This window comes from Papaver somniferum, chromosome 3 (assembly GCF_003573695.1).
Source record: "Papaver somniferum cultivar HN1 chromosome 3, ASM357369v1, whole genome shotgun sequence".
Classification (NCBI taxonomy): domain Eukaryota; kingdom Viridiplantae; phylum Streptophyta; class Magnoliopsida; order Ranunculales; family Papaveraceae; genus Papaver; species Papaver somniferum.
Genome location: NC_039360.1, coordinates 214924952 through 214987801, shown reverse-complemented (window position 1 = coordinate 214987801; position 62850 = coordinate 214924952). Strand labels below are relative to the sequence as shown.

The 62850-nt window shown below is 35.8% G+C and overlaps 2 protein-coding genes and 2 long non-coding RNA genes across 4 annotated transcripts; all 4 read right to left on the bottom strand.

Moving 5' to 3' along the window:
- Positions 1-28286: 28286 nt before the first annotated feature.
- LOC113362103 (oligosaccharyltransferase complex subunit OSTC-like) lies at positions 28287-28967 on the bottom strand. Its single transcript, XM_026605089.1, has one exon. It carries the CDS (start codon positions 28853-28855, stop codon positions 28451-28453), a length of 405 nt encoding a protein of 134 aa, XP_026460874.1. The 5' UTR covers positions 28856-28967; the 3' UTR covers positions 28287-28450.
- A 2051-nt stretch (positions 28968-31018) lies between these two features.
- On the bottom strand, positions 31019-33216 carry LOC113360630. The gene is made up of 4 exons (XM_026604121.1): positions 33057-33216; positions 32799-32919; positions 31945-32609; positions 31019-31713 (listed from the first exon to the last, which is right to left on the bottom strand). Exons 1-4 carry the CDS (start codon positions 33214-33216, stop codon positions 31019-31021), a joined length of 1641 nt encoding a protein of 546 aa, XP_026459906.1.
- A 24110-nt stretch (positions 33217-57326) lies between these two features.
- On the bottom strand, positions 57327-59337 carry LOC113362102. The gene is made up of 5 exons (XR_003365549.1): positions 59215-59337; positions 58866-58963; positions 58652-58743; positions 57879-57942; positions 57327-57444 (listed from the first exon to the last, which is right to left on the bottom strand). It is a non-coding gene; the product is annotated as an uncharacterized LOC113362102 (long non-coding RNA).
- A 117-nt stretch (positions 59338-59454) lies between these two features.
- Positions 59455-60545, bottom strand: LOC113362101. The gene is made up of 3 exons (XR_003365548.1): positions 60473-60545; positions 60111-60260; positions 59455-59771 (listed from the first exon to the last, which is right to left on the bottom strand). It is a non-coding gene; the product is annotated as an uncharacterized LOC113362101 (long non-coding RNA).
- Positions 60546-62850: the final 2305 nt, after the last annotated feature.

Sequence of the window (62850 nt, the reverse complement as noted above, 5' to 3'; positions counted from 1 at the left end):
TAACAATGTTGTTAAGCCTACTCACTCAAATTACTCCCGTGATCAGAAAGTATGTCTCTTTTGTGATTCAAAAGGACGTGTTCAACGGAAGGGCAAATTGAGGTTGTATGTCAACTATTTTGGTTGACTTCAACACACCTTAGATTTAATCCTCAAAGGTGTAACTGACATTCAGATGTCTAAACCAATTGGTTTCAGTACTCAGCCTGAGAATCCTTCCAGGAAAGTCAGCTCAATATGCTCGTCTAACGTTCGAACTCGTAATAATAAAATAATACAAATCGGTCAAGAAGATTTCAGAAATGTCCTCCTCATATTAAGGTAGGGGATGGTATTCAAAATGTGAGAAAGGTACCGAAAGCTGAAAACAACAATGGAGATATAAAGGACAACCTAAATCTTATTATTGAAGGATACAAGGATCTTATCAACATGCTGTCAAAATCCTCCAAACAAGCTTCTTCTGGTAAGGATTCAAACTTATTATCATACTTTGATGATAGTAAGTTTTATGATACTTTTTCACGCCAAAAAGGGTTTCCTCCAAAGATTAGAAGGAAAAAGAGGGTTAACCATGAACAATTTTCATTTGATGAGCATAAAGCTCATACTTGTGTTAATTAATCACGAGGTTTGAAACCTTACTCATGAAAAATCCTGTTGAGTAAGATATGATAATAATCAGGTATACTTATTGGTAAAGTGTTCTCTGATTAGTCGAGCTATTTTCTTATCGTCTGTAGATAGACTACCGTATACAGACATCTTTGCATAAGTATTTCTTTAGTGTCGAGAATCTCTTCTAGTGTCTACCTTTTAGATTTTTGAAAAATTAAGTATTGCTTAGTTTGCTTCTCTTACGCTCTAAATTTTCCTCTTAAGAGAATATAAAATTTGTTGAGCTAAGAATTGTGAAATAAAATTTTTACATAGCAAAATTTTACAGTGTTGTTTTTACCTTGTGAAAAGAACTTTACAGTCCATGTTTATAAGTTTCCTCTTATGGGTTAAGTTTTTGTTCGTACGGGTACCTTTGAAATGTGTCACGAACCGACTCCAAAATCCCTAAAAATATACTCCATGAGAAACCGTTTATATACCTAACCTATTGAAAGTTGAGTAATCTCACTTTAGGTTATTTTTCTCATATCAAGAATGTCATCACCTTCTCACACTTGTGATTTTACAAAAGAGTTTATTGATAAAGGTATGGGTTGCGGTTCCAAAGGGAAGAACAAAAGAACCCTAGTAGATGCGAACGATTTCAAAGCTCAGAATCCTGATGATTATTCTGATGTCTCATGTTATTATGCATATACTCATCAAGATGTAGAGCATGATGAAATGGTTTCTGCTGAAGTGGTTCATGATTTTCTTAAATACTTTGAGGAATCAAAACTGCAGCTTGTTGATACTATGAAGAATCTCGATGTATTACGAACTGAGTTGAAAAAGGTTAACTCTGACATTGTTCTCATGAAGACACATGTTAAAGATATTCTTAATGAGGATATCTTCTCCGAAGAAGCAGTAGATGCTGTCAATCACTAGATCAAAGGTCTTAAGACTCGTGAGGGTTACAGAAATGTTCTTTGACTTTAGTTTGAGTTTTTTTTTTTGGTTTGTAGTGATTTTATTTTGTCTAGGAAACTTCTTATGAGAATTTATTCTTTTGTTTTAAGAAGGATAACTAGGGTTTGTAATAAAAAAATATTGTGATTACACATAGCTATTTCCAACGATTGTCATCTTGCAATGTTTTAGATTTATTCATTTAAATTCTAAGTTATTTGGAAAATGATTTTGCAGTATTAATCTTTATCGGTTTTATATATTGCAAAAAATATTTTATGGGATGTTGGTGTCTACGTCCGTGAACTATGATTATCTCATATATGTCAAAAGTTAAGTCTATTATGTCTTTATGCAAATATTGATAAAAGATAGAATGAACTTTTGAATATTTCTCAGTATTGATCTTTCCCTGATCCACTTCTATGTGAAATTACTGTATGGATCCGTAAGTTTTCTTATGTTGAGAATTTCCGACTAAATTAATCTATAAGCTCCTCTTGTGATTAATTTATTCGAGTTTTCAGGATACAGATTCATGTTTCATGTAATTTGTTAATGTCCAGAGAAATTCTTCTTTTCTTGTTAAAAGTAAGGTCGCTCTTGTTGTTCTTTCGGGAATGACATTTTATGGAGGAGAGTTCTTAATTAAATATGTGATTAATTGCCAAATATTTGTGGGGAGTGCGGATGTGGAATATTGTAGGAGTTATCTTGTATCTTTATAAACTCCTTGATGAATACACTAAGTTTCGACTATGTGAAATCATCAAAACAAAGTTGATATGTTCTCTTTTAGTCATGAATTATCTCTTTGAGAATTTCATTACGATCCCGCAATTTTCGTACCTTTGCCAATTTATATTGACAAAAAGGGGGAGAATTATTTGGTAGTTAACACTACATACATATGGTTTACGGATCATTATATAAGAGGGAGTGGTTTTCATTGTGAGATGGAAGTATTGACTAAGGGGGAGGGATACATATCACCGAATTATTATTGTCAAATTTGTGATATAATTGGACTTTGATGTTGTATAATAATACTATGACACTGTATAACATTGATTGAGAACATATGTTTTCTTCTTGTTATGGCTACGGATCTTCAACACCAATGATGATGAGTTGAATACATTCAGAATCACTGGAGTACTTGGAGTGGCGAAGAATTTAAGGAATGTTGAAGAACCAAGGAAATCCAACATGATGGATGAGAATCTACAAAGTTTATTTATTTTTTAATCCATATGTATTGATAGTTTTGTCACTAGAATTGACAAACAGGGAGATTGTTAGAGCATTGCTCGGTCGAACTCGATGGCGTTTCTATCTCAAGCTTGTTTGTCAAGTTTAGTTGATCAAAACTATAAGTCTTGATTTTTAGTCTACTAATATCTATGTCTCGGATTAGGATAGAGTGTGTAGCTGAGATTTAGACTTCCCGTCATAATTATCCATCAAATCCAGATTTTGTTAGAGTCCCTGACTCAAACACAGAGGCTTTATTTGAGTCTTCAGGAACTTTTTCTTGCTACTGAAACTACCTCTAATAAGCATCCTTTTCATTATTCAATGGTGCATCAATACCCTGACACTTGTTTAATGTTTGTGGATGCTTCCTTGGGGAAATGCTCTTCTTCTGCAAGTTGTGGGATCATCTTCTATAGAGCCAATGGTTGATTTGCAGCAGCCAGATGCTGGCAAACACGTGCGGAATCAATTCTAAAAGCTGAATCTCAAGCACTGTTGACGGATGTTGAATGGTATCAAGATATGCATGCTCAGAACATCATTTTCATCTCTGATAATCTTGCGCTTGTTAATTCCATCAATGGTGATCTTTCTAATATCCCTTGGACACTCTTCTCTTATGTTCAAGACTGTAAAAAAAGATTTACTTTGTTAGGTAGTTCACTATGTAAATATGTTCCGCTTAAAATGAATGAAGCAGCAGATATTTTGGCTAAGTTAGCTAGGAAATCCCATGTAACTAGTATTTGGGATAACACACCCCCTGTATGCATTTCGGATAAGCTGCTTCCTATCTTGTAATCTCTGTACTCCTTTTTTCGGTTTTTTTTAATACAATGTTACTTTCAAAAAAAAAAAAAAAAAAAGCTTTAGGCTTCACGACGTTCATCGATTGAAGACGAAGATCCACTGAGAAGAGCTTGGAGGAACTTCATCAACAAAAGGTATGTGGAGTCTAAAATTTATCTATCACTCAGAAGTCTATTTTATTCATAAATATACTTAATTCATAAATGTATTTGTTCATGAGTATGAAAACATACTTGAACGATTTTAGAAATTTAACCACTAAGTTTGCAAACGGATCCGCAAACTATAACTTTCGGACTTTGGTATTGCCCAGCAGTTTGCAAACCGGTATGCATACTGTTGTCCCGGACCTTAATTCAGGTAAAACCGTTCGCATACTGGTATGCGAACTTGGTCTCGGACTTTAACAGTTAAAACTGTTCGCATACTAGTATGCAAACAAGGTTTCAGGACCTGAATCATACCACAACAGTTTGCATACTGGTATGCATATCGTGTTGTATCCAGATAAAGGTTAATTTGTCCTAAACTCCTATTTCAATCATTGGAACATCCTTAGAAGACGATAATAGCTGTCTCACACAAACTATTCGCTTATAAGTAATTTTCAAGTTATTGAATTATCAATACGAAACTTTCTGAATCGATATCAAATGATTCTCTCACACAAATCATGTAAGATATTGCAAGGTGATTTTCACATGATCATCTTTTGACTTATTATTTAGTTTCATACAAATAAATTGTTTCCAACTAAACTCGTCAAGAATATGATGAACGTAGCTAAAGCAAAAAGCTTCTAACACATATTTAGAGAAATAGATAACCGAGTTAAACTCAGGTCGAAATATCAAATGTGTATAATATAAAAGACTATAGAGTTATACGACTTAGTCTCATTAGGAGACAGACAATATTTGCAAACCGTGGCTTAATGTTCATGAATTGGTTATCATGAATCAATCCGATTTTGATTCAATTGGTTCATATATATTTCTATGAAATAGTGAGTAATTGAACAACTCTATTTGAAACACAATTAGATTCATTTGATTATCTTTCAGGTTTGATTGATCATCATAGTTGATCCAGAAGTGTTAGATGAATGTGGTTAAGACAAAAATATTCATATGGCTAACTTCGGCTAACTATTATTGATCCAACTCAATATACACGTTTAGGTACGGTTACCCATATCTAAATGAAAGTATGTTTCATTTATGTGTAACAAGCCAAGACCATCTAACGGTGGAGAGATATTGCTTTGGTTTTAAGCAGACTTAGCTTGAATCTTAAATCAGGTTTTCATCTAACGGTGGATATTGAATGCTTTGTTACTAACCTATCTTAGCTTAGATTGAAAGCAAACCATGATTTGAAAGACTATATAAGGGAGAACTCTACCAACTGGAAAACCTAATCCCGACTTTGTCCTGTGTCCTAGTTGCGACTAGAGTCAATTCTCCTTTAACCTAGGTTTTTCCAAAACCATTATAGGTTAACGACTTGAGGTCTTCATTTGGGATTCGTGAAGCCCGACCCAACTATTTTCTCTGTAGTTGCGTGATCTGATCTTACTTGTTCTATCTTATTGAGTATTACGTCTCTAAGATTAACTCGAGATTTGTTGTTTATCATATCTCCATTTCTCAATACTTTTATATCTTATTTTCTCTGTAGTTGCGTGTTCTGATCTTACTTGTCCATATAGATTTCAAAACGAATTATTGGGTGTGATTGTTATACCCCTGCTTTTTCAGTATTAATTGCCGATGATTAAATAGTTCTTCAGAGTTTCATCTTGGATAAACCAAGACTATTTGTGATTTGATTCGATTGATCTTAATTCAAACATTATGGAATAAAATGATTTACGTTTAGTCAATCTTATAAAGGATGTTTAATGCTTTGATTGATCCACCGGCATACATATTAAGGAAATGAAACAAATTCAAATCACAAATAATCAAGATATACATGAATCACAAATTGTGTGGATTTATCCGAGATAGGAGATATCTAGGCCGAGTTAAGCCGAATAATACCGAATCAAGATGGTTTCTCCAGGAAAATCCCGTGTACGAGATTATGCATTTCGTCTCGCCCCAACAATGAGATCGGAAATATCATTGAGATCTCGACGTGATGGACGAGATCGACTACATTGCCAGTGATTGCAATGGAGTACCAGTTTCAAATTTTATTATACTATCATTTCTTTTAAGAAAAATAACATTGATTTGGTGATTTCGTCCTTCTCATTGTTTTATAACTTATGCTCAGATGTCTTTAAAGGTCGTGATTTGGGGTATTGCAATTAATTAGGATTATTTAGGTATTCGTTGATTCCTTTAGTTCATAACATATTTGGCCCAATTTGTTTCTGTATCCAAGGTAAACTTATGAAATGAATGGGGTTTTTTAATGAAATCTTAAGGTTCCTTTATTGAAAATTTGAGGGATTTCATCATAATTATTTCTTTTGTTAATCCATGAAATAGGTATCTTTGATTTTTTTTCCTTTGTCAATATAAAAATATTACCCCGAAACTCTCATCTTAAAAAAACATACAACGAATCAAAGGGAGAAAAATGTAAAAGCACATACAACCTCTCATCTTATAGTGACACAACAAATTGAACCGCCTTTTTCATCTTATGGTGCTTAAAAAAATTGATAGCATTTCATAAGATGAAACCCTGAGCCAATTATACACTGCCACAGGGACAAACAACATGCGCAAAATCAAACATGATGAAACCCCAAGTCAGTTATCCATTACAGTAAGACAAGACGTAACCACATCAACAAACTCACAACTCCCAACATGACAAAACCCCAGACCAAAGAACAATAACGCTGCAGTTTACTAACACAAGCTCATAACACTACAAGAAGGATAATGATTCTCACACCATTCTCACGTATGTCAAAATAACACGTAATCATTGAGCTTCACACCGAACATCAGTCATAAGTTTCAAACGTAATGGTTTTCGTTATATCTCTCATGAATATAGGTTCTAACATAATACTTCGGCTAGCAGTAATTCCCGCGGTACAACAAATCTTCTTTACTCATTTAAGAAAGTTCAAAGAAGCACAATTAAACATGTTTGGGTCGCAAAATCATTAACCTAATTCTAACTGAAAATCCACAAGTCTCATGCGTGAAGCTATAATAACTCTTGTATATCCACTTTAATCCATGAGTTCATAAACAACTTGAAGTTGTTCTAAAAACTAGCAGTCAAATTTGAAGTTATAATTGATATCCCACGATTAGCAAAGTTTATAAACAACTTGAAGTTGTTCTAAGAGCAGTCCAATTTGAAGTTTTAATTGATATCCCATGGTTAGCAAAATCATGGAAATTTAGTTCTTTAGGAAATGTACGTACAAATGAACATTTTATTAGTTGTCAACCATCAACCATATGATCTCCAAAACTATGAACACCAATTTTATGAATATTGTTTCATCAAGTTCTTAAATCTAAGCAGTAATGGACTCACGATATTTTTCTAGAGTGACAAAACTTAGAATCGTAAAAATGTAAGTCATTTTCATAATGTTATACGCCGCAGTTTAAATTCGTTGAAAGCCCGAGTCTTCACTATGACTTTTATATCTATCCCAATTAATTTTGCACTTACTTTAGTAACAGGGCTGAATTGGGGCCCCTGAAATAGTAATTGGGGACCCCTAGCTACATGACAAAAAAGGTCATGAAATAGTAATTGGGAGTTATCCCTTATCCCATTTTTTTAGAAATGGCTAAACTATCCCTGGATTATTAGTGTTATTTGAGTGTTGATTAGTTGTTAATTAATTTGGGTAGATTAAAATCAGATTTAGGGATAAAAATTTGATAAAAGAAAAATTGTGTTTTTGTGTTGTGCAGAAGAAGAAGTTGAGTTTTGGGGGAAAACTTAGGGTTATTTGAAATGAGTGATTCTAGTGGAGGAAATGATGTTGGTGAAGCTTCAAACAACAAAAATGATTACGTTGATGGTAAGATTGTCTCAACTAATCATATGGATTGGATGTTTGATGAGGAGATGTTGATAGAGGAAGCTATGAACAATGGTGCAAATGAAGATCACATTGCTCAAAATGAAGGAACCAACACTCAAAATGAGGAACCCCAAGCTCTAAACAATCAGGTAAACTTCCTATACTCTTCAAATTGCATGAATGGTGCTCCAAGTGGTCGATTCATGGTCACTATGCAACAACTCAGTGTGAGGGTCGTTAGGTCGTGAGTATAATTAACTAACGACCCTTTAGAGTCGTCAATGAATTGACACCAAAATAAACGACTCCATTGTTCAGTTATGAAAAATCGTCAATGAGGTTCCTAAAAGATGACGACTCCATCTTTTAGGTCATATAGAGTCGTTAACTCTATATATTTAGAACCGAACGAATAAAAAACCTTTTACTCTCTGTAGCTATCACTCTAAGGGTCGTCAGTTAAGCATTACTATATACGGACGACCCTCTCATATTAAATCAGAGTCTTTTTTTTATACATCTCTAATATTGACGACTCAAACTGTTGTTTTTTTTTTAAATAATTTCTGATTTCATAGAACCATTTCATTGAATTGTAAAAGTCATACATCTTTCATAAGGTTAAATACGCGAAGAGTCGGTTGAAAAAAAAATCTCATTCGAGTCGTTAATGGAGAAGATGGAGGTGCGGAGAGAGGGGAGGGGAGAAGAATAAGAAGAGTTTTGTTTTGAAAAGAAAATGGGGTCCTCACTCGATTAGTATTAGGATTTTAGTTTTAGTTATTAGAGAAGGATAAAATAGGTATTTCACCCTCATTTTTGGAAGCTCCATATATTTTTGGGTGTGGGTATAAAATGTGTCATGGCCCCCAATTAGTTTCCATGGCCCCCAGTTCAGCCTTGTTTAGTAAGGATTGTGTATTGCTCATTCATAAATTCTTTGAGCAAAGCACCGTATTAGGCCGAATGGAAGTACAAACATAAATTTATTGATCTATCAAATAAAAGTTGGCGAAATATTAGTCCTGAAAAAATAGATAATGGTGGTTAACTCTTCTAAAAAAGACAAGATTGCATGAAGGGCAATAGCGTTGGGGAAAGTGGGATCAATTGAGCCCATTTGCCTCAATATAGGTCTATTACTGAATCTAAGTATGAATTAAACAATATAATAACTTCTAGAGTCGGGCTTATATGATCATTCTTAACCTTACTACCTAAGAAAAAAATTTAGAAATTAACGTGAATCATAACACTCCTTCATCAGTTCAGGAAACTTACTGCCAATTTCCAGAGCCCTTAAACACTAAAAAATTGGAATTCATGGTGCAATATCAATTATAACTTCAAAACATAGGATATTATGATGGTGTTTTCATATATATGTATCATTTTTGTTCATGGTGCCAGAGAATATTGAATTTAAGATACCTGTTGGGCAACCTGATCGAATTTCATCAAATCACACTTAAACTTTATTTTCTCTAATATTATTAACTACACAAAATGACAGAGTTTCATCCTACTATATACTCTATACCACTACCAAACGAAAGTTAACTTACCTTAGACTTATCGAAATGGCATGCAATTCTTAGTAGTAATATATGGAACAAAATCAAATACCAGAGCAGTCGGATGCAAGTCTTCTGTCCCAAACGGTCTTCCGGGTTGCCACTGAGGCAGTGGGATACTAGAAGACATGACAACACTCACCACGCCGCACTTTTGAGGGTTATCAATTTACCATTCTGAACGGTCTTCCGGGTTGCCACCGAGGTAGTTCGCCACTTAGGCCTAGCAAACTCACAGTGCTTAAACAATCTTTACTCGATTTGCAAAGTAACTGGCATAGCAGTTACAAATACCTTTCCGTGCAAAAGTTGTCTTATTCTCCAACTTTATCTTTTCCTTCCAGGGAAACTACTCGCTAACGAGTCCATCACGCACAATCCCTAGTGTTTTCTCGGTACTTGCTTTGATATCAATTATGACAAACGGAAAATTACTCCTAGAACGCCAAGGTGTGCAGGCTGTAACTCCCAGACGTGCCATTCTGATGCTAGTAATCAGGACCTAAAGCTTTTATTCTGGCTTCCCAGATGCACGTTTATTTACCTTTGCAAGCATGCTTAATAAGCATGTTTCCTTAAAACTTAACTTCCATAGTGTTTCAAACTTTTCCTTTTTCTTCGAAGGGTATATAGCCATGAAGCCTAGTACTGTTGTACTATTATGCATCACTGGCGGTCGAGTGTTGTCCAGACATACATAGTACATGCCTTGGACTTGTGCATAGCCATGGAAAACCTATTTCCATCTACCCTACTATGACCGGCCCAACAAGTGAGCATAATGATTGTGCGTTACACAATTGCAGGCCAAGTCAGTGTCCGACAATGATTGCGCGATACTGCATAGACTTTCAAGTGCTAAGAATGGCATAACCCCGCAGGGCCAGTGAAGCACAAAGGTAGTGCTACACTGTAAATACATTTGGGTAAGCAACGAAGCTTATAGGCCGATACAATGAAGCTTCATTGAGGGAAAGGCAAGGCAAAGCCAAAGTGGCAAGATGCAACATGTAATGTTGGCATTAAGGCATATCCGTGGAATTGAGTTGGCCCAAAATCAAGGATGATGCAAGCAGGTAAAATAGACTAAGAATTAGTCTATGCATTAGTTCAAGGCAGGGCCAAAGCTTGGAAAATACAAACAATCTAGTAATGCAAGAGTTGTATTGCTATTTTCAAGCAAAATTGGTTATGTGAAGCATATGACGCCATGAGTAACTAGAATGAGTTTAAGGAATTGGCCTTGATGATTAAATCACAAGGATGGTCCGTACATTAGCTTAGAGAAATAAGTTGTCAGGGCCAAGATGGTTGAGCATGGGATCAAGGCTAAATTCAGTAAAGTGCAACTGTTACAATACAGCTCAAGTGACGGTTAGGAGTTGGTTACGGGCTTCACAAGTATGCCAATCACGCGAGACAAAGAATAACGATTATAAAGGGAGTTTATAAGCGTGGGAGAAGGTTCCTAACTTCTAGAGAACATTTGTTGAGTGATTGGCCCGAGTTTGAAGAAGAACTGGCCAGTTAGCACAGTTAGTGGCGGTTATGGAACTGCTTTAGGGGACATATGGCTGTCCCATGCACCTGCAATGGTTGTGCAAGGTTTTGAACAAGTAAAGTTTCTGTATAAATATTCCTAAGGCAGGGAAAATTCGGCAGGCTTACATAGGAGAGTGTGAGACTCAAAATATGAGATTTTTTGTAAGGCTAAAGCTTGGTTCAAGGTGATAAAGTATGTGTAAGTCCATAAGTGAGCAAATTTTGTATTGCTTCCCTTTGATGCAATAAAATTATATGATTGTGTCATGTTCTAAGTGTTCTTGGTTGGCTCTGATTGTTGCTGACAAAGTGTGGCAATGTTTGAATGCATTATGGGATGCATTTGAGAAGTTAAGTGAAGAAAAAGAAGGTTAAAAACTTCCGCTGAAGAACTGTTGAGTTGGATGTTTGCATTGGTGCAAACTTATAAGGCTGAAGTTCAGGTGGGTGAAGCTTTATTCACAGAACCACTGTACTGCCGGTTTACACTTTCGCAGAAAATTATCTGGGTTTTTTGAAGGTGTGACAGTTCGGGTATCAGAGATGTGTTTGGTACACAGTTCAAATGTATTTGTTGGATAATACATTGGTATTTATTTCTCTCTTAAGCTATTGTTCCTGTGAGCAAGTAAGTGGTGCATTGTATTCAGAAAGTTTGCATTAGAAATGGGTTCTAATGGCATGATGATCGACGAAGAAATACCACGTACGTTTGATCAACTAGAGGAGTATAGTGATCTTGGCAGTATGACCATTGACTTGGGTACTGATGGCCTTGATATTCCTCTTGTTTCTGAAGATAATGGCAGGCTAGATTTACTTGTAGGAAGAACATCAGATTGGTTTAAAAAAATTGATGAAAGGGTAGGTGCGGTCGAGGACAAGGCATCTGATACAACCTTGTTAATTGCGAAACCAATGTTGAAATGACTGAATTGAAGGGGAAATTCAGTGACATAAAGACCATACTAACAAGCCATGTTAAGCAAATGTCAGATGAGATGACAAGCCTTCGCAAGTTAATCAGTGATGGCATGTTTGCAGGGCAAACGTGAATGGAGAAAGCTCTAATCAAATCTCCGAGCCAAGAGTTTAAGTTGGTTCCATAAATACTAGAGAAATTGAGAATTTCTTGTATGACGTTGAGGCATACTTTGAGACAACAAAAGGCAACTCTCGCAGGAAATTACCTTGGTAGTGATGCAAAGGTTTGGTGGAGAACTATGCTGTAAGAAGATGAAGTTGCTGGTTATGCCAATCCTATGTCATGGAATGACATGAAAGATGAACTGAGGTGTCAGTTCTGTCCGAGCAATGGTGCTTGGTATGCAAGAGAAAATTTACGTAGTCTATGAATGAAGGGTATACCACAGGCCTATACTGAAAGCTTCCTTGCATTGGTGCAAGAAGTACGTGGCATGAGTGAAGAATATCAGATGTTCCAATTTCTGAGTGGCGCGAGTTCATTGGTTGTTGCTGAACTCAAGAAGCGCAAAATTCAGATTATCCAAATGGTTTTTCAGGTGGTAAGATAGCTTACCAGTTGCACAACAACTGAATATGTGCAAAGCTGTGAAGGTAAGGCCAAAGGAAAGGAAAAATATGTAGGCAGTAAGCGTAAGCATGAACCAAAGGAAGATGAATTATTCTCTTCATCCCGGAAGTATAGGGGATGTTTCATTTGCAAGGGTTTACATTTCGCTAGAAGCTGTCCACTAGGCGCAACTTAATGCATCAGTTGGGGATGACTATGAGAGTCATTCCAACAAGACTCGTGAAGGTCGAAGTGAAGGTTCAAGGAAGAGACCACACAGCGAAGTTGTTGCTCACTTCGACAAAAGTAGAAACTAAGCTAGAACAATCAGTAGTGTTGTTGTCTCCATTGGAAACACTTGGTACCATAAAGCATGTGTTTTCTGAGCTTGTTTTATGTAGCTTTAGTTGTTGGTTGTTGCAAAATCTGTGTGTAGAGTTTTGTTGTAGAGACTTTTATTTGAGTCTTCAAATTTGTATATACTTTGATTTGGTGTAAGCAAGTTGCTTTGTTGATGAAGTTTTAGCTTTCCAAAATGATCGGTGGATCAATCATGTAATGGTACACGGTCTTGTTATGTAAGAGCAGTAATGAATGAAGGTGTTTTCGTTTATAAAGTCTTGCCTCTTGATTTACGATGTAAAGCTAGTTCATGGGGAGATGCTGCAGTAGCATACTTAGCCCAACGTATGCAGTAGCAAGACAAGTCGAAATCTAATAAGCAAAGCATAGGAGAGGGGTCCTAGTTGATGTGAAAGTGATATTGCTGTTTGGGAATTGCAATATGGCACGACGGCGGATGGGCAGCGACACTGCAAGCGATACAGCAAGTTAGAAATCTTTTCATCAGCGAGCATGAGTTGGGTAGAACTCTTTGCCAAGTGAAAGATACACACTTTCCATGCGAGCAAGCAATGCAGTTCAAAGAAATAGTTGGAGACCTTATTGGCTTTGAAGGAATGGCGTATGGACAGCTAAATGGTTAGCTATATTATGTCCACAAGGATAGTTAGTCACAGTTGCGGAGATGGGATGTGCAGCTCAATAGTTTTGCTTTAGCGAGTTAGGCAAAGAAAATTTACAAGTCTGGTTCGGGTATGAAGAGTTTATAGTTGGTGGCCACATCCAGAGAAATGAGTTCTTGGATGATTTTTGCATGAACAGAATTTGGCAAGGCATGAAGTGGCAGAATCAGGTATTCTATGCGAAAGAAACCCCTATGCACTTTGTGACATGCTTAACGGGGGGCATGAAGGACAACAGTCCAAGGAAGTTGCCAACAAAATTGATTGAAAAATGAGGACAAGTCTTATATAAGTCTTGTAATGTTGTATGGTGCAACTAAAGTCGGAAATGAAGGAATAAGGATATGGAAAAGATCATTTGTGATCAGTTGGGGAGAATCATGTGTACACTTAGGCACAAATGATTCATGCGAAGTTCAAGCCTAATTCAGGGAATTGGCAAGAAGAATTTCAAGTTTTCATTTGGGTGTTGATATATGATTTGCAATGGAGTTGAAAGCGGCAGCGACACAACAACAAAGTTCAAGATCAGTAGGATCAATGGAAGGCAATAAATCTAAGTGGTGCTGATGCTAAAGCATATAAGTTGGCTAAGTGCGTTGTGCAAAAACTATCAAAGATTTCTAAATTTCAGAAAGGGTTCTGAAAGTGCATGCAGCAAAGATTAGACCAGTATAGAGTTTATGCTTGGTTGCGTACAACGAGGGCGTTGAACGAATTAGGTGGGGGAGGTCTATGACCGGTCCGGCAAGTAAGCATAATGATTGTGTATTACAGAGTTGCAGTCCAAGTCAGTGTCCGACAATGATTGCACGATACTGCATAGACTGTCAAGTGCTAAGAATGACATAACCCCGCAGGGCCATTGAAGCGCAAAGGAAGTGTTACACTGTAAATACATTTTGCTAATTAATTAAGGTTATTGGCCTAAGCAATGAAACTTCATTGAGGTAAACTTCATTTTTCTAAGTAATGAAACTTATTGGCCGAAGCAATGAAACTTCATTGAGGGAAAGGCAAGGCAAAGCCAAAGTGGCAAGGTGCAACATGCGATGTTGTCATTAAGGCATATCCGTGGAATTAAGTTGGCCCAAACTCAAGGATGATGCAAGCAGGTAAAATAGACTAAAAATTAGTCTATGCATTAGTTCAAGGAAGGTCCAAAGCTTGGACAATGCAAACAAGCTAGTAATGCAAGAGTTGCATTGCTATTGTCAAGCAAAATTGGTTAAGTGAAGAATATGACGCCATGAATAACTAGAATGAGTTTAAGTAATTGGCCTTGATGATTAAAGCACAAGGATGGTCCATACATTAGCTTAGAGCAAGAAGTTGGCAGGGCCAAGACGGTTGAGCATGGGATCAAGGATAAATTCAGTAAAGTGCAACATTTGTGCAATACAACTCAAGTGACGGTTAGGAGTTGGTTACGGGCTTCGCAAGCATTCCAAACATGCGAGACAAAGAAGAACGGTTATAAAGGGAGTTTATAAGCGTGGGAGAAGGTTCCTAACTGCTAGAGAACAAGTGTTGAGTGATTGGCCCGATTTTGGTCAGTTAGCACAGTTAGTGGCGGTTATGGAACTGCTCTATGGGACAGATGGTTGTCCCATGCGCGTGCAACAGTTATGCACGGTTTTGACAGAGTAAATATGATGTATAAATAGTCCTAAGGCAGGGAAAATTCGGCAGGCTTACATAGGAGAGTGTGAGACTCAAGATAGGAGAGTTTCTGTAAGGCTAAGGCTTGGTTCAAGGTGAACAAGTCTGTGTAAGTCCATAAGTGGGCAAGTTTTGTATTTCTTCCCTTTGATGCAATAAATAAAGATGATTGTGTCATGTTATAAGTGTTCTTGGTTGGCTCTGATTGTTGTTGACAAAGTAGGGCAGTGTTTGAATTCATTATGGGATGCATTTGAGAAGTTAAGTGAAGAGAAAGAAGGTTAAAGACTTCCGCTGAAGAACTGTTGATTTGGTTGTTTGCGTTGGTGCAAACTTATAAGGCTGAAGTGCAGGTGGGTGAAGCTTTATTCACAGAACCACTGTACTGTCGGGTTACACTTTCGCAGAAAATTATCTGGGGTGTTTGAAGGTGTGACACCTACTTAGTCTAGGCATTGTTGAAAGCATGCACTGATCTTGCTCTTGCCAAGGGTGTATCATTCAGGCTCATGCATACTTGCCTTGAATCATCCTTGTGATGCTAGTAGCTTATACAATATCCCCTAATTTGCATACCGATACAACTTAACTTTTTTTCCATGCCCAATTTACAATTGGTGCATGCATACGCCGAACAAATTGATAGGAAGTATGAGCATCCAAGGAATGAACTGCAACTTGCCTCATCAAGTATGGCAATAATCATCTCTGGATAACCTTACCAAACCTAGATGATATGAGTTACCATAATGTCCCAATTAGATGATATGTGCGACAACATGCTGGGCCATCAACGCTGCAACTCATAGCATCTACCTACAAACCCTACTGGGAAGGGATCAAGAACTGATCGTAGTTCATCCGCGTCGGGACAAACAAATAAATCCAACTTGTATTGCAAGGCCAATACCAAGCACTGTCTAGTCCGTATATCCCAAAGGGTCCTTTCCAAATAATGTGCAATAATGTGCATCATTGGCCTTCCGATCGTGTTACACCATGGTGGTGCATCATTAGTTCACAACGTTGCAACGATGATGCCTAAGCATCATTAAGCTACCTCGAGTGACCAATGTGCCATACTGATATTTCGGGACTATATAGGATTTACTAGCTAAACAATGAAGCTTAAGGCATATCTCCGCTATATACACCTTCAATGAACTACCTCTCTGTGTATATGTTTTATTGGCAGTTCTACAAATAAAAGTTGAGGAATACTTTGACATGCTTGCTTCACTACTCACGGCAATTTCCGTGTATCTCTAAATAATACACCATGATGACTGTGTTTTTGTCTCAGGCCCGTAAACCAACTTGAGTGTTGTACCATGGTGGTGCAACATTGCTCTCGGCCAACCACAACTAGCTGCTGCACCATAATGGTGCAACATTACATTTGGCCAGCCTTCAGCTGGTTGATGCACCATTGTGGTACGATATTGTCATAGGTCAAAGTAGCTTACAAAATGTGTCATAGTGACGCAATATTATCTCCAGGCTAATGTAACCTACGTAATGCACGATAGTGGTGCACTATTAATTGGTCATAGGCCAATGTTCCTCTTAATATGTAATGCAAGCTTGAATTGAAGCTTCATCTCAAGCCAATGACGAATTTTAAAACATGCACAAGGGAAAAAAATGTGTGTGTTACATATTCTCTCGTCCATCTAGACGGATTTGTGAGGGTACAAACATCCTCATATTATTTTATCAGTTTAAAATCGATTCAATCAGAAAGATAAATTATTTTATCAATTTATAATTGATTCAATCGAAATGTTAGATAAAATAAAATTGATTCAATTGAAAAGTTAGAGTTTTTGGAAATGGGGGATTTTTTTTCTTCTTTTTTTAACTTAAAAGGCAATGAATTAAAGAACAGTTGATCCACCAAGATGGTGTAAATCTGAGAGATACAAAATGGGAGATTTTCACATATTAGGATTCTTGTGCATATCAAAGTTGCCTTAGTTAGGGCACACATATGGTCGGTGCTAAAGAGTGGCCGATTAACTCACTTACGAAAACTTCGTATTCGTCCTTCATATATGTTGACTGTATACGGTTGAGATACGAAACGAAAATTGGTCCCAAGTAACATTTAATGGCGAGGACTTTGCACTTCTGACTTGGAAGATACTGAATGAATCTTACCACTTTGATTACCTCAAGTGATGAATCCGTGACACCAACTAAGATGTTAAAGCGAAACTTTTTTAATTGTCCAGTTCCTCAAGACATGCAGATAATGTTGTTACCCATGCCAAAGTCAAACCCGAAAATCTACTTGATGAAAGAAGGAAAAGTAAACAACAAAAAGACTCGTGACAAGAGGAAACAAACAGCACCTAAGTTTTACTTCCAAGACAGATATGTCTTATTAGCCATTTTAGTGTTATTAATAGTACCAAATATGATTAATCTACACATTGACAAGTGATAAGCGCTCTATTGTCCTATAATGTACCATCCACATGAAAAACTGTTGAGCTTTCAAATCAAGCATTTGGAAACGAAGCCACCAGCCATATTAGATTACTTATCAATTAATAAATTATTGATATGAGATTGTAGTTATTAGGTGCCCATTAGAGTTAAAAATAACGTCTGGATCAAGTCATAACTAGAACTAACAAAAAGAACTAAACTAGAATAATTAGATTACCAAACAGAAAAAGCTTTCTAAACAACTTAACAATCCCTTGTGGTCCTAACATATTCAGAAAATCAGGGTTACAAATATTGCCAACTTGCCGATGAGGACAAGAGGAACGACAAGTCTAGTTAATAATAATAAGAACGAGGCAAGTTGCAAATATCCTATGATCTGATCATACCCTCAAATAGCACAGTTGAGTCGTTGACCATTTGCTTTGGAATGTACGGCAGCTAACATGAAGGTATTCTTGAATATTGTTTGGCATGTTTTTGCGATACGACAGTTTATTATTTCGAATCATTTTTCACCATCATCCTGCAAGGGTTTAGTTAGTTCATTTTTCGAATCATTTGGAAACGAAGCCACCAGCTATATTAGATTACTTATCAATCAATAATGTATTGATATGAGATTGTAGTTATTGGGTGCCCATTTAGAGTTAAAAACAACGTCTGGATCAATTCACAACTAGAACTAACAAAAAGAACTAAATTGGATTACCAAACAGAATCTTTAAAGCTTGCTTTCTCAACACGTTAACAATCCCTTGTGGTCCGAAGAGCAATTCCTATGGAATGAATAAATTTGGAGTTTGTTCATTTTGCTTCCATTATGGAACGAACAAATATGAAAAATGGATGTTCAAACCATCAGATTTGTTGGTTTGAACATCGAATCGGTATAACCAGCGCGCGTCTGTGGAAATGACGGGCGTCATGTCTAGCAACGCTGGCGTCAGTAAGGAAAACGCCAGTGTTTGAATGTTGAACGCGCGTTAGCAGGTATAGCGCCAGCGTGCTTATTAAAAACGCCAGCGTCAGACCCAAAAACGCCAACTGCTCCACCTGAACGGCTGAAAACTCTTGCGATCCAACGGCTACAATTTTTTGAATTCTATAAATACTCTTCATTTCAACTCCAAATTCACACATTCTACACATTCTTCACTCTCAAAGCATCTACAAAAATGCCTGACAGAGTTCGTCCTGTTAGATTCACTCAACAAGAGGATTTAGCTATTTGTAGAGCCTTCGTTTTTTACACACAAGATTTTGTCTTTAGTAATGTAGCCGTATCGACGTTGACTTTCTGGGAGAAAGTTTTCAGAATGTTCACCGCTGAAACAGGGAACATTTATGGGCGTGATTCTCATGGATTATCGCATCGTTTTAGTTCAATTAGTATCCATGTATTGGAGTTCATGGCTTTACTAATGGAGAATCACAAAAATAAGCTCAACGGTGAAGCCGAACATGAAGTGGAACCCAGAACTCTAGCGATGTGGCCAGTATCTCACAGAAGTCGTCCTTTCGACTTCCATGCTTGTTTCAACATTCTTAGGGTGCTCAACAGATACGATCCCCTACTCTAAGAATTCCACCACCCACTGAGAATTAGGACGCCTATGTAGTAGTTGTTTTAATTTAATGTATGGTGTGGTTGTTCAATGCAGTACGTTTTTATTTATGATGTTAATATTGATGGTGCAATTTTTAATCCAGGAAAAATTTAAATTATTGACGTGCAAATGTGAAGATAATCGTGATAACATAATACCATAGTGAATCGATTTGTCCTACAACTTCAATCAGACCACTCCACCAAAAAACACCTGTGACATTCCCAGAAATGCCTTCCATATGTGTCTTCTTCAGAAGAAGTCCTCAAATGCATAAAAGTCCTGCAACCGTGCTTTGAGCATGAACTGATTCTCTGTGGACAGTGTTTGTATTCGTGATCTCCATATCCACAATGCTTGCAGTGTAATAACTCCTTCTTCAATTTGGCTTGAAATTTGAAGTTTTTGCAGAGTGTTGCAATCTTTTATTCTTCTTATTTTTTAATCTTCATAGCATCATCTAGCATATGTGGTTTCTCTGGATAATTGGGATCTTGACATTGCAAATACCTGAGCTTTTCCGGTTGTGATTCAATCACCATTCTGATGCGTGAACAACCTTCCCGCGGACACTTTGAATACATCCAAGGACATTGCATAAGACTGTGGTTATCCATGAAACATAATGGGCAAACCTCTTTTGCTTCGACACATAATATTTGCTTCGCTTTGCCTTTAAAAAACATGGTGGATGATGAGAAAGAAATCGGTTGGTTTGGTTTAAAATAAAACCTAGTGATGTATTGTATTTATAATAGAAAATAGGCGTTGGTAATTCGAACGGGCGTTCAAAGCAAAGTCACGGGCGATTTTACTTTGAACGCCAACGGCTAAATCTCCATTTCCAACGGCAAACTTTTCTTTCTCAACCTATAAATTTCATTCCTCCTATCTCTAAAATCACATCTTCTTCTTCTTTTTTCCTACATCTCTCCTCCTTTGCAGAAATGTCTGTTAGAAATCGTGGTCCCAAGTTTACTCAAGAAGAGGATATAACTCTATGCAAAGCATATTTCTTTCATAGGGTAATCACTGGTGTTGTTATTTCTCATGACGGTTATTTTTGGGAGAACGTTTTTTCAATGTTCTTCTCATTGATGGGAAACCCAGGAAACCGAGATGTTCGTCGATTGCGTGCTCGTTTTCAATCTATTAGGCTTGTAATCTAGCCATTTCTTTCTCTGGTAATAGAAATTTGATCGAGAAAAGTTCAGTGGTGTAATTGAAGATGAAGTGATCCAAACAGCCCTTGATAATTGGGAGGAAGCTCACCGTAAGCCTTTTCGTTACGAAGCGTGTTTCATAATTCTAAAAGATGGTCCATCTCAAGCACATCGTTACTGCACTCGAATGCCGCTTCCGGAATTTACAATGGAAGAAGATGTTGCTCTTGTTCGATGTTGGTTACATCGTATGGAGAGACCAATGAACAATGACAATTTCTGGGAAAGATTATTGGGACATTTTGTAGCATCGCGGAACGAAGCCATAAGAAACAGTAAGAGCTTAGAACTAAGAATTGCATTCATCACTAATGAAGTCAATCATTAGACGAAAGTATTGTGGATGGTTCATCGTAGCAATTCTGGATTATCCAACGAAGAATTGGAAACCATCGCTCAGACCAAGTTTACCGAAGAAAGCGGGAGAGAGTTTAGGCATCTTGAATGCTATGAACTTTACAGAGAGAATGTCGCTGGATTTGAGGTATTTTGATGTTTTTGTTGTGGTCTATAAAAATGTAGTTTGATGTTATTTTCAAGTTTAATAAATTGTAATAAATTTCACTTAATCTGAAGTGGAAATCTATTTTAAAATATAAACATTTTCATTCATTGATATTACTGCCAATTCTTTTACACGATATAAACTTATTAGACAATAATAAAAAATTCAATAAAAATCAACTACAAGTTTTGGCCTCCTGTTTATCTTCATTTGACGTATTTTCCATTCAACGCGCTCTTTGACAGTTTCACCTTTGTTTTTGAATTTTTTGTTGTTAACTTTCAAAAATGGAGCTCTTCTTTGCCTTTTAGCGGAACATTTTCTTGGAGCAACTTCAAAAACTTGCACTTCCCTCTTACAATTTTCAATCTTTTTAAAACTCCCACATATCTTGGAAACAGCAGCTTCAAGTTTTGCATCGCAAAAAAGTGTGATCGCCTTTTCAGCCATTGAGAATTAGATTTTAGAAGAGAAAATTCAAGAGAAGTGAATTTTGGTGTGAGTGAATTTTTTGAATTCGATGGTAATTTATAGAGGTAAAAAGTGAATTTTGAATTTAAAAAAAAAAACCGTTGGCGATTTTTCTACAAACGCCGGCGTCATATGTTAGGACGCCGCGTCGAATCTTCGGACGCCGGCGCTTGGCTTACCAACGCCGGCACTTTTATCGCAGACTTCATCGTTTTTCCCTCGGACGCGCGCTTAGTTATCTAATGCCCAGTGCTTTACCATAGTGGAAAAACCAGTTTGGCCATCCACATGGCTCAACAAAATTTTACATCTTACCATTTCCATAGGAATTGCCCTAACATATTCACGAAATCTAGTTACAAAATATTGCCAACTTGCCGGTGAGGACAGGAGGAACGACAAGTCATAGATTATATACAAATCTACTCCCTTTTAGGCCAAACTGAAAAAGTGAAAGTATCTCTATTCCAGAAACGGAGGAGTAGTTAATAAAAACTAGACAAGTTACACTTATCCTCTGATCTGATCATACATATACATACATACCCTCGAATAGTACAGTTGACCAGCAGCTAACAAGAAAGTAAAAACCGTTAGTATCGGCTTATATGACCAGGAAAATATATCTAGTTGATCCGTTACAAGGTTGCTATCCGGGATGCCAGGTTACTGGGAAGAGTACCAAATATCAAACAACAGATTTTTCAGTTTGTCTAATAACAACATGAAATCGAACAGAAGTACATCCCTACCCTTAATATTCCTGGCTTGATTGGGGTATACCTAGATTAATTAGGGTATACCCATTTTGTTCCCAACCATAATAGAGGGTTAAGGGATGTCTAATATGTGTAAAGTTACCTAATTACCCTTCTCCTAATAATAACCAAAACCACCCCTTTTGGGTTTTAGATCAAAACCTTATTAATTTCTTTCCTTCTCCTTCATCATCAATCTAATGATCAATTCCTTTCTCCTATTCTATATTTCATCATTTTCAAATGAAAATTTTTGTCATTATGATTTTTTTTATTGTCGATTAATCCTTTCAAATTTATTTTAGTACTTTGTTTTGCTATTTGAATGACAAATTAGATCAGAAAATTTGAAATTGTTGAATTCCAGTTACACAGTCGGCATGGTATTTGTTTGTCGAGCATGCCGAATTTTCATATTTATTTTTAGTCGGCAAGCTTACAGGATGAACAACATGCCGACTTTTCATATATTATTTTTAGTCGTCAAGGTTATAAGATGAATAGCATGCCGACTTTTCAAAGAGTTTTGTTTCTGAAAGTAATATTTACAGGGTCGGCAGGGTATTCATTCTTATACCTTGCCGACTAATTATGCATTTGTAACACCTTTCTCTGTATGTCAAACAATCATATAGTCGACACGGTATTTTTTATCGACCTTGCCGACTACAAGGTAGCCGGCAAAGTAAAAAATCAACAAGATACCGATTAGTGAAGCATTTACAACAGTCTCATGTGTGTCAAAAATAATAAAGTTGGCATCTTCTTCATTCACCGACCTTGCCGGCCGGATAAAGTCGGCATGTTATTCATACGTAGACCTTGCCGGCCAGATATAGTCGGCATGTTCTTCATTCGTCGACCCTGCCGACTTTTCATAATTTCAGAACTGAAAGTGTTGATTTCTTCTTTAATTTTGAGTATGATTTCATACATTAGTTTTGCAATCCCTTTTTAGAAATGTTCGGGTAGTATGTTTTCATTTTCGTTGCAAAAAAAATTCTCAAAAAAAAATTTTCATCAAAAATCTTCCCACATGAGTTCAATCAAAAACAAAATTTGATAACTTAAATTCATAAGTTTTAATATACTTAATTAATTCATCTAAACTCAATTAATTAAACTAATCAGAATTTTTAGTGTTAATTAAACAAGGTTATGTTAGCCATTTAGAAAATACAAGGTTAAGGGATAACATGTTTTACTTCAAAATGACCTGGCTTTTATCTTATTAGGTATACCCAATTAATTTGGGTATACCCTAATCAAGCCAGGTTAATATTAATTTGATGATGAAATTCATGTTACTCGGCTTGATATTTATTTGTATACTTTTGAATAAGATATGGCAAAAGGGAGTACATCCAAACGAGTCACGTCAACAAGAATCAAGCAGCACCTTAGGATTACGCTACCTAAGCATATTCTCGATAGCCTTATCAAAAAATGATGGATAGATCCTCTGTAATTTTGGTTAACTTGTAGAGTTGTATTAACCAGGACGAATTTAGGTTTCGGAATCATGCATTTATGTTTAGTGATGAGCAGTTTAATGTAGTATGATCTATGATGTACCCTCACATAAATGTATAGCATTGGAATCAAACATCTGGAATTTAAAGCCACCAACCTAATAAATTGGATATGGACATATCACTGATAAATTTTGGAATTAGGTGATACGAAATTGCAGTTATTGATAAACAAAACGAAATTGAACCTGTGGACTTAAGAGAGACTAATGGGACCTCCTAATTAGCATGACCGATTGATATGATGCATTTGAACCAACTCGGGTTCAAGGTTGCACGGAGACACCTAAAAGATGACGCAAGTTTGTAACCACGTCGGACATACGATCGGAAACAGTACGCAACATGTAATTCGCGTCCCATGAAAGTTGGGCACCGGACACTGTGCTAAAATGATTTAGATATTTTTGGACACGCAATGAACAGGATCAAAGAACAATGCTGTACCTCTAAATTCTACTTACTAACTCGTCAACAAGCACTTTCGATGATTTCATATTCAGGATACAAATAATTCCAAGTTGATTACGAAGACAAGAGGAGGAAGACAGGATGTCATAGATCATGTACAATCTAGTCAATAGATTTTAGATAAGGACTTGATTGTACTCTGATGCATACCCTCAAGCAGTAGCAGTTGAACTTGCATCACACCTTTGGAATGTACGGCAACTCACAAAAACTAAATTAGGATTATTAATGGATTGCAAAGAACAGCATTATGCAGGCTAATTAACAGATAATGACAGACTTAGTATATGCAAATTATGTTGCTTTCACAGTGTACCTATTTTCCGCAGTGGTATTGTATTCATAAACAAATTCCTTAGAAATAAAACCGTGTTCTGCCGTAGGAACGAATCTGTGGATGTTTGATGCACCTCATTACTGATTTTTATATCTCCTTGGACGGTCTGAAATGCCCGCTAATTGCTTGTCATTAATGTATATTTTAGTGATCATGGAGTGTTTGACTAACTAAACAAGATTAATTAGTGGTGTATTGACCTACAATTCAAATTCGCATGGATATATTCCTTGGGTTAGCAAATAAGATCATAAGAACGTTAATATCAGCAATAACTTAATTCCTGAAATTCTAATCATTCCCATCACCATCACAATCTCAATCACACAAAGTTACATGCCGGCTCTAAACTATAAATAAAAAGTTAAAAAAAATTTCTAAATTTGATGTTACAATGTAGCTTATCTAGTTTCCACCTTACGGATGAAAAAACCAAATCCTGGTCCAAACAAATCCTAGCCAATGCAAGGAAAGCTAGCGGATCAAAAACGAAGCATGGGTACTGGACTGACCTCAGTCTTCGTCAAGAGTCGAGACACTCAACAGACATTTAGAGCGACAGTTCAAAACTTCCAGCCTGACAGATGGGAAATTTCACCTTTGGGATGTCTCATGGCGGGAAACAGTTAAGCTATGTGGTTGGTAAACTAAGCCTACCAAAAAAATCAGACATGCTTTCGGATGCTAATTTTTGGTACAAAGCAGTTAGGCTTTTGTTATTGTTCTCTCTCTAGCCAGAAGAACAGCATGGTCACGATTTATATTTGAAAACGGAAGGACAATAAAATTCTGTTTTGTTTATGGTGCCCAACAGAGTGACAGCAATCTATCGTACTCTATATGTACCACCGCGTATGGTGCCCCAATAGAGTTATTTTTTGACGCAGCGCATTATCTCTTTCGGGTTTGGCTTTTCAACAACTTAAAAATACTCCTGGTGTCAACATATTCTCAAATTTAGGGGTAGAAAAATATTGCCAAGTTGTGGATGGAGACAAGGAGAAAAACTGACAAGGTCAAAAAATTATAGTACGATCAGGATTTTATGTGGCCGTTGAACTTTGCATCAAAGCTTTGAAATGTAAGGCAACAAATTACGTTTTAAAATGGGGTATTTTGGTTGATACGAATTAGATCTAATGAACAGATAATGACACTTTTGTACACACGGTGTCGGTTCCTATCACACTACATAACTACAGCATTCGTATTCGCAATTAAATTCTATAAAAAGCTGGTTGCTCTAATCTTTCATAAGAACGACTGAACGAGTCTACTGATGGTTGATGCTTCCCATTACTGATTTTTAAAGCTGTTTGCTCTAATCTTGTCAGTGTTTTTTAAGTGATCATCCAGCCATTGACTAGCTAAATACGATTAATTAGTAATATTATTGACTTAAATTTCAAATTTGCACAGATATTTTCCTTGCATTAGCGATAAGATCTTAAGAACCTTGGTATCAGCAGCAAAAGCATAGGACGGTTTTGAAGTTTTCCACCTTCTCATCACCATCACAATCACATTTGACTTTTTATGCAGCTAAACTCAAGGATGAGTTCCAAAACTTTGTGAGAAATTACAAGGCTTACACTATCGTATGGAGCTATAACACAGGAGTATATGTTCCTAACTTTACTCCAAACGAAGCATGGGTACTGGGCTAAACCTTAGTACTTCATCAAACACTACAGTCCGCTAAGTCCTAAGACTACAACCTAGTACAACTAAATTTGGAAGTTCATAAAATTTATGGACCCAATTATTTACTCAAAATACCTTTGGCTTGATATCTAAGAAGATATTAGAATATACTTTTACGACACAAAATAAGAACCACCAAATCATGGCCAATATAGACTAGAACGTGGAATTTCAGGAAAAGCTACTGTTGTTCTCAGAATTGGAGAATAAATGAACTTACAAGTCCAAGTAAATGTTTCAAGTAATATCAGTCACTGGTGAAGATATCACCGACTCACAAAAATCAAAATCAGCTAGTTGAAGATATTTTAAGTAAATTTTAAGGGAAAAGATGGACACTTAAATCTAAACAAACCAATCAACAGTTCTCCCTAGATGAATAACAAGCAATTCTTAAGTATTATACTAGAACATATACAGAGTGCAAGAATTTCACAGGCACAAGTTAAGAGTGCAACCACATAAGACAAGCTTATCTTCAAGCAACCATGCCAGCGAAATGTACCTAGCCCATCTATTAGTCCTGTTTCCTCCTATGGCATTTAGTAGACTGAATACCCATGACCCAACAGCCTGCAAAACCCACAAGGTATTGCATGACTATAACAGTAGGAGGCTACTAGGAAGAAAAGAAAGTGCCTTCACTTTTTCATGTGATTTGTTCGAGCTCCTTGGTATCTGTAATTTACCCTAAATAACATTTACATTTAAATTATCTAACCAATGTTATAATGCAATCCAAGTGTCCATCATCTATGTTCTATCTTTTTTCCGAATCCGGTTCTTCCATTCTGTGTCATAATATGGCCTATCTTTATTTCTTTATGTGACTCAAAGCATCAAAATGACTTATGAAATGGTTCTCAGTAAACACGGAAACAAATATTCAAGGAAAGCACTCTTCTTTTAGAAATGAGGGACCCCAACCTTGCTAGTTATGCTTCAGAATGAAATATTACAGTTCACATTCTACATGCAATTCTACCATCCAAAGCTCAAAAAAACGACACCTCTTTCTATATCCCAAACTACAGAAAAAACAGAACTGGATGGTACCCACTGATAAGAATGAATTAGTTCTTGTAATTTTCTCAAGTTTCTTAACCTCTAGATCCTATCCTAAAGACATAAGCATTCTTAAATTTTAATCACAATTCTAGTTATTTTTCGTAGCTTCGGATTGTCTATCTTGCTTCTAGCCTATCTTTCCTTCTATTGCACATGATTTTAAGCATCAAAGTGATTTCCAAAGGTACCTTAGTAAATTAGTACAGAATACACCTTAAGATTAGAGACAGGTGTACACTATTCCATAGATGATAACCAACCCAAGCTACACAACCTTATTATGCATGAGAGTGAAATACTCACAGTTCAAATTAAAATGCAATCCAACACTACAATAAAACCTATGAATCAACACCTGTTTATTTTGTTCTCCTTACACTAGAATCATAGAAGCTATAAACAGAACAGGAGCAAATCATAAACCCCTAACAGTTACTGAATTGACATCTTCTAAGAGTCTAATAACTTCAATCTTCAAACAAAAATACCAATTTCAGGTTTCTCTGCTTAAGGTCCAGTGGTTTATGCCCTTGTACATCTCCTTATTCCAAGTTTCGGACTTCGCCACCATCTAAAACATTGATCATATGTGATACGCCTGTGTCTGTCTATGTGTTTGTGCTCCTCAACTTCTAGATTCTATCATAAGTATTCATTTATATCAGCTGCAACTACCCATTCTAGCTTATACTGCCTAGCTCTGGAACATCTATTTTTGTTTCTAGCATGTCTTTCCTGCTCTCACACATGATCTCATTCTCAGCCATCAAAGTGCCTTATGAAGTGCTTAACTCTAAAAATACCCCAGCAATTGAGTAGCCTGTACATCTTGGTGTACACAGTATATAGAAACATATCTAAAAGCTTCAAAATTCAACTAACATTATAAATTTTCTCTACCTAAGAATCCTTCGATTTGTGATGATTGTACATCTGCCAACTATAGAACTTCAGGTTTCAGCAGCATTCTAAGGTTTTGTTCATACATTTATGTTTGATATAGATGCATTGGCTTAGAAAATCTTTTCACACAGTCGAAACATGTGCTTAAAAAATCTTCTCACACAGTTGGAACATATCAAACACAAAATACCCAATGTTAATTTAACAAAATGATATCAACTAACAATTAACAAATAAATATCACCCAAAGTCGAAGTAACAGAAAAAATATTCACATAAAAACTCACATTGTTCTCTATAATATAATATGTTACTTGAAATAAAGTTGTAATTAAGCTTACTACAACATACTTCATCAAATGTCTTTAAAAAGAAAAGAAAAAAGAAAATCCTAGTCTTAGATGTTTGTTTTTCCCCAACTTATTTAAGATAACCAGGAATTTTAATACGAATAAAAAGCATACTCATGATATAAGCAATAACAACAGAAGCAATCCCGACTGAAACGAAGAAGATCTTAACACTTTTATCACGATTACGATCAAAACCAAGATCTAAGAGAATAATACCAAGACCACCAAGAACAAACATAAAACCAGATGAAAGCCCTTCAATTATGTACTGACCGTTAACACGTCCAGGCAAGAAAACAACTGGTCTAACAACACCTGTAAATCTATCTTGAGTAGATCCAATCCCTGGAGGTTCAACAATTACGTCGTATACAAATCCTGATACAACTAAGAAATAAGTTAATAAGACTAACGAGAACACTGTCATTGGAGTTGGGAGTGTAATAGATGGAAGTTTCATGGTTTTCGCCATTTCGTTTTGTTATGTCAGATCTCAGAGGGATTTGAGTTTTCTAGGGCTTCTTTGGATTTTGGGGGTTTAGTCTCTCTTGTTTGATCCGGTGAAGAACTGGGACTACAAAGGCAATTACTTATTTCCACGCCTTTCTATTTGAGTATGGCGCGACAAGTCATGCCCACAAGTTTCCGATCACCACAATTGTGTACCCCGTATGATGCACCACATCACTTCAACTTGGTCCAATTTTGTTCACAGAATATGTTAACCCTATTAGTTGAGGTATGCCACTCGAGGATAAAAACTGGTCATTAGTATAACTATTTTTCTTAATGATTAATTTATTTTGATGAGCGATTATTTTTGATTAATCAGTGATATTCAGATGATTAATCAATATTTAATAAGAGCAAATGACACTATAGTTAAAAGTTGTATTCTTTGGGGAAGGACATACACAAAGGAGGAAGACGGATTTTCGGGCATGTTATAAGAGAATTTGAGATGGAGGAATAAAATATTTTGGAGCTGCAAGAGATATTAGAGAAGAAGAAAATAAGTTACTGAGAAATATTGAAATTTTGACAAAGAGAGAAAGAATGTTTTGGGAGCAAAGAAACCACTCCAACTAGCTACCAAACACTAACAAAAACACAAAGGCATTTTACTTCACAGAAGATCCAAAAATCACATTCTTGTTCTCAAGACTGAAGATAACGACTTGACTTCTAGGCCCGCGACTCTATCAAGGACATTCTGCTACACCACTTCGAAAAGTCATTCGCCAAAGATAGCTGATATTCCAGAAAAAAAATTTACTAGGAAATAAGAATTTCATTCATTAATGAGGGATTACATCATTTTGGAGAAAGTAAGGGAAGTTGAATTCATCCCATTTTCCTGTAACATTCCCAACACTACTATGTTTGGCAGCTAAGTCTGCAACACTATTAAGTTCTCTCTTGAGATGTTTAAATCTAAGAGGATCAATATCTTTTAAAAGAAATAAGCAGTCATCTAAAACAGAGCAGGAGGTCCAACTAGTTTGGCTTTTGCAGTTATTAAGATAAGCCGTAACATTTTTGGCATCACTAATTAAGACAAGATGCTGAAGGTTATTATCTTTAATCCATGAAGCAGCTTCTAGGATTGCAATGCTCTCAGCACCTTCAGCACTAGCAGCCCTTCCTGAGACTAGTTTGTATCCTTTGAAGTCACCTGCAGTGTTCATAGCCACAATTCCCACACCAGAATTGTTAGTGTTTTTATCAAAAGAGGCATCACAATATATAAGAAGGCTATCTTGGTGAACAAAATTAAGGAAATTATTATCAGGAGCTGAAACTGTAGATCTAGCATTAGGAACTGAGGAAGAAGCAAGAGAGTTAGCAGTTTCCTCAATGATTCTTAGAGCAGTACTAGCAGTAAGTCTGGGGTTTAAAGACTTGTTATCAAAAACTCTGGAGCATCTGTCTTTCCAGATGCACCAGGAAGTGGTAAAAAGAGTAGAAGATTTCTCCTGTAAATTCTTTGTAGTAATCCATTTTGTAATCCAATCCTTGATCCTGATATCACTATCTAAATCATGCGAAACAAGTTGACTAACAACAGGTATATTGGACCAAACATTCTTGGCAAATGTATATTCAAGAATCATATGTTCTGGAGTTTCACTAGCTCCAGTGTTACACATTTTTCACCTATCATCATGATTAATATTAAAACTAGCTAACTTGCTACCTGTGGGAAGAATTTTTTCAACACACTTTCAAAGGAACAACTGAGTTTTAGGCAATAGAGGAGCCTTCCAAAGATCCTTGTGAGTGTCCAAGTCAGGGTTAGAAGGAGAATTATATGGTAATTCATTATCTAGGAGCTTGTATACTGATTTTACTGTTAGAGCACCATTCTTGTTATGTGGCCAGATCAGGGTGTCACTGGTAAAAATAGGTATTCTCATTCTACAAATTTTTAGACTATTTTCTCTAGTGAAGAAATCCTGAACCAAAGCAACATTCCAGGTTTTGGTATCATGGTTTATGAAGTCTGAAACTTTGTAATTAGGATTTGGCATACTAAGACACAAAGGCATAGAAAGATTATCAATACAATTATTAGAAAAAGCAGCAATATTAGAACCTTTTCTGAAATCCCAGAAAGCATGCTCTTTTAAAATATCTAAACCATGACAAATACTGGACCAAACCCAAGACTGACTCCAAGTTTTTTATAATACAAAGGATGGCAAATTTTGAAATACTTACACCTTAGGATTTTAACCCACGGATCATTGGGAAAGTGGATTAAAAGCCAAGCAGTTTTAGCCAAAAGGGATAAATTCATCTTTTTCAGATTCCTAAAACCTAATCCCCCCTGTAACTTATGAGAATAAATTTTTTCCCATTTCCTGAAATAGTAACCTCTGTGACCATTTTTACCCCACCAGAAGTCCCTTTGGGACTGCTCCATTTTATTAATGATGGAATCTGGTAAAAGAAAAGAGTTCATGTGGTAATTTGAAGAGGACTTTAAAGTATGCTGGACAAGAATGGATCTACCAGCTTGGGCCAGATGCTTTCCTTTCCAGTTTGAAACTATAGAGTTATGATGAGTACTTAAATGTGACATGCTCTCAGTTCTATTCCTAGTGATAAAGAGGGGAATACCAAGATACTTTTCATTAAGCTCAACTTTCTTAACATTCATAGCTCTAATAAGGGACACACAGTGATCAGGCTGAACATTTTTGCTGAAAAAACAGGCAGATTTTTCAAAGTTTATCATTTGACCACAAATACTACTAAAATCCTTAATCAAAGACATGAGATTGCTAGTTTCAGAGTGAGTTGCTTTGGTAAAAAGCAAACAGTCATCTGCAAAAAGCAGGTGACTTATACTAGGAGCCTCAGTAGTGACTTTAAGACCATGTATGAGATTGTTATGTTCAGCATGGATCAGATATCTTGAAAATTACTCCATACATAATGAACAAGTATGGAGACAGAGGGTCACCTTGCCTCAGGCCCCAAGTGGGTTTAAAAGATGGGTAAGGTGATCCATTCAAGAGAATAGAAATATTAGTAGTACTAATACATTGAAAAAACAACTGACACCAGTGGTCAGAGAAGCCAATTTTTTAAGAACAACAATTAAGAAGGGACATTCTACTCTATCAAAAGCCTTAGACGTATCAAGTTTAAGGCCCATGATACCACATCTATCCTTCTTTTTCTTCAAAGTATAAACCAATTCATGAGCAATTATCACATTGTTTTGGATATTTCTACCAGGATCATAAGAAGCCTGATATGGTGATATTAGTTTGCTAAGTAATGGTTTCATTCTATTCACTAGAATCTTAGAGATGATTTTATAGTTATAATTGCAAAGAGATATATGCCTAAAGTCAGCAGGACTATTAAGCTTGTTCACCTTAGGAATTAAGGAAATGAATGTGTGATTCATTTCTTTTAAGAGATGTTTTGAGTGAAAGAAACTTTTAACAATTTCCCAAACATCATTTTCAAGCAATTTCAGGTTTTGTTTGTAAAAACCTGGAGGGAACCCATCTGTACCAGGAGCAGTCCATGGGCCCATTTGCTTGATAGTATTCTTAACCTCTTCCAGAGTGATGGGACTCAAAAGTTTTTCATTGTCCTCATCAGTGATGCAGTTATCAGTGCAATTCAGGAAATCATTGTTCAAGATAGGATTAGTGGTAGTAGAAATGTTCTTAAAATGAGTAACAAGAAGGTCTTCAAGAGATATTCTATCCTCAGACCAAAGACCATTAGCAAGTCTTAGAGAACTTATATGATTAAAATGTCTCCTTCTATTCACATTAGTGTGATAGTAAGAGGTATTTCTATCATGGTTTTTAATAAACTCAACTCTAGCTTTTTGAGCATAAAAAGATTCTTGGGCTTTTTGAGCCAGTCCAAGATTTTGTTCCACTTACTTTATGGCCTCATTGTTCTGAATAAAATAAGGATTACTATTCAGCTGCTTGAGTTGATCAGTTAAAGAGAAAACTTTTTGATCAATATTACCATAGTGGGAAATGTTCCATTTCTTAAGCTCTATTTAACATTCCTAAAACAACTGACCATTTTAAAAGCATTAGACCCTCTAACAGAAGTTTTATAAGCATATATAATAACTTGTTTGCAAGTAGGATCCTTAAAACAACTATTAAAGTATTTATAGGGCCTTTTACCTTGATTTTCATCACAATTTATAACTAAAAGAATAGGTAAGTGATCAGAGCATATTGCATCAATATGAAACAATTTGGAATTGCTATAATGTTGCAGCCAATGACCATTTACAAGAGCCATGTCAAGTCTAGATTTTACATTATCAGACCCAGATTGCATGTTGGACCAAGTAAATTGAGACCCTATATAACCTAAGTCACTCATGTCAGAACTATCAATGACTTGTTGGATGATAGGGTACTCAGCTATAGTTGGTCTAGTATTGGAAGATCTTTCATGTGCATAAAAAGTGATATTGAGATCACCAATTAAGACCCATGGAAGATTGACAGAAGAACCAATACTATCAATGTGATTCTATTGTTCTATTTTCTCATCATGGTATGTAGAACCATATAGAAAAGTAGTGAGGAATTCAGGTTTGTTTGGGTCTGAGTAAATGATTGTGTGGATCATTTTGTCAGTAGACTGAAGAATGTTTAGAGTGAATCCACTCTTCCATAAGAGAGCAATACCTCATGAGAGACCCAAAGAAGGACATATCCAATGATCAGGATAGTTGAATCTCTTGAGGAATTGACCCATTTTCACAGAATTATTTTTTGTTTCACATAAAAATATGACATCTGGGTTTTGACTTCTGATTTGATTCCACAAACTATTTCTGGGTTGCCGAAAACCCTGGTAATTCCATGACAAAATTCTCATAATTGAGATAGGAGAATATGGACCAGAGATTGAGCAGACTCTAATATATCTAGGATTGTTAATGAGACAAAAAGGATGAGCAGAGTTGTAGCAAGGCACAATACTGAAAGTAGAAACAAAGCAAGACAACTGGCAAACACACCAGCAGAAAGCAACCAAATCAAGCAGAAAGGTAATGTAATCAAATTGAAGAGCAGAACCACAGTAGCCCAAAGTGGAAATGGGAAGGGAAAACAATTGTCAAACACAAGATTACCAATTGGATGATCTAGATTTTTACTATGCAGATCACAAGAGCAATAACTAAGACCACATAAACAGATTTCAAGCACAGGATTATTAAAAGGGAAATTTAAATTACTTGAATGCAAACCACATCAACAATAACTAAAACAACCAGCAAAAATTAAAACAACGGAGACGGGTTTCACAACCAGAATTACTATTAGGGAAACCTAAATTACTTGAATACAAACCACAAAAATAATTATTATAATCACCGAAAATTAAATTGAAAGTAGGGTTTAGAGAAAAAACCTGGTTAAAGGATGCAACATTTCCATAGTGATATTGTGCAATTGTTCTAGTGAGTTCAGGTTTTTCACTATCAAATTCCCTTGTACGATTATCATCCATTGGGTTGAGTTGGTATTCCATCCTGTTTTCAGCTGGAAGATCACATAATCATTCAAATCTTCAACTCCATTACAGACACTTTGAAAGATGGGGTTGTTGTGGGTATTAGAGGAATTGAGATTAAGAGGTAAGGGATTATTCTACGTGGGGTTATTAAGGTTACTTTCATCTCTGATTCTCTTGTTTTTCCTATTTTCTACATCTTCACATTCTAGATCTAAGTTCCCTTCATTATGAGGAAGGGGTAGAGAATGGTTCGAAGAAGAGGCAATAGTTGCACCCCTTGAAACGTCCACCCCTTCATCCATTATATTTCCATCCGAACTAGTGATGTAGGCAGCCAAAAATTGTTTTCCTTCTTCCGTCTGACTCGAAGCAGCATATTCAGTTTATGTCATAGTTTCAACTTTTTATTTTTGTGTGATTCTCTTACAGTCAGAATTAACATGATCAACCACCCAACAGTCTTTGCAAGTCTTGTATGGCTTCATTTCAAAGTGGTAGATAACTCATTGTTTTTGGCCATTTGGAGTAATATACCACCCACTTTTTCTCAGTGGTTCATTGATTTTAACTTCAACATAGATAGTACTCGTAACACTTCCTCTTGGAAGTCTTCTTCTCCCCTCTGGTTCAACTTTATTACCTATATCCTTGCAGATTTCAGAGATTAATCTCTCATTGAGAATAATATTCCCCAGGTTTCTTAGCTTGACAGACCAAACGTGACTTTCAAACTGGTGGTATTTGATAGCAATATTCGGGTCATACTGAATTAGAGATAACAGGTGACCCATGATATCCCAGGTTTTGGAACGAACTCCATTAAATGTTTCTTCTCTTTGAAATATGAAAAGGAAGAGATTTGTTCCTTTTGTGATGATTTCATATCTTCTGTAACTTCTCCATCTGTCATTGATTTCTTTTTTAACCTCTTCATGATTTAGAGGGTTTGTGAAGATGATTTTACCAAGCAGGCTGAACATGAATCCATCAGTATCTTTTGGAGAAAGTTGAGCAGAAGCTATGATTCTTCGTATTGGTCTGAGTGAAGAAGAGTCATTGTTAAGTGGCTGCATGGTTGTGTTGAGATTAGCCAGATGGGTGGTATTTTGGGAAGACATGGTTTGACAGAGATTGTAGCAGGGGGTTTGTATTCTCACAGTAGTATTATGAGTTTTAGGGTTTAGTCTTATAGCTGGGTACCTAATAGGATTATGGAAATTTTTATCGTTATAAGGATAATTTTGTTTCCATATTTATTGGGATAAAATCATAGTAACCAGGCTGGCAGTTTTGACTAAATTTTTGAATTTGAACTGAGAAGAAACTTTCCCTCTGGATATGCGACAATCACGGAATGAGACCATAACCGATTCAAGCGTGTTGATGGTTTTGGAGAAAAGGTTGAGATTGATAGATTTAGATACAGTCATGGTGAAGAGGTGGAGACTAAAGAAATGAACTTTGATAGTGGTGAGATGAGGACTGGAATACAGGATTCCAAATGGCCTTTTGGAATAACTAAGTAGAAGATGATATCACGATACTACGACTAATATTTAGAGAGCAAACACTACTATAACAAACAGCAGGAGATCTGAACTTGGATAAAATCACGACCGATTACCACCACTGGGAACTACACAGGAATCGACAATGGAGATCTGTAAAACAGATTAAAACAACATGATATTAGATCAAGAAAGAAAAGGAGAAAATTTTAAAAAAGAAAATCAAAAAACCAGAACCAAACTTCAAAAACCTTCCACAAGCGTAAGTGAAGTATGGCAAACTAGATTAAGATTGAACATGATAATGAAAAAGAAGTAAAAACAAGAGTAAAAGGAATTAAATATCAAACAGAGGATAAAGATTAGAATTCACGGCAAAGAAAACTTGAAGGTTTCAAAAACTGAGTAACTCGGTTTTCGCCGATTCATGTTGACATTCCAACTGAAAAGGAAATTTTGGTTACCATTTAGAATATGGGACCCTTAGATGTCTGCAGGACTAACGGTTTCCTTGTTAGTTCCTGCAAAGAAAAAAATGTTGGCACATTATTGGTGGTGACATCACCAGTCTTATTTAATATTGTTTTTAAACATGTTCTGTGGCCTATGGTCTAGTTCCCAAAACTAAAAGTCCTACTTATCCTTCATATTTCATACATATAAGATTTGTGCAACGTTTTGTATAAGATTATCAATATAACAAATAGGATGAGTTCTCTGCTGGATAAACTCATTGCTAAGAATCAGTCTGCATTTATTCTTGGCAGACAGTTTCTCGACAATATCGTTGTCGCCAAAGAACTAGTTCATTTTATGAACCATTCTAACTCTATCTTAGGGTCCTTTGCTCTCAAACTTGACATGATTAAAACCTATGACAGAGTGGATTGGTCCTTTTTGAATTGTGTCCTTCAAAATTTTGGCATAAGACATCATGCACATGACCTGATTATGAGCTGTGTTAAAAGTGATTCATTTTCGGTGATGATTATTAATGGCCATCCGGAAGGGTTTTTCAGACCTGAAAGAGGTATTCGACAAGGATGTCCTAAATCACCTTATATGTTTATATTGTTCTCCCAAATCCTTACTAGCATTATAAGCAAAATCGAACGCAGTGGCATGTACTCTGGTTACAAACTCAACAGATGTCCCCTTTTGTATCTCGTTTAATGTTTGCAGATGATATTATGTTATTTGGTACACTGAAGCATTAAACTGCTTCGTCAGTCAACTCAATTTTGCAAGAGTGTGTAACCTGCTTAGGTCAACAGTAAACTACAATAAATCTGCCATTATTTTCAGCAGAAAAATCCCTATTCAGAGACAAATGAAATTACTGCAATGCTAGGTGTCTCTAGTATGAAGGTGGATGATAAATATTTTGGAGTTCAGATTCTTAAACCTGGTAAAAGAATCGTCTCTTATGATTTTCTAGTGGATAAGTTCGACAAAAAGATGGCAGGGTGGAAAAAGTATCTCCTAAACCACGCTAGAAGAACCATCCTAATTCAAACAGTTCTTGCTCTTCTATCGGTATACTGCATGACCACAACTATTCTCCCTAAATCAGTAATCAAAAGGTTAAACTAGACTATAATAAACTTTTGGTGGGGTTATTCTAGGGAGGAAAATAAGTTGCATCACATCAAATGGGATTGGTTCATTTCGTGTAAGGAAGTTGGTGGATCGGGTTTAAGATCTCTTGAACACTTAAATCAAGCTCTTGTTGCCAAGTTAGGTTAGAGATTTTTGCAGGACTTTAATTCAATTTGGGGAAATTTCATAAGAGCCAAGTACTTGAGGAATACCTATTTTTGGGGAGCAAAAAAACACAGAAGTGTTCAAGCACCTGGAGTGCAATGTTGGACATTAGGCCGACTCTGATGCTGGGGTGTTTATGTCTAGTAGGTGACGGCACAAAAGTTAATGTCTGGTCCGATCATTGGGTTCCTACTTTACAGGGTTTTAAGCCACCTTTAAAGTAGTCTGCTAATGTTTCGATCCAAGTTATCGTTGACCTTATGATTCCGGGAGATGGAAGATGAAATGAGGACATGGTGAAAAGTACTATTGACAACTACACCGCTCACTAGATCCTCAAAATACAGATTCATGTTGATGCGTCAGTCGACCGGTTAATTTGGATTCATATTCCTCACAAGGAATTTTGTAATACCCTGTATTTTTAGTTGTTGTTACGGGTCAGGTTATACCAGGATTAGTTAACCTTGTGACTTAGGTTGTTCCTTAGCCTTAGCCTATGTAGGTGGATTGAACTAAAAAATTACAAGTTAGGGTGGAAATAGACTAATCAATAATAAATAAAATTAACGGAAAATGAAAAGATAAATAAAATAGTTAGGTTTTCTATTAATGTAAATGGAAGTAATTTTAGTTGGAAAAGAAAAGCTATGAGAAAATAAGGAGATCGGGGTAAAGAATTTGGAGAAGAAGGATAAAGAAAATCAAGAGGAGTTTGTAACAATTGAGATGTAGAATGTTATATCCCCATTCTCTTTGTGTTTTGTTATACTTGATTTTAATTTAGTTAAATCTTATATTATCATTAGGTTTCTAAAATTTATCTGTAAATTTATATGCATCTTATTGATGATCGGCCTTTGATTATTTGTAGATAACATAATTACGTATCACTAGTTAAAATTTGAGAATAATCCACCATAAATTCACCGTTAAATGTTTGTTTGAATTTGAGAGATAGTTTCTGAATTTCTGGACAGTTTCACTGTGTTGTGGTTTTGAAGTTCTTAGGCAGTCTTAGTGATGTTAAAATGATTCAAGGTCTTAACAAAAGTTGTATATAAACATCTTATCTTTCATTGTGAGTTGGATTTGCTCAATTTCAGGTAATTATGAATTTAACATGAATTTTTTGGTGATGACATGTAATCTGACCAGTTTTTAGGATGTCATTGTAAATTCGTTATCTTTTGTTTGAACTGTTGGTTTTCTGTGAAATTTGGATATGTGGTTTTCTGTTGAGTTATATATGTTTAGCTAGAATTTTAGGAAGATCGGATGAAAAAATCACCCTGAGATGTATGATGTAAAATGTCTGTAGTTAACTTGTTTGCATAAATGCTTGAAAGAAATTCATGTTGTTAAGCCATGGTTGCTTGTGTTGTTTGTGAAAATGATTTATAAAAGGAAACGAGTTCATGTTTTACCGTTATATGGAACATGTTTCATGCTAACGGCGGGGAATGATCCCCGAGAGTTAAATGGGTAATGATCCACATGGGAACTTGTGTTTCCCGACCATCGATGGTGGTTGTCCGTGCCGGTAAACGATAGGTGGATGTACGAACCAAGGTTTTAGTACCGTTAATGAAATGGGTAATGATCCCGGGAGTAGATGGTTATGATCCCCATAGGAAATTTTGTTCCTGACCATCGATGGAGGCTTTCCGTGCCGATAAACCATAGGTGGGTGTACGAACCAAGGTTTTTGTACCGTGAACTTTCTCTGTGAATATATTAATAAGTGAATGGATGTGTTGAATCATTGATGATTGATTTGTTGACAATTATTTTGGTATTGTAAACTCATGATTTCTTGGTGTCAATATTAATTTGTGAATCATGTTTTGAAATCTATGTAGAATGATTTGTAGAAACCTTATTGGTTTTATGAACTCAAGCATTGAAATACAAATTGAAGTGTTTGTGGAAAATATTAATAGTGTTACAAACTCAATTGTTAAAACCTAAATTGGTAGATTTGTTGAAAATATTATTAGTGTTATGAACTCAATTGTGAAATCTAATTGGATAAATTATTGAAAGTATTATTGGTACTATGAACTCGTGATTGAAGGATGAGTTGTTGATATAATATTAATATTATGAAGTCTTGTTTTGAAATCTTAAGATGATTTGTTAGAAACAATATTTGTATTATGAATCCATGATTGAACAAATGAATTGAATGATTCATTGAAAAATAATACTTGTGTGATAATCATGTTGGTTGAATATCTATATGAGTGATTTTCTCGAAATTATGTCGTATGCTCATGTTGTATGTTATTTGACTCCATGATATTGTTATGCATGTTTTGATATTGGGAATGCATTCTACTGAGTTGTCATCTCACCCCAATTGACATTCCTTACAGATTTATTAGAGTTGCGCAACGGAAGCTAGTAATGAGTAACTTAGTGATTGAATTGTTTACTTGTATTTGTTTGAAGTGTAAATCCATATCAAATGTTTCATTTATAATATTTTTAGGGATAAATTTGGGCCTAAGAAATGATACTCTTCCTATTGATTAACTTTGATATATTAATTTGATTAAAATAAAAATAAAAATAACTTTTTAGTCTCTTTCTGACCCGTAGCGCTTTGAGTTCGGATCTCCATATGGGTTTGACCCTGGTCCGGAACTCGGGGTGTTGTAATTTACTTCTCAGTCATTCCAAAAACTATTGGCGGTGAATGCAGGTGAGTCTTCTTCTCTCCATGAAAACTCATTTCCATGGAAATTATTCTGGAAGAAGAGAAGCGTGTCTCCTGAAATCCACATGTTTATCTGGAGGGTCGTGCATAATGGTATTGGTGTTCTTACTAAATTAGGGAAGTTCATGGATGATCTTACAATTGATTGTAAATTCTGTCATTCTTGTGCCGAAACAACGGATCATATTTTCGTGTAGTATCCGGTATCACAGGATGTGTTGTTCGGGTCACCTCTCAATTTAAGACTCACTAATCCATCTGTAGTGAATGTTGAAAAGTTTCTATAGATTGTTTTAAAAAGTAAAGCGAGGAATTCTTTTATATGGTGGCCTTGTATGTTTTGGGAAATATGGAAGACAAGAAATGTTATCTCATTTGAGAATCATACTCTCAATATTTAGCGTATTATTAGAGATGGCTTCTTCGGGTTCAACAGATATTAGCAAAAAAATGATGAGTTATTGCCTTTTACAAACATTGTTGGTACTAACCAAGCTGTTCTTCCTCGGCATACTGGTAGGCCCCAAAGATATTATATTTAAATGCAAAATGGTCCCCGGCAGCGGCGCCAAAAACTTGGTGGGCCCGGGAAAGCGTATAAATTAAGCACAATAAAAACGCGGGCCTACAGTAATACCGCAAGTGCACGGTCGTCGGTTGTATCTCGTGCAAGTACGGGTCGATCCACAAAGACTGGGTGTGTTTGGAGTTCTCTAGCTATTTTGGGCTCTAATTTGTTGTTGCTTAACTATGAAGCCTTTTGGGCTTTGGGCTTAGGGTACCTTTGGATTATAGGCTTGTTTGATAATGAAGTGCTTTAGGCCTTGGGCCTTTGAAGTAAAATGAAATGGGCTTGGTTTCAGTGAACTGATTTGAGCTTTGGGCTCAACAGTTCAACTGTGAATTGGGCTCAGCTTTTGGAATTACCAGTGAGTGGGCTTTGAACCTGGGCTTTTAGCCTTTGGTTTCAATGAACTGAACTTGGGATCAGTGTTGAAGTGAGCTTTGAGCTCACTTGGCTTGTATGAGGATCTGGGCTTGACAGTGACAGGCCTTAGCTTGGAAAGTGAACTGTGAGCTGGGCTTGATAGAGCTATCAGTTTGGTTTTTGAATGAGTCCACAGTGAACTGGACTGAGCTCTTGATGATCAATGCACTTAGGCCACAGTGAGCTTCAATGGACTAATGGGGAGCAAAACAGAGAAACTAAAAGAGCAAAAGATAGCAAAAGAAAGAGAATAAAAGATAACACAGACAGAGATGAGGAACAGGGAAGAATAGGGAACAATAACTAAGAGATTAACAATGGCAGTGCAACAAACTAACAATGATCATGGGAAAGAAGCAAACATCAGTGGCAAAAGGATGCAAATTTACAATGGCAAAAGCAAACAGCACAAAGTATTATGAGAAGGTGACAAAACAATGAAACTAAACAAACAGAGAACAATGGAACCAAGGCCTAAGCCAAGGGCAGGGGAGATGGTGAAGTAAAAAAAAGGAAGGAAAAAAGCAAAGCCAAGGCAATGGCTTTAGGCATTCATCTAGAGTGGGAAGAGAACCAGCTTGCTCACAGTCACTAGTGAGCACTAGTTTCTCCCCACTGCTCAATCAACACAATGCTCTAAGGCTTTAGCCTAACATTCACACATATAAGAATGACATGAACAACATGAGAACATTACAAGACAGAACAGAACATACACATTAAACAGGATAGGAACAGTAAGAACAGAACAGAATATGTTTTGAACAATAACAGAACTAAAACAGAACACACATGATAACAATGCTAACAAAATGGATGGAGAAACAGTGAACATACATAAATTCAGAACAAAAATTAACAGAACACAGTTCTGGACACTGGCTATTCCAGCATAAAGTTTTTACATCACACCCACAGTCATATTTATACTTACAAGCACAATTAGGGTTCTACCCAAAAAAAATCCCCAAATTGAAAACAATACAATTAGGGTTTGGTTTTACCTAATTCACCTAATTCAACCATACCCATATCCCTACTCTAGCTTCCCTATGCTCTCCCTAACAGAAATTAGGGTTTTCTATAAAAATCCCAAAAATTGAGAAATTAGGGTTTCGTAAAATCTTACTTTGATGGCGCAATTTCTTCAATCAATCGCTGACCCATCCTTCCTCTGACTTCACTGCTCCTTCCCATGCCTTTTCTAGCTTCGATTGATAACATGCAATCATTCTCATCAATTCCACACGTCACTGAAATCGTGTGATGTTGATGAAGTTGATTGAAAGTTACCATGTGCGGTAGGTGGTGTGGTTGTGGCAGAGTTGGTGGTGGCGGACATGGTGGTACGGTGGAGCGGCAGTGGAGTTGGTGGTGGAGCGGTACGGCAACAGGGAGGAGGAAGAAGAACGGAAGAGAAGAGGGGAATGAGAGAAAAAACTCTCGATGGTTTTTAGGGTATAGGAATTTTCACTGTGGAGCATGTACATCGGATATGATGATCAGAAACGTTGAGCGTTGGATGCAAATATGTTTGGTAGATCTAACGGTGAGATGAGAGATGCTGGCAGCGACCGTTGGATGCAGATATACAACGAAACTAACGGCGCCATATGGAGTTAGGTGTTGTAGTGTTAAGCGGAAGTATCTGGGTTTGATGCGCAGGCAAAGAAGCGATCGTTGGATTCAACTACAATCTAATCTGAAGGCTTGGAATTTAGGCACTATGGTGTTTGATAGGAGCTTCAGATTTTGATGCGCGATGAAGGAGCGACCATCGGATGATGAGATGGATCCAATCCGACGGCTGAAGATGGAGGCGGTTTTGGATATAGAAAATGGGTTTGGGTAAGGGTTTTGGGCCTTGGGTATGCCAAGCCCATATCTTCTTTAAGAACAATTCTTCCTTCTTGAGCCCATTCCTAGCTTTTTGGACGTGCGCTCCATTCTTTGAGGCTTCCTTGCGTAATTTCTTCCGGCTTTTCACTACTCTTCAACTCTTTTCCGCTCCGCAAGTTATCCAGACTTTATTTATTACCTAAAAATGCAAAATTAAGTAAGAAAAATATTTATTCTTGAAAACAATGAAAATACAGAATATGGGATAAAATGTAGAATTACTGCACAAAAGATGAGTTAAATGCCAACAAAAAGGGATAAATATATACATTATTTGGCACTCATCACATACCATATGGGAGCCTCCAAGACAGAATTTTGTGAAGATAAATATCGACGCAATAGTCTTGGATCAACGTTCTTCCTGTGTAATTGTTTCTACTAATTCTAATGGAGAATTCTTATGTGGGGGAATTCAGTTACATACTCAAAATGATCCCCTTATTGCGGAGGATTACGGTTTCGTACTTGCTTTTCAGTTAGCCGAGAAGAAAGGCTATGATAGTGTCATTGTTGAAGGGGTTTTTCAAAAAGTTGTAAACATTATTAAAGGTCGGGCTTATAAGATCCCTTGGAGAATACTTGGTATAATCGAAAGATTACAGTCCATGCGGTCTACTTTCTCTGAAGCAGAGTTCAACTTTGTTCAGCGTGGAGTTAACTCCGAAGCTCACAAACTCGCCAAATATGCTATTCATCACAATGTGCACCAGTGGTGGACATCTTCTCAAATCTGTACCATTCTCAACTCTAATCTGACCAATTTGGTCTCTTAATTTTGTGTTTGTTGTTTGTTATTTTTCCAACTATAAAAAAAAATCTTGTTAACCTAGAAATTAACTAATGTTAATTCATTATCAAAACATGAAGAAAAAAAATGAATTTTTAATGAAAAAATCATCCTAGAATCAGTGGATGTTCATGCACTCGTAGACCGATTTTTCACAATCGGTTGATAAAATCCTCTACAAATGCCGATTGTAAAAAAAAAAAAAAACTCAAAAACGATATCTTTTTTTTGCATTAAAATATGTTTACAATCAGTAGATATAGTTCCTCGTGTACCTATTATAAAAAAAAACTAAAATTCAAGGGTTTTTCTATTAATTTTTCTTGCCAGAATCGACTTACATAAAAGCTATTATCAACCGATTGTAAATCTGGGCATTTCTTCAACTGTTTGCTCATAATTGTTTAGAAGTCAATCATCTATTTTTTGCAGATGATTTTTTGCTTTTCTTTCAAGCAAATTCTACTCAAATAAGTCATTTGAAACAATTACCTCACAATTTTGGACAAGCTTCAGGTCAAGTGATCAATATGAAGAAATTAAATATTCCTTCTGTCTTTTTTTATCTGCACTCTGTCCTAATTTGGTCTGTCTTTTTTATCTGTTCGCTCTGTTTATAGACAGTAGACCCTTAATTTTTTCATATTTATAAAATAATTTTAACATAAACCCAATCCAAAATCTTAAATAGTATCTTAAACATAAACCCAATCCAGGAAAAACAAAAAAAAGACCTCTCCCTCTCTAGCGATTTAGGGTTAAAAAAAGAAAAACTCCAGCGACGCCTATGAATATTTGCTCAGATTTGCTTGTTTCCAAGCGGATCTCGGCCAAACTGTTATAATTAGGTTGTAGCCTCTTTGTTCCGTGCTAAATAACGAAACAGAAAACCAAGAAAATTTCTTTGATGCTTTTCTTCAATCTAATCGGATAAATCTATTAGTCTTCCGGCCCTATGATCTCCGTTAGAGCTATGTGTTTTTAGATCTATGGGATACGATTTGGCTACTGATTTTTTGTCAATATGTGGATGCTGCTTCTTTTATTCAACCTGATTCTGCTTTACCTCGAGTTCTCTGCTGTTGTTGCTACCGATGGACAATCTTGAGCCGCATATGAAGTTATTGCTACCCAAATCAAAAGGTAATTTGTGGATCATGGAATTTCATTTGGGATAGATCACAAGTTTTTTTAATTTGATCCATGGAATTTCGATTGAATTCTAATCACCTCTTTCACCTGATTAACCAAATTCCTTTTTAATCAAGGATATTGCTTCTACCTATCATATTTACTTCTATGTTTTATCAGCAACTTCTTTCCATAGTGGATCCATGCCTTAAGCTGCCATAAACCTCATGTTCCATTACATCTTAATTACCATTCCCTTAAAAGGTTTTATCTCATGCAAAATCCTAACAATTTTATTCATGTTTCATGTCTCCAACCCCTTCGTATCTTGTGATGTTGTGATCTTTACCTGTTTGTTTTAAGGCCTGATAGATATTCTCTTTAGTATCCACCTTTCCATCCTAATGCTTGTTGTCACTGTTTTCTGGGAGTTTTTAGTTGTGGATGGCGCATCTTAATCCAATTAAAGTGTTCACTCCAGTTGAAGTGTAACATGTTTATTGAGTTTTCTCGTTGTAAAGGTTTTGGGATGCTTATCCCGTTAGGCTCTTCAGCTTGGTTTGCTGAGGCTTTTATCTAGCCTAGTCTTAGTTTGTGTTCTTTGTCAAGATGAAGGGTTCGTCTATTGGAGAGTTGGTTTTTTTTTTGTCATTTCTTAAGTTATGAGATTTGTTTGTATAAGGAAGACTATGATATCAGTATGTTAGATTTTACCTGAAGCTTTCTTTAGTCCTGCGGCAAGACGATGGTGTTGTTTTCACGCCATTCTGGATTATATGGGGCTTTACGAAGCACTATGATCCACTTAAATTAACTCGACCTTTTTTTTTCTCTATGCGTCTTCAGCAACATTCCTAATACCGCGTTTGGATAAACATACAGAAGTAAATTTTTGACTTCTAGAAGTCAAAACACAAAAAGTCAGTTTGGGTGTGGAATTTCAGAACGACTTCTATAAGAAGAAAAGTCGACTTTTTGTGAAGCAAATATCTGGACTTCTGACTTCGCTTCTGGAGAAGCAGAAGTCAGAAGCAGAATTGTATCCAAACGCGCTATAAGCAGCATGAAATATCAGCTTCAACTTCCCACATTAATATAGTTTAATGAGAATCCCAGCAGTTCAAAACTCCTAGCGGCATAAAACTTTAACTTGAACATCTCCTACCGATATGATAAATGAGAATCCCACCAGGTCATGCCAAACGTGTCACAAATTCTAGCACTAAAGTTTATCTGTAGTTTCTATGGGCCGGAAGACCTCAATCTTCAAGTTCTGTTTGTATCAAGTTATAGCACTTCTTTAGTGTATTGTGCATTAGTATATGTAGTCCTTGTCGTTGTCAGTTGTAATTTAGTTGGAGTTTGTATCCTTTATGTTTCTTAGTTACGCTCTTAGTAGCCTCTGTACTAGCATATTAACACTATTAGCCTTAATCCTTCAAGAGAAGAGACTGGATTTTACCTCAAGACTCGATGAAAGTTTAATACTCATTCTGAAGTTATGGATCGAGCCAAAAATCAAAGAAGTAGACGAATATCACTCGGGAAGCTCACCATAGCATCAAGATACAAAAGCGTGACTACCAAGTTCAATAAATTGCATCGAGCACCTCTACCACCATCTTAGATCCTATGGTCACTGTCGTGTTCATCAACAATACATATTTTCTTGTGGAAAGCATTAACCGAGGGCCTTTCGACCTTTGACGCCAATATCTGTCACCGGTGCAACTCCGATCCGAAGACTGTTATTCAGCTCAAGTATCATGCTACTGTAGATTCATGGCTTACCAATCTAAATGTAATTGTTGAATGTTGGGGTATTATTTACACTCATGTAATAGTCCCTTAGTTGTTTAATAAATTTCATGCTTCAAAGAAAAACAAAAACAAATCTATTTAATATCTTTATTATTAATCTTTATTACCTTTTTTAATAAAAATATTAATGGATATAAGATGCCTAATAAAGCTTCTACCTATTGATATAAGATCATGTGATCTAGATATAAGATCATATTATCCAAATATAAGCTTGATAATTAGAGTGATATATTTGTTTTTATTTTCTTTTAAACCTTTCCAAAAAATAATAAAATTACCTCATATACGTGTCATTTTTAATTTCAGTCCGGTCTCCTTAATATTTTGACTTAGTCAAACAGGATAGATCAAAAAAGATTGAGGGAGTATATTCTTTGGCAAGCACACAACTCAATCCCACAAAAGTACTAATGGTATTCTGAATTTGAAACTAATGGGTGTTTGGTGAAAAATACTTGGATATTCCCTTGTTAAGGAATAGGTCTAGATAACAAAATTGTTAGGATATTATGAATAATATGAAAAATAAGTTACAAGGTTGACAGAGTAAGATCATTAACCAATTAAGCAGGTAGAACTACTCAACTTAACAGTGTGTTAAGCACAGTTGGTATGTATCAGATGCAAATTTTCAAGTTACTAGACCCTACCATCCAAGAAATGGGAAAAAGTAAAATACATTATTGGTGGCATCGACACCAATCACATATCTCCTCATACGATTTCATGGGAAAAAGTGAGATTATCTAAAAGACTAGATGGTTTAGGTCTCAAGAATTTAGAGAACTACAATTCTGTTTTTCTTGCAAAGTTGGCTTGGCAGTTAATTCACAATCCAGATGCTATGTGTCCAAAGTTTCTGAAAATAAAATACTTTCCTCACAATGATTTACAATTTTTCTCTCCTATGGATTCTTTTAGAGCCCTGCTCGGTCGAACTTGCAAGCGTTGCTATCTCAAGCTTGTTTGTCAAGTTTAGTTTCCAAAAATATAAGTCTTGAGTTCTAGTCTACTTATAGCTAAGTCTCGGACTAGGATAGAAAGTGTAGTTGATCTCTAGACTCCACGGCGTTCATCATGCAAAGACGAAGAACTACTCAAGGAACTGGTGGATATTCATCAACTAAAAGGTGTGTGGATACTTGAACTTATCTATCACTCAAAATTATATCTACTCTATCTCCTATCTTGAGACAAAAGTTGTATTGCTATATAGACTTCGATTATACACATTTGCTATTTCGGGCAGAGTTTATCTCGCTTATCTATTTCTCGAAATATGTGTTAGTAAGCTTTCGCTTTGGCCAAGTTCATCTTTACAAGTGACAAAAGTCATGTTGATTATTTCAATATCTTGAAAATCATTTTGATGAAAAATAGTGTGTGAATAACCTCTATTTAACATCCTATAAGAATGTTTCAATGATTGAAATGAGATTTTAGAATATATAATCTTGAATGGATATAAACATTGTATGTGAACTCATACTTGTGTAAGTCCAAAATCCTTGAACTAAAGTATGCGTACTTTACTGGTTCAGGATGTCCGGAAGCTAAGTCCGCGTACCCGTACGCGTACTGTCGGAAGTTCACATCCCGTGAATTTATGTTGGAGTTTGTGAACTGAAAACAAACTTAATCCGGGTACTGAAGTATGCGTACCGGTATGCATACTTGAGTGGGTTATTTTCTAAAAACAGTTTATTCGTGAACTAAGACATATATAAACTAAGGAATGCATATTTGCAAACCGTGGTTATAATGTTCATGAATCGATTCGATTGAATCAAAATCGTTTTTGCTTCGATTGTGTCTTATATACTTCTATGAGATCTAAGCAATTGAACAACTCTCTAACTAGCTCTTTTGAGTCATTTGAACTAGTTATGGTGAAGATGAATAAGGTTGATATGAAAGTGCTCATATGGCTAACCATTGATTAACTAATGTTGAACTAATGACTTGTACACATTTAGGTACGGTTACACAAACCTAAATGAACGTGCATTTCATTTGTGTATAACAAGATAAGTTCGATCTAACGGTTGAAAGATATTAGCTTGAACCTAATCGGGTTTTAATCTAACGGTGAATATTGAATGCTTTGTTACCAAGGTAACTTAGATTGCAAACCCTGATTTGGAGACTATATAAAGGAGAACTCTAGCAACTGGGAAACCTAATCCCCACACCTCCTGTGTGATACTAGTTGTATAAGCTAGATTCGATTCTCCTTTAACCTTAGGTTTCTATCGAGACCCTGTAGGTTAACGACCTGAAGACTTCATTGGGATTGTGAAGCCAGACCCAACTATTTTCTTTGTAGTTGTGTGATCTGATATTGTTGTTTCTATCGTGATTGAGTTCAATCGTAAGATTGGCTTGAGATTAATTTCTCGGATAGGAAAGATAGAAAAGTAGTCACAAACATCTTCATCTCATCATTTGTGATTCCACAATATCTTTTTTAGCTAGTCGATTAAGATTATTGTGAGGTGATTGATATTTCTAGGCTGTTGTTCGGGAATATAAGTCTGGTATATCAATTGGTTCCTGTAAACCTTGATTTATCAAAAGACAGAACAAAACTCGTAGGTATTTCTGTGGGAGACAGATTTATCTATTCTCGTAGACTTTTCTGTGTGATACATATTTGTATATTAAAGTCTTCGACTTTGGGTCATATCAACTCTTAGTTGTGGGTGAGATCAGCTAAGGGAATCAAGTGTGTATTATCCTGCTGGGATCAGAGACATAAGGAGAGCAACAGTACCTTGGATCAGTGTGAGGTTGATTGGGGTTCAACTATAGTCCAAACCGAAGTTAGTTTGTAATAGGCTAGTGTCTGTAGCGGCTTAATACAATGTGTGTTCAATGTGGACTAGGTCCCGGGGGTTTTATGCATTTGTGGTTTCCTCGCTAACAATACTTCAGGTGTCTGTGTTATTTCTTTTCCGCATTATATTTTGTTCTATAATTGAAATTTCACAGGTTGTGCGTTGTATCGACCAATTGGTAAATCCAACCTCTGGTTGTTGATTGAAATTGATTGATCCTTGAACATTGGTCTTTGGTACCGTTCAAGTTATATATCTTGTATTCAATCAGACTCGCAGATTTCTATTTGTTTGAGTTGGGATTGAATCGAGAAATCGAGATATAACTCTTTGATATACTTTTAAGATTGAGTCTGATTTTCCAGTTGATTCTCTTAAAAGTATATTGGAGTTAGTCCATACAGATTTCTAAGTGAAATATTGGGTGAGGTTGTTAGACCCCCACTTTTTCAGATTCTGCTAACTTTAGCTGAGTTCGGCAAAGCATATGTCATGGTAATCGGATTATTCTCAAATTTGTAAAATGGCAGGTGAGAAATGTTCAATGTATAAATATCTAGACACACAACTGGATTTCAACTTTGTCGACATCCCTACAAGAATTGAATGATCTGCATCTTTCTGACTCTCAATGGGTTTTACAGCTGATTAATTCTAATTCTGGTCAATGGATTATTGTTCTTCTTCAAAAAACTTTTACCTCATCCCAGGGGTATTCAATACATACTATTCCCATTCAAGTTGGATTAAAAAGATAAACTTATAAGGCCTTTAACTATAGCTGGTGTTTTTACAACTTCATCTATTTACAAAATGCTTTGTGAACAAGAGAATATTATCAGTTTTACATTGAATTTATCTCCTCAAATATTGTTAAAATATTGGAAGTTTAAAATACCATATAAGTATCAAATATTTTTGTGAAAAGGATTGCATAATGCTCTGCGAGTAAAAACAAGATTATTTTAACATATGGGTTACGTTGATCAACAATGTATTCTCCGAGGCTCTAACAATTCTGAAGATGTAGATCACTTGTTATTACACTGTCATTTTTCTCAAGCTATCTAGAGACAGTTTTCCCCTCAACAGTTTACTTTTAAAATGCACAATCCTTCAGTTATTTCTTGGGTTCGGAGTTGATAGTCTCAAGATCCCGACATAAACATTCATGTTAGATCACTGCTCGGTCGAACTCGCAAGCGTTGTTATATCAAGCTTTTTTGTCAAGTTTAGTTGATCAAAACTATATACTTGATTTGTAGTCTATTTATAGCTATGTCTCGAATTAGGATAAAAGTGTATAGTTGAGCATTAGATTTCACGGCCTTCACCAATTGAAGAAGAACATCCACTGAAGAGATTGGATGAACTTCATCAACAAAAGGTATGGAGACTAAAACTTGTCTATCAATCAGAAGTATATTATATTCTATCTTCTAAAGAGACTAAGTCGTATAGCTATATATACTTTTACATTATACACAAGTGAAATTTTGAGACGAGTTTATCTCGTTTATATATTTCTTGAAGTACGTGTTGGAATCTTTTTTAGCTTTAGCTTAAAGTTCATCATCTACTTGACGAGTTTAGTTGTAAACAATTTATTTGTTGAAAACTAAATATTAAGTCAATATAATCATGTGAAAATTACCTTGAACATCTTACATGATTTGTGTGAGACAATCATTTGATGTGAACTTGGGAAGTTTCGTATTAATTGATTAATCACTTGAAAATTATTTGAAGCTAGTGGTATGTATAAGATTACCATTGTTTCCTTCCAAGGATGTTTCAATGATTAAATGACAGTTTTAGAACTACTACCAATGGCTGGATATAACACAGTATGCGGTATCTTGTGTACGAACTGTGAAGTGCTAGTTCAGATCTGTAACTCTTTTTTATAAACGGGGTTGACTGTCAAAGGTCCGGAACTGTGGTTTGCGAACAGTAGTGTTTGCGAATGGCTAGACTTGGTCAGGTTAGAAACTGTGGTTCGCGTACTTTGTTTGCGAACACAGTGGTCAGGTTCTAAAACCGGTAAGTATGACTTTTCATACTCATGAACTCAGGTTCGTTTGCAAACTCAGTTTGCGAACTAAAGTCTCTAGAAGTTTAATGAAATAATGTATGTGAATTTGTTTTGCAAACCGTGGCTGGAACTTTAATGAAATAAGGTATGCGAACTTGTTTGCAAACCGTGGCACTATGTTCATGAATTGGTTCTTCTATAAGTACTGTTAGAGCATTGCTCGGTTGAACCCACCAAGCGTTGGTATGTCAAGTTTGGTTGTCATATTTTATTGAATCAAAACTCATTTAAAGAGTCGCTTGATTATATGCTAGAGTCAACTTCGTATAGGTTAGCTAGAAAGTTACTAGGATATGAGACTTACAAGTATTACGTGAAGACTTGAAGAATGTGAAGAAGTAAAGAGATACAACGACGACATCATCCTTCCTTTTAAGGTTAGTATTATTTGACTTGAACTGTTTCATTCCTAACGTATCTTTCAAGTCGTGCATATTGAAAACATAACTGCGAATCTGTGAATTATTATACTCTAGTTATACATAGTATTAAGAATTACAACACAAAGTATAACGTCTATCTTTTAAACTTCGTATATAAGACATCGACATAATCATATGAATGCTATTGTGATTATATATGGTATGGGTGAAGATTTCGTCCTAGGAAACAATGTTTTACATTCTTTTAAAGGAAGTACAATTCATAAACTTGTTTTGTGGATCGAAAGGGAAATCGCTAGGCTTATTGGTATTGTTATTCATTACAAATCTTTGGATTACCAATATGTGTGTTTAGTATAACCGCTCATAACTTGTTTATGTATCTTGGTAAAACTATTCACAATGCCTGACTTTTGTATTGGTATAACTTTTATTAGTGAAACCGATCTCAAGTAATCACATGAGATGGTATGATCAATATTTTGTAATTGGTATGACCAACTCTAGACATTGGGTAACTGATCCTAGTAAGAGGTGCAACCGATCACAAGTATGTGGAATCGATCCTTGTAAGAGGTACAACAAGTCTTAGTAATTGGTAACCGATCCTATGACTTGTGCAACCGATCACAAGTAAATACCATAATAATGTGTTAACCGATCCTAGTACCTAGTCAACCAATTTTTGGAAATCTAGTGTGACCGATCCTAGTACCCACATGGAGGTAGAACCGAAGCTTTGTTCTTTGGTAGAACCGTGAAACCCATTAATGGTGATTCGATAGGATAATCAATTACATAGTTCTTGGAAGTCAGATGAACCAATTCTAAACTTGTTTGGAAGTGTGGAAAATCGGTTCCAAGACTATAAATATGAAAAAGAATTTACAAAGTAAATATATCGACATACTTTGAACATGTGCAGTAATTCTTATCTTTTATTGTTCAAAGATATTCATTAATAACTAAAGGAAAATCCCGGATCGAAATAAATTGAGAATCTTTTAATTAAGGTTTTTTGTTTTTATATGCTTTTAATTTCCAGCAATTAAATGCATATATTTAGAAAATAAAAATTGGTAATGTGTATTTACTAATTAGAGATTTTCTACTGAGATTTCGGTCAATATTTAGACAGTGCATTTCCAGGAATTATGAAAACCGATTTTGGCTTTATTGCATATCTTTGAGAATATTCGGTTTTGGAAATTACTTGGTGTCCAAACTTCCTTGGTCTATAAATACTGAAGTTTGCATTTCGACCAAACTAATCCTCAGAGCCAGCAAAACTACCTAGTTGTGTTGTTACTGGTGGAGCCATCTATTCGGAAAGGAAAGTAACCTAATTAGGCGAAATCTCTTACAACCGCTCGTTTTAAAGACTTCTTTGGGATTGAGAAGCTCTACGAGTACCGTTGGTGGGAAACTAGATAATTACAGTTTATTATTAGTTTTCGATTGATTTGATTGACTAACGGTTGTTGAACTTTGATTGCACCTAGTTTGTTTATGCTTGAAAATCTTATCTTCTGATATAAGATTCACTCAAACTAGATCGAAGTATCGACGGGGATCTTTAGACTGTTTGTAGATCTAAAGACGTCTTGTGATAATCCATCGTTAACAGACTCCGTTCTGTGTGTGATTGATCACAAGAGATTCAAGTTGTTTGTGTGCAGGTGTTTATTGAAGATCTAAGAAGATTTCAAGACAAATAAGATTTCTTATTTGAGTTCATAATCTTTGGTGTGCACGAAACTTGATCGGCTGGGGATTCAACTATCATCGGTTTCTCTTTGTGATAACCTTGATTGATTAGTTGTGTAGATCGGAATCAATATATTTTCTTTGTGACTAAGAGTATTGATCGCAAAATCTAAACCTAACCACTTTGGTAGTTGTATTTTTAGATATATCTCGGGCCCGACAAAGGAGTTTATTGGGATAAACGGAAGAGCCTTTGTCAAACTCATATCACATTGTTTGAAAAGAGTTGTTACTGAACAGATTTGTTGTTCCTTTACTGTTTGGAATACGAACCAAAGGAATTGTTCCAAGTGCGTGACTTATAACAAGTTGGAGGCGCAGGGATACTGAGGGAACGAGGTGAACTATAGGTTTAGTTGTTTGGTCTCAACTATAGAAGTTGGTTTATATTTTGTATAACGGCTTAATTACGAGAGTATTCAATTCTGGACAAGGTCCCGGGGTTTTTCTGCATTTTCGGTTTCCTCGTTAACAAAACCTTGTTGTGTCTTCTACTTTTCTATTTCAGCAATTATAATTGATTTATTATAATTAGAAGTAAAATACACAAATGTTAATTCCTCATTACTTGATAGCAATCTTATAATGTTTGGTTAAGTCCGAATCTATTATCAAGTAATGATATTTCGTTGTTATATTATCTCGATCTTGTATCCATAGTCAATCACGCAAGTTATATTGTTGTCGTATTATCTCGATCTCGTATCCGTAGACGATCACACGGAGTTTGAACCGATTCGTTGTATTGTCTCGACTCAGTCCATAGACAATCACTTTCGGAGAAAGGACTTATAGGTGGAAAAGTTTTAGATTGCGGTATATTTGGGTACCCTCGCCTTTTCAGATGTCATCTGATTTGGTTGGAAATCTTCTCCGAGATTTTACGGTTGTACGTGATCAACTTTCTATTGCAACAAAGAACCTTGATTTTCAGAAGACTGAACTGAAAAAAGCAATTGATGATATTACTCTTGTTCAATCTGTAATTATTGACTATGTCTGAGTTTCTTAGTATGTTTCTAGGTTTTGTTTTGGTTTTTGTCTAGGAAACTTCTTATGAGAATTTATTCTTATTTTTAAGAAGGATAACTAGGGTTTGGTATAGCAAATATTGTGATTACATGTAGCTATTTCTAACGTTTTCTTCTTGCAATGCTTTTAGTTTATTTATTTAAATTCTAAGCTATTTGGAAGATGATCTTGCAGTATTTAATCTTAGTTATTGATTTTATATATTGCAAATGTCTTATGGGATATATAGGCGTTTACGTTCGTGAACTGTGCTATTGTCTCATATATGCTCAAAAGTTAAATCTATTATGTCTTTATGCAAATATTGGTAAAAGATAAAATGAACTTTTTGAGAAAATTACAAAGTATTGATCTTTCCCTGATCCACTATTATGTGAAAGTACCGTATTGACTCCGTAAGTTTTCTTATATTGAGTGTTTCTGGTTAAATTAATCATAAGTTTATCTTTTGATTAGTTTACTCGATGATATTTTGGACATTAACAAATCGCGTCCAAAGAAATCCTTATTTTCTCGTAAAAGTAAGGTCGCACATGTTGTTCTCTTGGTAATGACATCAAATGGGGGAGAGTTGTTAAATGAACTTGTGCTTAATTTTCATATCTTTATGGGGAGAGCGGTTGTGGAATTTGAAGGGGTTAAATTGTATCTTAATAAACTCCTTGATGAATACACTAAGTTTCGACTGTGTGAAATCATCGAAACAAAGTTGATATGTTTTCTTTTTAGTCATGAATTACCTTTTGATAATTCATTATGATCCCATAGTTTTCGTACCTTTGCCAATTTATATTGACAAAAAGGGGGAGAATTATTTGGTAGTTCACACTACATATATATGGTTTACGGATCATTATGTAAGGGGGAGTGGATTTCATGCTAAGATGGAAGTATCGACTAAGGGGGAGTAATACATATCACCATAGTATTATTTCAAAGTTGTGATACTATTGGACTTTGATTCTATATAATAATAATAATATTACACTGAATAACAATGATTGAGAATTTTTGTTTTCGTATTGTTATTGATACGGATCTTCAACAACAATGATGTTGAGTTGAACACATTCAAAATCGATGGAGAACTTGAAGTAACAAAGAATTCAAGGAAGTTTAAGAGCCAAAGAAAGCAAGCATGATGGATCAGAAGCTACAAAGTTTATTTATTTTGTAATCCATATGTATTGATAGTTTTGTCACTAAAATTAACAAAGGGGAAGATTATTAGAGCACTGCTCGGTCGAACTCGCAAGCGTTGCTATCTCAAGCTTGTTTGTCAAGTTTAGTTGATCAAACTATATACTTGATTTCTAGTCTACTTATAGCTATGTCTCGGATTAAGATAGAAGTGTGTAGTTGAGCATTAGATTTCACGGCGTTCACCAATTGAAAAAGAAGATCTACTAAAGAGCTTGAAGGAACTTCATCAACAAAAGGTATATGGAGACTAAAACTTATCTATCACTCAGAAGTCGTATAACTATAGAGACTTTTACCTTATACACAATTGAAATTTCAAGCCGAGTTTATCTCGTCTATATATTTCTCTAAATACGTGCTGGAAGATTTTTAGCTTTAGCTTAAAGTTCATTATCTACTTGACGACCCTATACCATTTTTAGTGATTAGCAACGGTATCCTTCAGTTGCAAATCGGGTTGCAACAGTTGGAAGCTGTTACGAAAGTGATGGTGCAAATATTCGCAACCGCTCATAAGCCGTTGCGAAGTTTCGGTTGCAACAGTCATCAAGTGTTGCAACACTAAATAGTCGCAGCAGTTTCAAATAGTTGCGAAATTAGATGGTCGCAACAGTTGGAAACAGTTACGAAACTGGATTTTCGAAACAGGTCGTTGCAGTTGCGAAATTTTGCAACATAAAAAAATAGTGGTTTTGACTAGAGTTCCTTGTGACAAAACCAATATCCGTCTAAAGCAGAGTTCCCCTGTAATTTTTTCAGTAAGAGAAATCAGTCTTGAAATGCATGTAGCCCATAATTCTACATTAGTGTAAGTACCAATAAGTTCAAACCTACAAGCATGATCAATTCAGCATAAGTATAAGCCATACATAAAGTTACTAGAGACATTAAGTGTGAAGTATCAAAATAAATGCAAGTATAGAAACATTTCCTACATTTCAAAAAATGCTATAACAATCTAAAATTCACTCCCCACTTTTAGCCAAGGTCACCAATTATGAGCCATGACCTGAATTTGTACAGGCTAAGCTCTCACTATGGCAGTCCCTTTGTTCCTTTGGTATGTATTCAATTGGATATACCTCCGAGTGTCTCTGCAACAACAATAGTAACAACATTGATCAGATTGCGCTATGATATCCACTTGCAGATTAATTCTATAGAGATGTAACAAGCACCACACCAAATCATAACCAATGGATTATGTAAAAAGCAACAGACAAGTCATTTACTTTAAGCAAGGTGGATTGATGCAAATTGAATATCCTATCCATTGAGATTAAAGAAAAGCTTACTGCAAGCTTGGGGGATGAAATAAAAATAAGAACAAACTCAGATACGCAGATAAACCAAGTAACTTTGACACGCATTTTAGTTCCTGACCTAGTGCGTACAAGCAAAGTGCTCGGAGCACCCCTTTTAAGAAGACCTCCTCGAAAATTGTAATCATGTGGGAAACAAACATAGTTGCCTAGCAGTACCATATTCTAGACAAAGCTCCTCAGACATAGGTTTTAACAAAGTTTACCTTCAATGTAGCCTTGTTCTTTACCAGACTTAAGTTACCCAGCCTTCATACGCATACTATAATCCTAATGACAAAAAATTTACAGGAAATACATAGTCAGATACCAAACAAGTTGCTTAGGAAAAACCAAAACTACAATTAAAACTACCATACAAACCGAGTAACATGGATAGGCCACAGATGGTGCCACTATCTACTATGAAAGAAATAATGCTAATTATCCACTACTAGGTCCAAAAGAAACAACGCAAGCCACCTGCTCACTTATGCTACTTATCCAACATATGGAGGTAACGAGAGTTTATTTACACAACAACATAAACCAATGTCAACATAATTACAAGATATACCAACACTTACACATACCTTATTAAAAGGATACATATATATATATAAACAAATCTCCACCAAAATACCAACAGAATTTATTAAAGGAAGTAAATCTACGTATATAACATGTGCAAGATTATGGACCAAAAACATCTCAACCAAATCATCCTTATAAACATAACTATTTTTCTAGATTTAAAGTCCGACACTAATGAATAGCTGAATTGAAAACACGACATCACTTCTTAAAATAGACATAAGTAATAGCCTATTTATCAGAATGAAACATTTAATGTCAATTTGGAATCGTCATTCAGAGGCCCTTATTTTATCAGAAAACAACTTAGGCTAAATAAACCAGACTTGTGCTAAGTGGCATAACATGAGCTATCCAATTTATGTATTGTATTTAATACAATATTATAAGATTCGGAATACAGTACCTGAGAATCATTAGATTCAGAATCACTATTTGTAAAAAAGGCTTTTCCCATTTTCCTAGCAGTAAATGTCTCTACAAGTTCCTTGTGAAATCCTGTACCATTAGAAATTAAACTATTCATACTCATTCAAATGACAGTTGTGTAGCCCATAAGAAGGTATGGAGATTCAGATGTAGCTAATAAGAACAACAAAATAAATCTAGATAGTTCATACCAGGGATGGCTTAGTGGTGCGATTCCAAAGTGAGTGGTAAAAAGACAAAGTACTTAATTGTTTATTTGCAGCTTCAACAAGTCTTGGTTCATTCCCACCTGCAAATTCCCAGAAAAAGTATGTAAGAACTAAAAATGGACAACTATCAAACACCTGGCAGTCCTGACCAACTCAATTGATGAACATCACCTCAATTGTAGGACACCTGAAGATACACTAGCTTTAAACAAATAGTGACAGTGCATTTGAACCCTAGACCTCTTTGTACAACTACCAACGACCAGACCAACTCAATGCAGATAGACTAGCTAACTTCAAAAAAAAAAAACTAGGTAAGATTTGTTTATACCTAAAGATGTGCACCACATACCACTCAGTAGACTGATCAAAGTCCAATAACCTAAATTGATATGGTCAGAAATATTTATGAAAATTTTAAAAAGATAATAAAAAAGGTCAAGGAAAATAACATATCACCCATTTGACACAACTTATCATCTGGGACATCAACTATACGATATTGAGTTTGTGGAGTTAGCATTGTTGTTGCTTTTTAAACACAAGATGAAGCTAACTGGTGATAGATTGAGGGAGGTGCTGGTGGTCCGTGGAGGTGGAATCTATGGTGGTGACGGGATGAAAAAAGTTGTGAGGGAAACTGGTGGTGAGTTTTAGGGTTGAGCTGTTGAGTGATTTCACAAATAGGTGAGAGGCAATTCTCCCAAGTCCGAGAGGTGTAAATGAAGTGTTGATGGTGCTGATTCTCGAGATGGTGGTGGATGGAAGGTGGAGAGGATCTAAAAAGCTCCTCTCTGAACTTTTAAAGTGCAGGTAGAGTGCAGGATTGTCTTGGACCAGCGATGTTCTCTGCTGATTGTTTCCAACCCTTTTATAGCCAATCATACCCTGCAAACACAAGTTGCATAGACACCCAACAGTTAGAATCGTATACATAATCAAAATCACTCAAAATTTAAACCATTGAGCCATTAAAATTGATACTGATAATAATTACAAAATCAATGGGAAACAAGTATCATAAGATATACCCAACAGTCCCAGCTCAACAGTCAGATGTTAGTCCATTGTAAATATACACATGAGAATTTTACCATCCTAGTAAGTAACATTCAATTTAGCCATAATAATGTGTATCTGTTTCAACTCATCACCTACAAATAACTCACACACTAAACATTATAGACTTAAAACATAATATTAGCAATATAGAGAGAGACGGATGACCTTCAAGTCTGCTTAAGCATATCCAACATATTAGTCTGGAACACAGGGTGAACAGCTTCAACACTAACCCCAGTACCACACGAATAATATATTCATCTACAAACTCCCCAAGCATCAATCCCATGACTTCCATTGAAACCCCAGCTATTCCTGTAACAAAATCAAATCAAATTCGATTTGAATTCCAAAACCCTAATGTAAAAACAAAAACACAAAATTAATGAAACATATCAAAAACCAATTACAACTCTACAAATCCAGAACTTATGGATGACATAACCCTAACTTTAGAAAATAAAGGAGGACCCTAGATCTGTTAGTCTAAACCCTAATTAGTTTTTTTCTCAGAATGAAAAAATTACCCTAAATAATTGGTGTTGCTCGGGCGATCTAGGATTTAATAGCTCCGAAATCAACAAATTACTGACTTGAGCCTTCATAAATTATCTGAAATCAGAGCAGTTGAACCCTAAAATTGGAGAAGAGAACGAGAGAGAGAAAGAATCAGAGAAGGAAGATAAATCAAGAGAAAATAGAGGGATCTGATAATCATTATCATCATCATCACTGTGTGTATGTATAATGATGGATGAAATATTGAACCTCCAAACAAGAAGAAGAAGTTGAACCCTAAGAGAAGAGAAAGAGAACGAGAGAGAGAGAGAGCAGAGAGAATGAAGAATGAGATTTTTTTTTTCCGACTTTTAATCTAAACCTGAGTCAGTTATGAAGCTGACTCAGTATCTGAATGGGCTGAAATCAAGTCAGCATAAAGTGTAGGCAACCACACTCACAACTCACACGCGTACAACTCTAATCTGTTGCGAATTGTAACAAAAATAAACAGTTGCGAGTTTCGTAACAGGACGAACTGTTGCAACTTTTTTGCAACTGAAATTCGCAACTGAAAATTCGCAACAGAGTCAAAAGCTGTTGCGAAATCCAGTTACTAATCATGAAAATGGTGTGGTGCGAGTTTAGTTGTAAACAATTTATTTGTTGGAAACTAAATATTAAATTAAGATGATCCTGTGAAAATTACCTTGAACATCTTACATCATTTTTATAAGACAATCATTTGATGTTAACTTGGGAATTTTCGTATTTATCGATTAATCACTTGAAAATTACTTGAATCTAGTGGTATGTGTAAGATTACCATTGATGTATACCATGGATGTTTTAATGATTAAATGAGAGTTTTAGAACTACTACCAATGGCTGGATATAACATAGCATGTGTATCTTGTATGCGAACTGTGAAGTGCTAGTTCAGGTCCGGAACTCTTGTTTGCGAACAGTGTTTGCGAACGGGTTTAATTGTCAAAGGTCCGGAACTGTGGTTTGCAAACGGCTAGACTTGGTCAGGTCCGGAATTGTGGTTCGCGTACTCTATTTGCGAACACAGTGGTCAGGTTCTAAAATCGGTAAGTATGACTTTTCATACTCATGAACTCGTTCATTTGTGAACTAAAGTCCCTGGAGCTTTAATGAAATAAGGTATGCGAACTTTTTTTTGCAAACCGTGGCATTATGTTCATGAAATGGTTCTTGTATAAGTACTTTGTACAACTACAAACCAAACCGAATATGTTTCAAATTGTTCATGGATATTTCTATGAGATAGTGAACATTTGAACAACTCTCTTAAAGCACATTTAGATTAATTTGATTATCTATCATGATTGATTAATCATCATATTTGATCTTGAAGTGTTAGATGAATATGGCTAAACTATAAGTATTCATATGTCTAACTTTGGTTAACTGTTATTGAGCCAACAGTTATACACGTTTAGATATTGTTCATCCATATTTAAATATAGGTATATTTCATTTGTGTGTATCAAGCTAATACCATCTGACGGTGAAGATTGATTGCTTGTTTTCTAAGCAGACATAACTTGAATCTTAAATCATGAGTTCACCTAATGGTGAATATCAATTGCTTTATTACTAAGCTATCTTAGCTTTGATTGTAAGCAACCCTGATTTGAAAGACTATATAAGGGAGAACTCTAGCATCTGAAAACCTAATCCTGACACTCTCGTGTGTCCTAGTTGCAAACTAGAGTCGATTCTCCATTAACCTAGGGTTTTCCAAAACCATTATTAGGTTAACGACTTGAAGACTTCATCTGGGATTCATGAAGCCAGATCCAACTATTGATTATGTAGTTGCGTATTCTGATCTTACTTTTTCTATCGTATTGAGTTTAATCTTCTCTAAGATTTTCTCTAGATTTATATCCGATAGGTAAGATATAAAAAGTAATCACAACATTTATTCGTCTCAGACTCTTGTGATTCCGCAATAACTTATTCTGTTAATCAGTTAGGTTATTGTGAGGTAACTAATATTTCTAGGATGCTCTTCAGGAGTATAAGACCGGATTGTTAGTTGAGTTTCCTGTTAACCTTGATTTATCTAAAGACGAAAACAACAAACAGAATATACTTATCTGTGGGAGACATATTTGTTCATAAGTCTTCGACTTTGGGTCTTAGCAACTCTTAGTTATGGGTGAGATCAACTAAGGGAATCACGTGCGCAGAGTCTTGCTGGGATTCAATAGGCGTGAGGAACGCGATTGTACCTTAATCGGTGTGAGACTTGGTTAGGGATCAACTACATTCCAGTCAGAAGTTAACTTATAGTAGGCTAGAGTCTGTAACGGCTTAATATAGTGTGGTGTTCGAATCTGGACTAGGTTCCGGGGTTTTTCTGCATTTGAGGTTT

Coding starts and splice junctions, on each gene's coding strand:
- LOC113362103 (XM_026605089.1), bottom strand. CDS start 28,855: ATGGCGAAAACCATGAAACTTCCATCTATTACACTCCCAACTCCAATG.
- LOC113360630 (XM_026604121.1), bottom strand. CDS start 33,216: ATGCAATCTGGGTCTGATAATGTAAAATCTAGACTTGACATGGCTCTT. Junction 32,610..32,798: donor CAGAACAATGAGGCCATAAA/GTAAGTGGAACA, acceptor GTCTGAGGATAG/AATATCTCTTGAAGACCTTC. Junction 31,714..31,944: donor TCTGACCACTGGTGTCAGTT/GTTTTTTCAATG, acceptor TGCTTTTTGCAG/ATGACTGTTTGCTTTTTACC.